The following is a 72,089-nucleotide window of genomic DNA, read 5'->3' on the forward strand; positions in this document are numbered from 1 at the left end:
ATCCCGAAATCGGTTTTTAACATTATATATCATTGGATTCGTCTTTTCAAGACGATTCTAAAGGTGTAATTTGGTAACCACTGTTTTCGGAGATATTTTGTACGGTTTTCTCAGTTTGCAACGTTTAAAATGTCGAACATGACCAACGTGAATGCACCTAAGATGATGAAGGTGGAGAACTATCTTACTTGGAAAAACAGCTTCACATCCTTCATTAAATCTCAGGATGCAAGGATGTGGACTTGTATGATAGATGGATATGTTGCTCCTACACGTCATGTTGAAGGAAGAGTGAAAGTGATCTCTTATGATAAGATGGATGAATCTGGGAAACTTTTGGTTAATGCTGAAAAGAGAGCTTTAGCTGCAATAAAGACGTCCTTACCTGATAGCATCAAACATACCTTTACAAAGTACACAAATTCAAAGGATATGTGGGATGCATTACAAAAGAGATATCAGGGAAATGAGAGTGTCACTCAGGCATTCATGGCAGAGATAGTGCCAGTTGATTAAGCTGAAACTAGTGTGAGTGATGCTGAATCTCAAGTGGAGAATGCTGAAGCAAAAGTGGATGCTGAAGTAGAGAAAGAGAGTGAAGCTGAACAGGTTGTTGCTGATCAAACCACAGAAGTTCATGAGAAAGAGGTACAATCTAATTCTGTGTGTTTGAGGTGTTGTGAACTACATGGTGAGGTTGACAGATTGTCAGCTCAAAATCAAAGTCTGGTGAGCGAGATGTCTAGCATAAAAGAGTCAAACTTTTTTGCTAAAAGAAATGAATCTCTATACTTGAAAAAGATAAAAGGTTATGAAAGTGAAATCGAAGCTTTAACATGCAAGTTAAACGAAAAGCTTCAAGTAATAGACTTAGCTCACGAAATGATGGCTGAGAAAACAAAAGAGATTTCTGAAAAATGCAAAGAGTTGTCAGATGCACAACTCAAAATTATTGAACTTGAACAGAAATTAAGTCAATTCAGAGATTCGTCTTTTGTTATGAAACACATGATGGGTGGGTTAAAGAAGAGTAATGACAAGACTAGTGTGGGATATAATGAAGTCCCACCTCCTCTTAGTCATGACTATTCTTTCCTCCCTGATGAAGATGAGCTAGCAGCCTGTATGTCAACTGCACCAAGTAGTTTCGGATCTACATCAAGTCAAGGTGAGGGGTCTGAGAATGGTGATGCTAGGAAGAACAATAACAGGGAATCTTTGAAAAAGAAAAATTCACCTCCAAAGAGCAAAAATCAAACTTTTGTTAAAAAGATTAATTTTGTTCAAGGTAGTGATATGAAAAATGAAACCGCTGTTATTGAAAAAGAATCAAATGTAGAGTTTGCTAAGAATAAAAACAAAGAAAAATCTGAACTTAAACAAACTGAACAAAATTCTTCCAAGGCATCATCACCATCAGATAAGGGATCTACCTCAGAGACTCCTGCTAAGAAGTCTTTGAAAAGGAGATCGTGCTTCAGGTGTCACATAAAGGGACATGTAGCTAGCTGCTGTCCTAACAAAAGGAATGAAGCACAAGTGGATGACAGGAAGAGAGAGAAATCACCAGAGAAGGAAGGTGATAGTGAGGAGACAGGATCGAATTCTCCAAAGAAATCTGCTCCTAAGCAACCACAAAATGTTGCTGTTGGTGTAGATAAGGCTGGAACAGGAACTCAACAAGTTCCACGTTTTCAAAGAAATCAACCAAGATTTCAGCCTAGATCTCCACCAGGCAGATATCAGAGACCTAGAAGCAGTTTACCTAGAATGAACAATTATAATTCAAATAATTTCAGAAGTCAATGTCAATATCAAAATCGATACCAAAATAATGGTGGTCGAACTTTTTATAACAATGGCTTTAGAAATTATAACAATCAAGCTTTTTGGAATCAAAATTTAAGGTTTCAAAATCAAAATTTCCAAAGGTCAAATTGTCCAAATGTACATAGGAACCCTCAGGACCAAAGACCTAGTGGAAATCAAAATCAAATTCCATCAACAGGTCTGAGATCCAAGACTCCAGTTAGGAGTAATTGATATTGGATGGATGTTCCAGTAGTTGGTGAATTTGTACGACCCAAGACCATTAAGGCTTGGGTACCCCAATCTTACTAATTTCTAAGTTAGTGTGTGCAGGAGCTGCTAAGGAGGATTATCAACTTATGTTGATAGTGGCTGCTTCAGGCACATGAAGTGGGGTGTGAGATTGATGATTGATATATATTAAATGATTTAATTTGTAGTTCAAAGTGCTGAGTCGACACAGAGGATAACCTGGCAGATCTTTATACTAAAGCATTTGACAGGGCTCGCTTTGAACACTTAGTCGAACTCAACGGGATGAGGAATCCTGAATAACTGGTTTTTCATAAGAATTTTTTGTAAATAGTTTACTGTTTTCTTAAAAATCGAAAACACAAAAAAATTGAAAAATCAAAAACATAAAAGAATAGAAAATAAAAAATGAGATTTCACTGTGTGAAAAAGAAGAAATGATAGTACATCAGCAAGCTAGACTGTCACACTGAAACTGAATCATAAATTGCTTAAGTGTGATAGCAGCTTCATCATATGATGTACCAGTAGGCAAAAGCATGAAATAATCAACTTACCAATGTGATATAAACTTAAATGAACTGAATATGAGTGGGGAACATATCAGTGATGTATGGTTTAATGACCTTAATTCTTGCGTTGATAGATTGCCAAAATCTGAAGTTTTGGGTCTTTATACTGTTGTTTCAACTAGGGATATCTTGGCTGTCTGTCTGTTAGAACTAAAATTGTACATGACCCCAGGAAAGATAGTCACTTGGAATTAGCTCATTTCTATTTGAATGTCTGTATATTTCCCGATACACACAATTTTGATCTGATTCTGAAATCTTCTCTGAAAAAAGTCGTGTACCTCCTCTGCTGCATCCAGATATATGCTGACCTGGAGGTGCTAGGCAACGGCAGCTTCTGCTGCATCCAGATACATGCTGACCTAGCTGTACGTTGTCGCGCTATAGATCTAATACACCCGAAAGAGGCCCTCTAGTGCCCAAAAGAAACCCAAGAAACCTATATCAAACTGAGAAAATCTCATTTGATCTGTATATTATACCATCTCTACTAAAGATCTATTCTGTTCTCTTCTCAACCTATTCCCAGTTAAGATTTCAGAAATCTGGATTGGACTTGTGAAAATATGTGGTAGGGAAGATACTTGCATGATAGAGTGTGTTGTTTATATTTCCAGGATTTGATTTGTATTTATTTGGGTGTTCATCGTTAAGCAATAAAACATGATAAAACAGATTATATGCAGAACTAGACACAGTCAGGATATCTTAAAGAATGACATCAGTATACTCATCTACTACGATGAATCTTTGTGCATACCTTGATCGCGGGGGTATATCCTGAAGTGGGACACGCTCGTATTTCAGAAAATAAAATTAACTTAACGTATCATATGGTAATGGTACTTGAAATGTTCATGCATTTTGTTTAAGTGGACAAACATACTGGTAATCGTCTTGGACTGCTTTTCATGAAAAATTAAATAAAGAATTATCTAATTGTGTGAAACAGTTTGATTGTGCTGATATGATCTTCTTACCAGTGATTCTCACAAAAATTGAGTGTTTATTGTTTTTGTTATTTACTTGCTTTCAGAAAAATAAAAAAATAAAAAAATAGTGTCTTTTTATGTTAAAAATTCTTAACGTACGGAAAACTGTTATTCTTGGAGGAATTGTTACTGATAGGGGGAGACGGTGTTAGAAAGTGAGTTCAAAATTTTAAAATCAGGCAGGTTCTTCAGTGTTGGACAAAACGTTTAACTAATCTCTTGAAAAATAATAATTTATTTAACTTGTGTTGAAAAATTCTTATGGTTTCTCGAGATGTTTGTTTTATAGTATACAGATTGAAGCGGTTTGTTGCTGAGATGTTGCTGTGAAGTGTGAAGATGAGAGTTTGATTGGATGCATGGTAGAACCTCCTTTCTATATTGCAGACAAGATTGAAGAGTGTGTAGATTGTTGTGCAAATGCTAAACTGGAGTTTACTCAAGTGCTAACGTGTTGAAGATTTGGTGATTGGATGCATCAGCTTAGGGGGAGTCTGTTGCTGACAGAAGCTGTTGAAGCTGAAGCTATCCAAAGACCAAAGACAGTGCAAGGTTTCTTGAAGGTTGCAAGAAGACCGAAGACAAAGTTTTTACTCAAGACAAAGTTTTTATGAAGCTATTGTCAAGGGGGAGTTTGTTGGTGCATGTTTGTGACAACAGCTTAGATTTGGTCTTTGGATATCTTGTAATTAGTTTAACGATAAACGGTTAGTGGGTTTAGCTTTGTAATAGTGAGATTATAGAGTTTGGGCTAAACTAAACCCATTTGGGTCAAGGGGAAACGAATTGGGCTTTGCCCATGTAGGAAACCCTAGCCCAAATAGTAAACCTTGTGTTATACAAACAAGGTTAGGCTTTAGGGTTTAGGTTGATCAGTTAATCAGTAAATCAGCCAAAACAGAGTTTGTGAGAATTTCGTGAGAGCATTACTAGCTTGGACGAAATTAGGGTTAGGGATCTTGATTGATTGTAATTCTTGTTTAATAGATAATCAATAAAGATCCGGTTTGAAAGTGAATTGCTGTTTCAGTTTCTACACGTTTTCTGCTAATTCTGATCAAGAGGATTCCGCACTCTTGATTGGAAAGACGATTCTGTGAAGATCCATACACATCAAGGGGACCTACAATTGGTATCAGAGCATTAGGCTCTTGAAGGCTCGGTTCAGAATTTGTTGCTGCAGAAAAGGGTTGATTTTCGGGTTGTTTTGGGAACTTTCGAAAATTTTAAGTTTTTGAGACCTAGGGTTTCGAAATTTTAGAGTCTGATTTTCAAAAATTTTGGTGTGTTTGATTTGTTTGAGTATTTAATTTTGCTGTGTTAGTGTTTTTGGTTGCAGGTTTGGTTGATTCTTGAAGAATTTTGGCTGAAAAACTTGAAGATTCGAAGATTTGTTCTTCGTGTTCTTCGTGTTCTTCGTGTTCTTCATACAGTTCTTCGTTATTTCTTGAAAATTACTAATAGTTTGCTATTTTGATTTTGCAGGAAATTGTTAAAAGAATCTAGAAAATCTTTGGAAATTTCAAACATATTGAGTTTCCAAAATTTTCTAGCAAATTTAATAATTCCTCTGACAAATCAGAGAAATTAGCTGATCCAGCAAATTTAACCTCGGTGACCGGTGAAATTAAATTTCCCAATTATCTGATCCAGCAAATTTAACTTCGGTGACCGGCAAAATTAAATCCAAAGGCGACTTTGGTGACCGTAAAATTGTCCTCAGCGAAATTATTACGGTGATCGGCGAAATTATCCGCCGTGCCAGCGAAATTGACTTGCTAGCGAAGTTATCTAGAGAAATTAACCAGCAAAATTAATTTGATCAGCTAGCATATTTATTCCAGTGAATTTAAAAATCTAGCATATTTATAATTCCTCTACCAGCGAAATTAACTTGGTTTGCCAGCAAAATTAGCGTGACACGGTGAAATTAACTTGGTTTGCCAGCAAAATCAGCGTGACACGGTGAAATTAACTTGGTTTGCCAGCAAAATTAGCGTGACACGGTGAAATTAACTTGGTTTGCCAGCATAATTAGCGAGACACGGTGAAATTAAGTTGGTTTGCCAGCAAAATTAAAAGGTGGAGTGGAGGAACTAGATACGCATAGAGGAATTAACGTTTTCGTGAATAGAAAGTGATCCATAGCTCGTTTGACGAAACCGTCTACACCGTTGGACTCGGTTGATTTTTAGGACCAAAAAAAAAAGAGAAAAAAAACTCTGGAAAATCCCGAAATCGGTTTTTAACATTATATATCATTGGATTCGTCTTTTCGAGACGATTCTAAAGGTGTAATTTGGTAACCACTGTTTTCGGAGATATTTTGTACGGTTTTCTCAGTTTGCAACGTTTAAAATGTCGAACATGACCAACGTGAATGCACCTTAGATGATGAAGGTGGAGAACTATCTTACTTGGAAAAACAGCTTCACATCCTTCATTAAATCTCAGGATGCAAGGATGTGGACTTGTATGATAGATGGATATGTTGCTCCTACACGTCATGTTGAAGGAAGAGTGAAAGTGATCTCTTATGATAAGATGGATGAATCTGAGAAACTTTTGGTTAATGCTGAAAAGAGAGCTTTAGCTGCAATAAAGACGTCCTTACCTGATAGCATCAAACATACCTTTACAAAGTACACAAATTCAAAGGATATGTGGGATGCATTACAAAAGAGATATCAGGGAAATGAGAGTGTCACTCAGGCATTCATGGCAGAGATAGTGCCAGTTGATTAAGCTGAAACTAGTGTGAGTGATGCTGAATCTCAAGTGGAGAATGCTGAAGCAAAAGTGGATGCTGAAGTAGAGAAAGAGAGTGAAGCTGAACAGGTTGTTGCTGATCAAACCACAGAAGTTCATGAGAAAGAGGTACAATCTAGTTCTGTGTGTTTGAGGTGTTGTGAACTACACGGTGAGGTTGACAGATTGTCAGCTCAAAATCAAAGTCTGGTGAGCGAGATGTCTAGCATAAAAGAGTCAAACTTTTTTGCTAAAAGAAATGAATCTCTATACTTGAAAAAGATAAAAGGTTATGAAAGTGAAATCGAAGCTTTAACATGCAAGTTAAACGAAAAGCTTCAAGTAATAGACTTAGCTCACGAAATGATGGCTGAGAAAACAAAAGAGATTTCTGAAAAATGCAAAGAGTTGTCAGATGCACAACTCAAAATTATTGAACTTGAACAGAAATTAAGTCAATTCAGAGATTCGTCTTTTGTTATGAAACACATGATGGGTGGGTTAAAGAAGAGTAATGACAAGACTAGTGTGGGATATAATGAAGTCCCACCTCCTCTTAGTCATGACTATTCTTTCCTCCCTGATGAAGATGAGCTAGCAGCCTGTATGTCAACTGCACCAAGTAGTTTCGGATCTACATCAAGTCAAGGTGAGGGGTCTGAGAATGGTGATGCTAGGAAGAACAATAACAGGGAATCTTTGAAAAAGAAAAATTCACCTCCAAAGAGCAAAAATAAAACTCTTGTTAAAAAGATTAATTTTGTTCAAGGTAGTGATATGAAAAATGAAACCACTGTTATTGAAAAAGAATCAAATGTAGAGTTTGCTAAGAATAAAAACAAAGAAAAATCTGAACATAAACAAACTGAACAAAATTCTTCCAAGGCATCATCACCATCAGATAAGGGATCTACCTCAGAGACTCCTGCTAAGAAGTCTTTGAAAAGGAGATCGTGCTTCAGGTGTCACATAAAGGGACATGTAGCTAGCTGCTGTCATAACAAAAGGAATGAAGCACAAGTGGATGACAGGAAGAGAGAGAAATCACCAGAGAAGGAAGGTGATAGTGAGGAGACAGGATCGAATTCTCCAAAGAAATCTGCTCCTAAGCAACCACAAAATGTTGCTGTTGGTGTAGATAAGGCTGGAACAGGAACTCAACAAGTTCCACGTTTTCAAAGAAATCAACCAAGATTTCAGCCTAGATCTCCACCAGGCAGATATCAGAGACCTAGAAGCAGTTCACCTAGAATGAACAATTATAATTCAAATAATTTCAGAAGTCAATGTCAATATCAAAATCGATACCAAAATAATGGTGGTCGAACTTTTTATAACAATGGCTTTAGAAATTATAACAATCAAGCTTCTTGGAATCAAAATTTAAGGTTTCAAAATCAAAATTTCCAAAGGTCAAATTGTCCAAATGTACATAGGAACCCTCAGGACCAAAGACCTAGTGGAAATCAAAATCAAATTCCATCAACAGGTCTGAGATCCAAGACTCCAGTTAGGAGTAATGGATATTGGATGGATGTTCCAGTAGTTGGTGAATTTGGACGACCCAAGACCATTAAGGCTTGGGTACCCCAATCTTACTAATTTCTAAGTTAGTGTGTGCAGGAGCTGCTAAGGAGGATTATCAACTTATGTTGACAGTGGCTGCTTCAGGCACATGAAGGGGGGTGTGAGATTGATGATTGATATATATTAAATGATTTAATTTGTAGTTCAAAGTGCTGAGTCGGCACAGAGGATAACCTGGCAGATCTTTATACTAAAGCATTTGACAGGGCTCGCTTTGAACACTTAGTAGAACTCAACGGGATGAGGAATCCTGAATAACTGGTTTTTCATAAGAATTTTTTGTAAATAGTTTACTGTTTTCTTAAAAATCGAAAACACAAAAAAATTGAAAAATCAAAAACATAAAAAAAATAGAAAATCAAAAATGAGATTTCACTGTGTGAAAAAGAAGAAATGATAGTACATCAGCAAGCTAGACTGTCACACTGAAACTGAATCATAAATTGCTTAAGTGTGATAGCAGCTTCATCATATGATGTACCAGTAGGCAAAAGCATGAAATAATCAACTTACCAATGTGATATAAACTTAAATGAACTGAATATGAGTGGGGAACATATCAGTGATGTATGGTTTAATGACCTTAATTCTTGCGTTGATAGATTGCCAAAATCTGAAGTTTTGGGTCTTTATACTGTTGTTTCAACTAGGGATATCTTGGCTGTCTGTCTGTTAGAACTAAAATTGTACATGACCCCAGGAAAGATAGTCACTTGGAATTAGCTCATTTCTATTTGAATGTCTGTATATTTCCCGATACACACAATTTTGATCTGATTCTGAAATCTTCTCTGAAAAAAGTCGTGTACCTCCTCTGCTGCATCCAGATATATGCTGACCTGGAGGTGCTAGGCAACGACAGCTTCTGCTGCATCCAGATACATGCTGACCTAGTTGTACGTTGTCGCGCTATAGATCTAATACACCCGAAAGAGGCCCTCTAGTGCCCAAAAGAAACCCAAGAAACCTATATCAAACTGAGAAAATCTCATTTGATCTGTATATTATACCATCTCTACTAAAGATCTATTCTGTTCTCTTCTCAACCTATTCCCAGTTAAGATTTCAGAAATCTGGATTGGACTTGTGAAAATATGTGGTAGGGAAGATACTTGCATGATAGAGTGTGTTGTTTATATTTCCAGGATTTGATTTGTATTTATTTGGGTGTTCATCGTTAAGCAATAAAACATGATAAAACAGATTATATGCAGAACTAGACACAGTCAGGATATCTTAAAGAATGACATCAGTATACTCACCTACTACGATGAATCTTTGTGCATACCTTGATCGCGGGGGTATATCCTGAAGTGGGACACGCTCGTATTTCAGAAAATAAAATTAACTTAACGTATCATATGGTAATGGTACTTGAAATGTTCATGCATTTTGTTTAAGTGGACAAACATACTGGTAATCGTCTTGGACTGCTTTTCATGAAAAATTAAATAAAGAATTATCTAATTGTGTGAAACAGTTTGATTGTGCTGATATGATCTTCTTACCAGTGATTCTCACAAAAATAGAGTGTTTATTGTTTTTGTTATTTACTTGCTTTCAGAAAAATATAAAAATAAAAAAATAGTGTCTTTTTATGTTAAAAATTCTTAACGTACGGAAAACTGTTATTCTTGGAGGAATTGTTACTGATAGGGGGAGACGGTGTTAGAAAGTGAGTTCAAAATTTTAAAATCAGGCAGGTTCTTCAGTGTTGGACAAAACGTTTAACTAATCTCTTGAAAAATAATAATTTATTTAACTTATGTTGAAAAATTCTTATGGTTTCTCGAGATGTTTGTTTTATAGTATACAGATTGAAGCGGTTTGTTGCTGAGAAGTTGCTGAGATGTTGCTGTGAAGTGTGAAGATGAGAGTTTGATTGGATGCATGGTAGAACCTCCTTTCTATATTGCAGACAAGATTGAAGAGTGTGAAGATTGTTGTGCAAATGCTGAACTGGAGTTTACTTAAGTGCTAACGTGTTGAAGATTTGGTGATTGGATGCATCAGCTTAGGGGGAGTCTGTTGCTGACAGAAGCTGTTGAAGCTGAAGCTATCCAAAGACCAAAGACAGTGCAAGGTTTCTTGAAGGTTGCAAGAAGACCGAAGACAAAGTTTTTACTCAAGACAAAGTTTTTATGAAGCTATTGTCAAGGGGGAGTTTGTTGGTGCATGTTTGTGACAACAGCTTAGATTTGGTCTTTGGATATCTTGTAATTAGTTTAACGATAAACGGTTAGTGGGTTTAGCTTTGTAATAGTGAGATTATAGAGTTTGGGCTAAACTAAACCCATTTGGGTCAAGGGGAAACGAATTGGGCTTTGCCCATGTAGGAAACCCTAGCCCAAATAGTAAACCTTGTGTTATACAAACAAGGTTAGGCTTTAGGGTTTAGGTTGATCAGTTAATCAGTAAATCAGCCAAAACAGAGTTTGTGAGAATTTCGTGAGAGCATTACTAGCTTGGACGAAATTAGGGTTAGGGATCTTGATTGATTGTAATTCTTGTTTGATAGATAATCAATAAAGATCCGGTTTGAAAGTGAATTGCTGTTTCAGTTTCTACACGTTTTCTGCTAATTCTGATCAAGAGGATTCCGCACTCTTGATTGGAAAGACGATTCTGTGAAGATCCATACACATCAAGGGGACCTACAATTGGTATCAGAGCATTAGGCTCTTGAAGGCTCGGTTCAGAATTTGTTGCTGCAGAAAAGGGTTGATTTTCGGGTTGTTTTGGGAATTTTCGAAAATTTTAAGTTTTTGAGACCTAGGGTTTCGGAATTTTAGAGTCTGATTTTCGAAAATTTTGGTGTGTTTGATTTTTTTGAGTATTTAATTTTGCTGTGTTAGTGTTTTTGGTTGCAGGTTTGGTTGATTCTTGAAGAATTTTGGCTGAAAAACTTGAAGATTCGAAGATTTGTTCTTCGTGTTCTTCGTGTTCTTCGTGTTCTTCATACAGTTCTTCGTTATTTCTTGAAAATTACTAATAGTTTGCTATTTTGATTTTACAGGAAATTGTTAAAAGAATCTGGAAAATCTTCGGAAATTTCAAACATATTGAGTTTCCAAAATTTTCTAGCAAATTTAATAATTCCTCTGACAAATCAGAGAAATTAGCTGATCCAGCAAATTTAACCTCGGTGACCGGTGAAATTAAATTTCCCAATTATCTGATCCAGCAAATTTAACTTCGGTGACCGGCGAAATTAAATCCAAAGGCGACTTTGGTAACCGTAAAATTGTCCTCAGCGAAATTATTACGGTGATCGGCGAAATTATCCGTCGTGCCAGCGAAATTGACTTGCTAGCGAAGTTATCTAGAGAAATTAACCAGCAAAATTAATTTGATTAGCTAGCATATTTATTCCAGCGAATTTAAAAATCTAGCATATTTATAATTCCTCTACCAGCGAAATTAACTTGGTTTGCCAGCAAAGTTAGCGTGACACGGTGAAATTAACTTGGTTTGCCAGCAAAATTAGCGTGACACGGTGAAATTAACTTGGTTTGCCAGCAAAATTAGCGTGACACGGTGAAATTAACTTGGTTTGCCAGCATAATTAGCGAGACACGGTGAAATTAAGTTGATTTGCCAGCAAAATTAAAAGGTGGAGTGGAGGAACTAGATACGCATAGAGGAATTAACGTTTTCGTGAATAGAAAGTGATCCATAGCTCGTTTGACGAAACCGTCTACACCGTTGGACTCGGTTGATTTTTAGGACCAAAAAGAAAAAAGAAAAAAAAACTCTGGAAAATCCCGAAATCGGTTTTTAACATTATATATCATTGGATTCGTCTTTTCGAGACGATTCTAAAGGTGTAATTTGGTAACCACTGTTTTCGGAGATATTTTGTACGGTTTTCTCAGTTTGCAACGTTTAAAATGTCGAACATGACCAACGTGAATGCACCTAAGATGATGAAGGTGGAGAACTATCTTACTTGGAAAAACAGCTTCACATCCTTCATTAAATCTCAGGATGCAAGGATGTGGACTTGTATGATAGATGGATATGTTGCTCCTACACGTCATGTTGAAGGAAGAGTGAAAGTGATCTCTTATGATAAGATGGATGAATCTGAGAAACTTTTGGTTAATGCTGAAAAGAGAGCTTTAGCTGCAATAAAGACGTCCTTACCTGATAGCATCAAACATACCTTTACAAAGTACACAAATTCAAAGGATATGTGGGATGCATTACAAAAGAGATATCAGGGAAATGAGAGTGTCACTCAGGCATTCATGGCAGAGATAGTGCCAGTTGATTAAGCTGAAACTAGTGTGAGTGATGCTGAATCTCAAGTGGAGAATGCTGAAGCAAAAGTGGATGCTGAAGTAGAGAAAGAGAGTGAAGCTGAACAGGTTGTTGCTGATCAAACCACAGAAGTTCATGAGAAAGAGGTACAATCTAGTTCTGTGTGTTTGAGGTGTTGTGAACTACACGGTGAGGTTGACAGATTGTCAGCTCAAAATCAAAGTCTGGTGAGCGAGATGTCTAGCATAAAAGAGTCAAACTTTTTTGCTAAAAGAAATGAATCTCTATACTTGAAAAAGATAAAAGGTTATGAAAGTGAAATCGAAGCTTTAACATGCAAATTAAACGAAAAGCTTCAAGTAATAGACTTAGCTCACGAAATGATGGCTGAGAAAACAAAAGAGATTTCTGAAAAATGCAAAGAGTTGTCAGATGCATAACTCAAAATTATTGAACTTGAACAGAAATTAAGTCAATTCAGAGATTCGTCTTTTGTTATGAAACACATGATGGGTGGGTTAAAGAAGAGTAATGACAAGACTAGTGTGGGATATAATGAAGTCCCACCTCCTCTTAGTCATGACTATTCTTTCCTCCCTGATGAAGATGAGCTAGCAGCCTGTATGTCAACTGCACCAAGTAGTTTCGGATCTACATCAAGTCAAGGTGAGGGGTCTGAGAATGGTGATGCTAGGAAGAACAATAACAGGGAATCTTTGAAAAAGAAAAATTCACCTCCAAAGAGCAAAAATAAAACTTTTGTTAAAAAGATTAATTTTGTTCAAGGTAGTGATATGAAAAATGAAACCGCTGTTATTGAAAAAGAATCAAATGTAGAGTTTGCTAAGAATAAAAACAAAGAAAAATCTGAACATAAACAAACTGAACAAAATTCTTCCAAGGCATCATCACCATCAGATAAGGGATCTACCTCAGAGACTCCTGCTAAGAAGTCTTTGAAAAGGAGATCGTGCTTCAGGTGTCACATAAAGGGACATGTAGCTAGCTGCTGTCCTGACAAAAGGAATGAAGCACAAGTGGATGACAGGAAGAGAGAGAAATCACCAGAGAAGGAAGGTGATAGTGAGGAGACAGGATCGAATTCTCCAAAGAAATCTGCTCCTAAGCAACCACAAAATGTTGTTGTTGGTGTAGATAAGGCTGGAACAGGAACTCAACAAGTTCCACGTTTTCAAAGAAATCAACCAAGATTTCAGCCTAGATCTCCACCAGGCAGATATCAGAGACCTAGAAGCAGTTCACCTAGAATGAACAATTATAATTCAAATAATTTCAGAAGTCAATGTCAATATCAAAATCGATACCAAAATAATGGTGGTCGAACTTTTTATAACAATGGCTTTAGAAATTATAACAATCAAGCTTCTTGGAATCAAAATTTAAGGTTTCAAAATCAAAATTTCCAAAGGTCAAATTGTCCAAATGTACATAGGAACCCTCAGGACCAAAGACCTAGTGGAAATCAAAATCAAATTCCATCAACAGGTCTGAGATCCAAGACTCCAGTTAGGAGTAATGGATATTGGATGGATGTTCCAGTAGTTAGTGAATTTGGACGACCCAAGACCATTAAGGCTTGGGTACCCCAATCTTACTAATTTCTAAGTTAGTGTGTGCAGGAGCTGCTAAGGAGGATTATCAACTTATGTTGATAGTGGCTGCTTCAGGCACATGAAGGGGGGTGTGAGATTGATGATTGATATATATTAAATGATTTAATTTGTAGTTCAAAGTGCTGAGTCGACACAGAGGATAACCTGGCAGATCTTTATACTAAAGCATTTGACAGGGCTCGCTTTGAACACTTAGTCGAACTCAACGGGATGAGGAATCTTGAATAACTGGTTTTTCATAAGAATTTTTTGTAAATAGTTTACTGTTTTCTTAAAAATCGAAAACACAAAAAAATTGAAAAATCAAAAACATAAAAAAAATAGAAAATCAAAAATGAGATTTCACTGTGTGAAAAAGAAGAAATGATAGTACATCAGCAAGCTAGACTGTCACACTGAAACTGAATCATAAATTGCTTAAGTGTGATAGCAGCTTCATCATATGATGTACCAGTAGGCAAAAGCATGAAATAATCAACTTACCAATGTGATATAAACTTAAATGAACTGAATATGAGTGGGGAACATATCAGTGATGTATGGTTTAATGACCTTAATTCTTGCGTTGATAGATTGCCAAAATCTGAAGTTTTGGGTCTTTATACTGTTGTTTCAACTAGGGATATCTTGGCTGTCTGTCTGTTAGAACTAAAATTGTACATGACCCCAGGAAAGATAGTCACTTGGAATTAGCTCATTTCTATTTGAATGTCTGTATATTTCCCGATACACACAATTTTGATCTGATTCTGAAATCTTCTCTGAAAAAAGTCGTGTACCTCCTCTGCTGCATCCAGATATATGCTGACCTGGAGGTGCTAGGCAACGACAGCTTCTGCTGCATCCAGATACATGCTGACCTAGCTGTACGTAGTCGCGCTATAGATCTAATACACCCGAAAGAGGCCCTCTAGTGCCCAAAAGAAACCCAAGAAACCTATATCAAACTGAGAAAATCTCATTTGATCTGTATATTATACCATCTCTACTAAAGATCTATTCTGTTCTCTTCTCAACCTATTCCCAGTTAAGATTTCAGAAATCTGGATTGGACTTGTGAAAATATGTGGTAGGGAAGATACTTGCATGATAGAGTGTGTTGTTTATATTTCCAGGATTTGATTTGTATTTATTTGGGTGTTCATCGTTAAGCAATAAAACATGATAAAACAGATTATATGCAGAACTAGACACAGTCAGGATATCTTAAAGAATGACATCAGTATACTCACCTACTACGATGAATCTTTGTGCATACCTTGATCGCGGGGGTATATCCTGAAGTGGGACACGCTCGTATTTCAGAAAATAAAATTAACTTAACGTATCATATGGTAATGGTACTTGAAATGTTCATGCATTTTGTTTAAGTGGACAAACATACTGGTAATCGTCTTGGACTGCTTTTCATGAAAAATTAAATAAAGAATTATCTAATTGTGTGAAACAGTTTGATTGTGCTGATATGATCTTCTTACCAGTGATTCTCACAAAAATAGAGTGTTTATTGTTTTTGTTATTTACTTGCTTTCAGAAAAATATAAAAATAAAAAAATAGTGTCTTTTTATGTTAAAAATTCTTAACGTACGGAAAACTGTTATTCTTGGAGGAATTGTTACTGATAGGGGGAGACGGTGTTAGAAAGTGAGTTCAAAATTTTAAAATCAGGCAGGTTCTTCAGTGTTGGACAAAACGTTTAACTAATCTCTTGAAAAATAATAATTTATTTAACTTATGTTGAAAAATTCTTATGGTTTCTCGAGATGTTTGTTTTATAGTATACAGATTGAAGCGGTTTGTTGCTGAGAAGTTGCTGAGATGTTGCTGTGAAGTGTGAAGATGAGAGTTTGATTGGATGCATGGTAGAACCTCCTTTCTATATTGCAGACAAGATTGAAGAGTGTGAAGATTGTTGTGCAAATGCTAAACTGGAGTTTACTCAAGTGCTAACGTGTTGAAGATTTGGTGATTGGATGCATCAGCTTAGGGGGAGTCTGTTGCTGACAGAAGCTGTTGAAGCTGAAGCTATCCAAAGACCAAAGACAGTGCAAGGTTTCTTGAAGGTTGCAAGAAGACCGAAGACAAAGTTTTTACTCAAGACAAAGTTTTTATGAAGCTATTGTCAAGGGGGAGTTTGTTGGTGCATGTTTGTGACAACAGCTTAGATTTGGTCTTTGGATATCTTGTAATTAGTTTAACGATAAACGGTTAGTGGGTTTAGCTTTGTAATAGTGAGATTATAGAGTTTGGGCTAAACTAAACCCATTTGGGTCAAGGGGAAACGAATTGGGCTTTGCCCATGTAGGAAACCCTAGCCCAAATAGTAAACCTTGTGTTATACAAACAAGGTTAGGCTTTAGGGTTTAGGTTGATCAGTTAATCAGTAAATCAGCCAAAACAGAGTTTGTGAGAATTTTGTGAGAGCATTACTAGGTTAGGCTTTAGGGTTTAGGTTGATCAGTTAATCAGTAAATCAGCCAAAACAGAGTTTGTGAGAATTTCGTGAGAGCATTACTAGCTTGGACGAAATTAGGGTTAGGGATCTTGATTGATTGTAATTCTTGTTTGATAGATAATCAATAAAGATCCGGTTTGAAAGTGAATTGCTGTTTCAGTTTCTACACGTTTTCTGCTAATTCTGATCAAGAGGATTCCGCACTCTTGATTGGAAAGACGATTCTGTGAAGATCCATACACATCAAGGGGACCTACATCGACAAGTCAAAAAGCCCCGAAGGAAGTATGTACCTGTAGTAAAGGTTAAATGGGAAGCTCGTAGAGGTCCTGAGTATACGTGGGAAGTTGAGTCCACTATGAGACAGAAGTACCCTCACTTATTCCAGTAAATCTCGGGGTCGAGATTTCTTTTAAGGGGGTGAGGATGTGACACCACGTAAAAACGTGTCCAAGTTATATATAGACACGTGTCATGAATCTTAAAATTTTGCGGAGATCTTAAAATGTCAACATGCAAGTCTTGAGGCTCTGATTGACACTACCTGGATGATGTATTCATAGTTAAGGGATTTGACAAATATGATGAATCGTATGAATGTAATCTAAGGATTTTAAGCTTCGGGAATTAAAACGTGTCAACATGTTATTTCGACCTCTGAGTGACCGTTTAATGCTCACAAGGCTTTGTAAGATTATAAATACATTCTCATACAAATCTGATATGAATATATAATCATCCTGTTGAAATTATGTTGATGTAACCAACAATTCAAATACGAAGCTCGTGTGCAATAACGTCAACTTCTTCATATGTCGACAACTTTTGATAAACTCCAAGGGGACACATTGCATGGCTTGGTTATTAGTGTATTCAGAACTGATAAGTTGGACTATTACACTGATTCATGGGTCAAGATTCGGACATTGAAATGCATGGTGAAGTGTATAAAAGTTATAAAATTTTTGTCCTCTGGTCATCGGTTACGGACCGTATAGCCCTAGGCTTACGGTCCGTAAAGAGGTAACTGGGCGATAAGAATCAGGTTCGGTTACGGACCGCATGAATTGTGACTTACGGACCGTAAGATCCGGATACGGTCCGTAAGAATGTTAGCTTACGGTCCGTAAGCTCGTCGCTGGGCAGAAATTATGGACAGATGTATGTTAAGTTGTTAAACCGACTCAAACTCATAAATTTTGAAACCTTGGACTCTTGGACGGTTTTTATAAACCACTAGGAAACCTGTGGTGATCCTAGGGCCTCCAACAACAGCTGCAATGATCTTGGAGCTTGGCAATTTACTATATAAGTGAACCTAGTCTTATGTTCTTGAACATCATTCGCAACACTTCAATTGTGAGACTTGCTCTGGAGCTCTCATCAGTATCAAGAGGATTACAAGTGTAGAAAAGATTGCTAGGACCATTAGTAAGCTTCTAATTACTTATTTAGTTGTATAATTTAGCCTAATTACTTAAAAGTCAAACTTAGTGTATAATCAGTTTGACTTTCGTTTTAATTACATGTGGCTTAACCACTGATCAAATTGAAAGTGGTTATGAAACCACATTAGTATAGGTGATTAACCCTTGAAAGGGTGTCTCCTAATTATCTCGTTTGACTGATTAAATGTCGGGTCAAAGTAGTTTGACAAAAAGTCAAACTGGACAGAAATGACAAAAATGATTTTAATTAATAAAATAGAGGTTCTAAATTACATTTTAACATTCTAATGACTTGGTAATGACTATCTAAACATGTTTTATCAGTCCTAATCCGACAATTAATAGTCAAAGGGCAGATTATAACCGAAAGTCGCAAAAGCTTGACTTTTGTTTGACTTTCAGTTCTGACCCGTTCAAGCTTAATTCTTCTATGTTTTAAGCTTCCATTAGGACCATATTACATTGTAGTATAACCCTCTGAAGTTATATTGCATGGTGCCTAATCGTTTGTAATATATGCTCTTGATCGTAATTATGTTCATTAATGCCTAAAACGCCCTTTTTACATAAAACCGAGATTTTTAGCAATATGAATGAACTAAAACCCTTGCTACTGATATTTAGACATGTCCTAAAAATTTGACATTAGTTTGAAGTCTAGAATGGGAGTTATGCTCGATAGCGTAATTAAGGAACTTTTAGTAATTAAAAGGCGTAATTAGCATGAATCCTATCTAAACTCGATTTTTGACACCAAACATTCTACCTACTGATGTTAAATAATATTTTGGGATTTTTGAAGATTTTTAATTATTTTTAGGCTGAGCATAACATAGGATTGTAGCCTAATTTCGGTAATTACCGGTTTTACCCTTTTCATCCATAAAATGAGTTTTACATAACATATTAGTGCCAAACTTTTTGCTACTGATTCCATATGATAAATATAATATTTTGAACTTTATAAACTGACCAAAATCTCAGATTTCCTATTATTACCATAATAGCCCTTTAAATCGCATTTTTAGCGTTTCTAGCACCTAGTATGAATCAAAACTATATTTATCACATAAAACTCATAACCTACTGATGTTTTAAGCTAATTTACATAATATTACAGTAAACCAAAGTTTAAAACTTAGAAGTCTATTTTAACCCTTTTAAGCCTATGTAAAATTACCAAAATGCCCCTATGGTGCATAGTTAGTAATAAAGGGTATAATTTTCATATGTTAAGTATCCGACTGATATAACTCATTAAAATACATGTTTTTATTAATCAAATCAGACCTAGAACTCATTTTTATAAATAAACTCTTTTATGAGTATTAAAATTGCCAAAATACCCTTATGGGACTTATTTTGGTTTAAATTACTTTTTGGGCATAAATGTTGATATACTACTAATATATTAACATATTTTGAGCATAATAATGATTAAGACATGTACTTAATTTATTTGGTTACCTGTTACGCATTTACGCGTTCGGATCGGTTTACGTGACTAGTTTACGTAAAATAGCCGAAACGGGCTTAACCTTGTCATTAAATCCTCATTTTTCCAGAATGTGTTTAGTTTACCCATATTATACAAGTATCCAAGCTTGTTGGGTCTAAATCACATTCTATCCCGGTCTCCGCTTAATTTACCGTTTAGGTCCGTAAGGTTTCCTTCTAGCTAGCCGGTCTAAGTCCTTGACTTAAATAACGACCCGTTAGCATCCTAATAGATAAATTAAACCTTCCATACAGATTAATAGCTTCCAGTAAAAAGTGCCTTTCAATAACCTTAGGAATTTACTACTACAACCAGGTAAATACTTTTAACTTATTTTCCCTATACGGGCTTGGGATACGGTATAGTAATACCGCTTGGTCGGGTATGGGATTATTTTGTCGGATTGTGATTTAATAAATCTGCATAACCCGTTTTAATCTGTATTATTTGATAATATAAACAATTGGGGGTTAACGACCGTGTCCTGGATATCCTTGGCTCATTTAAATTATTAATGGCCACGACCTATGCACGGGGTGCAGGCATGCACCTGACAGATGCAAATGCTAAATATTAAATTACCCACAAGTTGGGGATAACTCCTTTGTGGGTTCTATAAGTGGTGAGTCAGTTAATCATGTCCGGCTTCCAAACCGGCCCCACTTGTATGACAAATATGTAAAGTTGCATACAAGATCTTAATAAAGATTGTCCCAAGTTATAAAGGATTTGTGCCATGTGCATCTGAATCAATTTTCTTAAATGTTTTCAAAACGAGTCAGTTAAATTGTATTTACCAGTGTATACTGACGTATTTTCCTAAAGATTGAATTGACAGGTACTTATCGAAATAGGCTGGAGCTATAGGGTGTTGTAGAGGATCTTGCAAATCCCATAGATACCCGGAGTCTGTAGTTTATGTTTCTTTGTACTTTATGATCCGCCTGTGGATCTTATTACATTCCAGTCTGTATTATTCATGTACTCGAACATCGACAGACAGTATGGTTTGTAATAGTTTATTTACCAGCCTTCCGTTGTGCTATATTATTGTGTGTGTTGGCAATGATGATATCAACTACGTCACGATACTCCCCGCCGGGCCCACCGGTAACACGTGGAATATTGGGGTGTGACAATATACCAAACAACATTATACTAGAATTATTTCATCATGTTTCATCTTTATGTAAAGCTTTAGGTTCATGATTTATGTTTGTGTTCTTTTAGTGTTCATATGATTTCACCATAATATAACTTTTAACCACTAAAAACATGAAGTATCAAGAGTGTTCAAGAAGCTTACAACTAGCTTGAAGCTAGGGAAGATCAAGATGAAGATTGAGTGGTTAATAGCAAACGAGTGAGGTCCTTGATAATCCGCAAGCTTCATACTTCGTTAGACACCTTCTTACACCTCAAAATGAACTTGGAATGGTTGGTTGATGGATGAAAAATGGTGGTGGTGGTGAGCTTGTTTGGGTCGTAAGCTTTATAGAGAGGAAGAGGGAGTGTGGTGGTGATGAAGTGTTGAAGATGAATGGTGGATAGTTACTTATAATCTCATTCTTCTAATGTCCAAAGGGTAATGTGTTACACAAAGTACAAACATAATCTTCTCATAATCTTATCAAAATCAAAATGGGATTTAGGAAGATTGGATGATCTTTGAGTAGGGCCCCTACATGGGGACGGTCACAAGGGGGGGGGGGTAAGTTGTAATTGTTGGTGGTAAATGATTTGATTAGTGAAGGTTAAATGTTAAGTCTAGAGTTTTAATGTGTTACATGTATTATGTAGTGAGTTATAGTGCTCGGGGACCAAGACTAGCTCAGAAAAAGAAAAACAATGTTTTTAACAATATTTAAGTGTTCCGGGTAATGTCCGGTTGTCCGGTTAGATACCGTTCCGTTAAAGTGCTAAGTTATACCTTATAGTGTCTTTTATGTAACTTTTTGTAACACGTTTAATTCCCAACACTTAGGAAAGCATACATGACTATTTAGTCAATTTTCTTCACAAGACTAGTATGTTAACAAGCACATGTAAGTATGACGCAGTAATCAGAAAGCAGTTAAGTAATTCAGCACAGACATCAAGCACTTTAGTTAACATTAATGAATTGTACGGATACATGTAATTTTGAGGATTGTCACAGTTTCGAGGCTCGTTACGGACCTACGCGCGATACGGACGTTTCGACTAAAAAATAAAAAAAACTATATATTTACGACGTCTTAGGTTTCGACGCTCGAAATGGACCTAATCGCGTTACGGACGACCCGAACGGTATATTATAATTATTATCTCTCTACGACGTATTAGGTTTCGGCGCTCGTTACGGACCTACGCGCGAGACGGATGTTTCGACTTCAAAATAAAAAAAAAACTATATATTTACGACGTCTTAGGTTTCGACGCTCGAAATGGACCTAATCGCGTTACGGACGACCCGAACGGTATATTATAATTATTATCTATCTACGACGTATTAGGTTTCGGCGCTCGTTACGGACCTACGCGTGATACGGACGTTTCGACTAAAAATTAAAAAAGAAACTATATATTTACGACGTCTTAGGTTTCGACGCTCGAGGTGGACCTAATCGCGTTACGGACGACCCGAACGGTATATTATAATTATTATCTATCTACGACGTATTAGGTTTCGGCGCTCGTTTCGGACCTACACGCGATACGGACGTTACGACTAAAAAGTTAAAAAACTATATATTTAGGACGTCTTAGTTTTCGACGCTTGAAATGGACCTAATCGCGTTACGGACGACCCGAACGGTATATTATAATTATTATCTATCTACGACGTATTAGGTTTCGGCGCTCGTTACGGACCTACGCGTGATACGGACGTTTCGACTAAAAAATAAAAAAAAACTATATATTTACGACGTCTTAGGTTTCGACGCTCGAAATGGACCTAATCGCGTTACGGATGACCCAAACGGTATATTATAACTATTATCTATCTACGACGTCTTAGGTTTCGACGCGCGCTACGGACAGTTCAAATGTTCTTGAAAAAAACACTGAAATTATGAAGCTATACGATGCGTATAGGCTGATATGTATCGTATCAGTTCAAATGTTTTTGAAAAAAAAAACTGAAATTATGAACCTATACGCATCGTATAGGCCGATACGCATCGTATCGACCCATGTGTTCTTGAAAAAAATTTGAATTTTTGAAACGATACGATACGTGTAGGCCGATACGCGTCGTATCTATTCAAAAGTTCTTGAAAAACCCCCAAAAAACCCCAGTTTTCAACCCAAAAATCACACTAAACCTACGGCTAAAATGCAAAATTTAAAACGTTAAAATGATGAGGGTGTGGAGATGAATACCGTACTAGTCTTCGATCTTGAAATCTCGAGCGTATGTCGACCGTATGTATACCATCGTATGTGTGTGTATTTGGGTGTATTTTGAGTTTTGTTTGTTTTTGGATCGTATAAACCCCCTGTGTTTTAAGGGGTTATATCGTTTTCTCATCGTATAAGCCATAGTTTGAAATTTTGGTTTTTCGTGTTTTCCTCGCTTCGACGCGTATACGAGTCGTTTTTTGACGAAATTTCGCACATTTTGTCCTTTTATGACGTATGACTTCAACATACGTCGTTTTGGTGACGTTCGGTTGCGTGCGAATATCGTATTTCACGATTACGTACAGTTTTGTTTGAAGTCCACTTGTACTCCATAGTGCAGTGTTATATGTATACGCTGGTGGAAAATATCATTAGTCGCATATTTTTGCTTATTTTAGAGCATTATACCATATTTTAAGGTATTTTAACATATTTACATGTATCTTAGGCTATTTTAAGGTATTTTAGCGCATTTTAGCGTATTTCGGCGCATTTTGGCATATTTTACCGTATTTTCGAACATTTTAGCGTACTTTAGAGCATTATATCGTATTTTAAGGTATTTTAACATATTTTCATGTATCTTATGGTATTTTAAGGTATTTTAGCGTATTTCGGTGTATTTTAGCGTATTTAATTGTATTTTACCGTATTTTCGAGCATTTTAGCGTACTTTAGAGCATTATATCGTATTTTAAGGTATTTTAACATATTTTCATGTATCTTATGGTATTTTAAGGTATTTTAGCGTATTTTAGCGTATTTCGGCGTATTTTAGCGTATTTAATTGTATTTTGACGTATTTTACCGTATTTTCAAACTTTTTAGCATGCTTTAGAGCATTATATTGTATTTTAAGGTATTTTAACATATTTTCATGTATCTTGTGGTATTTTACGGTATTTTAGCGTATTTCGGTGTATTTTAGCGTATTTAATTGTATTTTGACGTATTTTACCGTATTTTCGAACATTTTAGCGTACTTTAGAGCATTATATCATATTTTAAGGTATTTTAACATATTTTCATGTATCTTATGGTATTTTAAGGTATTTTAGCGTATTTCGGCGTATTTTAGCGTATTTAATTGTATTTTACCGTATTTTCGAGCATTTTAGCATACTTTAGAGCATTATATCGTCTTTTAAGGTATTTTGACATATTTTCATGTATCTTATGGTATTTTAGCGTATTTCGGCGTATTTTGACAGAATTTACCGTATTTTCGAACATTTTAGCATATTTTAGCATATTTAATTGTACTTTAACGTATTTTGACGTTATTTAGCGCATTTTCGAATATTTTACCGTATTTTCGTATTACAAATTAATCAATATAATGCATTGATTTGGCAATAAACAAATGGAATACATTATACAAATAAATTATTCTTTAAAATTACAATTCAATCAATAATAAGCAATGTAGGGTCAATGTTAGGCTTCATTAGCATATCATACCACGCTATCCGTTCCATGTAGTTTTCCGTCCAACGTAAAGCTTTTTGGCGCGCGTCTACTCCATGTAAGGTTCGGTGGCGGCATTGGATAGTCCCCTACAAGTCTGACGTGGATGAAATGACTATGATTAACAAATAACAGTGAAACGAACTGATGGGGGTCACGTGCGTACTTCGGATTATATAAGGGAAATACAGTAGAACAACCTTGGATGTCTAATATGTAAAAAATCACACCAAACCTATTGGCAAGAAGGAGTGCTGCTTGAGGCAACTCCATCCAATGTTCCCTGGGTGCCATTCCAACCCCGGTAAAATCTATTCTCTGTACTTGTTCGTCGTAGTCCCCTGGTAATTCACTATCGAAGATGTACTTCCACATTTCTTTGTTCGGACCCGTCAGCTCTTCAACTAGTTGGTTTCGAATATACCCAAAGTAATCTTGTTCCAACCCTAAACCCACAGACGCCGCCCGAAACCCACAATGTCCATCCGGCCTGACATCTTTTATTCTTGAAATGTAGCGGTGTAATACTTTTGGAATTTGTTTTTTGTATCTGTGTGCATATTCAAGCAATCCCTCATCAGTGATTAACGGAAAGACATTGCCCTTGCCAGGCTCTTCTTCACGTGAAGATGTTGAACGGCCGCGTCCATTTAACGACCTTTGAGACTTTAGAGACATTGCAGACGTAGACGGTATTAGGGAATCTTACGATGGTACATAAGAGCTATGTCGAGGAAGGTCTGTTGCAACCCCCGATCCCTAATTCCCGGCAACGGGCGGCCGCGAGCCAGTTTCGGTGGTATCCTGTTATTGTCTAATTTGGCAGCGGAAATTACATCAGGACCGTAGTTAGGAAATATTTTATCAGAGTAAAATACCACATTTTCATAACATTTAAACATATGGGTAAAACCCAAGTTTTTAGTACACATATCTTTATAGGGATACACCCTATTTTATTTAATAAAAACATCTATTTTATTCTTAGGTAATTTTATTGCCACTTTTCCAAGCCTTCAGTGCTGTCCAGCTGGCTTCTATTTGGCTTTCACATTTTGTTACCTGAAACGTGTTTTAAAAACATTTGTCAGTGGGAAATACTGGTAAGTGAATCCCAGTTTAATCAAGTTTAATTAAAAACCATTGTACAGTATTGAGGGCGCATCCGCAATTACATTTGTTTCCAAGTTATATCAATTACCACCACACGGTACTATCGTTCCGACTTATGGTCATGTTACTCCTTTACCTGGTGATAACAAATTTTGTATACAAAACCCAAATTTACCGACTGTAATTGTATTCTTACAAATACTCAATAACTGCTATTCGCATGGAAAGATATTTAAGGTTTTGTAAAAACAGTTCACAAATAGGTCTACAAAAAGAGGATTACTCACATTGTTATCTTAGGGTTTTTCAGTAAGGATTTCCTGGGAAAAATCTATAAATTACACAAATGCACGTGTGTTAGTATAATAACCCATTTTAACATTAGTAATAGCCTCCCCGAGACGACATTCCAACGACTACGTCGGGCAGAAACACGACAGCCGTTACGGAACCCTAGATCAATCGGGCAGAGTATCTAATACGTCTCCAGGGGTTATAATACTTACATCGTTGCAGAACCTCGCTATTTAGGGGGTATAATACCCACGTATTATGCCTAATATCAGAATTTGAGATTGAGAAATGAATTTTGAACGATTTCTGGTTGAACCCGATGGCTCCTTTATATAGTTGCTGATCTTGACTCTCTCGCGGCCCGCGTAACACAAGCACAGGGCCTACGCGGCCCGCGTTGACCTCCGGTCAATGCGTAGCTTGTCCGGATCAGCTCGTAGGCTTGACACGATGATGACACGTGTCATCACCGGGCTGCGCCACCATTTCGATCTCTAGCGGCCCGCGTAAGACTCTTAAGAAGTCTACGCAGCCCGCGATAGACTTAAAAACTCAATTTTTAATTATTTTTAATACTATTTAGGGTATCCGGGCCCGTTTTCGTGTATGGGGTGTATTTTGGGACATATTGGGATATTTTAAATATTTTTAAGGTGTCGGAAAAATTATGAGGGTGTCGGTTTACGTTAGGGTTATTATATCCTCCCCACCTTGTTTTAGAGCTCGTCCTCGAGGTCTACTAGAATAGGTGTAGATATTTCCTTTGCATTTCTGATTCCAACTCCCATGTATATTCAGGTCCTCTTTTGGAGTCCCACTTTACTTTGACCAGAACTAATCTCTTATGCTTGAGATTTTTAATTTTTCTATCTTCAATCTGTAGAGGCCTTTCTACAAATTTGAGTTGTTCCTTTACCTCTATATCTTTAAGAGGCACTACAAGTGATTTATCAGCTAGGCATTTCTTGAGATTAGATATATGAAATACATCATGTATTCCTGCCATTTTCTCTGGCAGTTGTAGCTGATAGGCTACAGGTCCTATTCTTCTAATAATCTTAAAAGGTCCAACATACCTGGGACTTAACTTTCGTCGTTTGATGAATCTTACCACTCCTTTCCAAGGAGAGACTGTTAGTGCACTATATCTGTTGACTTCGTCTTGTATCATGTCATGTAATAGAATTGATAGATCAGGGCTCGTAGTTCGAGAAATAGGATCTTGAGGTAATTCCGCTCGAATGCTCTAATTCCGCTTGAAAGGTTCATCGTGTAATTCCGTGTAGAATTAAATTCCTCTTGGAATCTAATTTCGTTTGGACTTGTTTCACGCGGAATTAGTGTCCTATATAAACCCTTTATTCCGTTTCATTTGTAACGATTGTCTGATTTGGTACCGAAGTCCTGCCAAATTGTCTCGAGGTGCTGTAACACTATTATATCAATAATAGAGACATATTAAAGTGAATCAAGCTGTTTCCATGTCCGTTTCACTGATTCCGCCTTTGATTCGGATCTAAAACTCTTCTAAACGACTCATTCGGGTCATACAACGATCCTACAAGTGGTATCAGAGCACAGGAGGAGGAGTTCTATCAAATTCAGCTTGATTTCGGCAGACTTTCTTACTTCTACACCTTCTTTTCTAAATTGAACAATATTTAACGGTCAAAATGGATTGAATTTCACATATATCATGCGAAACAGTGTTTTAACTAATCCTTGAAAGAATTGGACTAAAATTCGATATAAAATTGACAAAATCAATAATTTCGTTTGAAAATCTGTTCAGACAAAATGACATCAGCATAATTCCGCACGGAATTAAGACTTAATTTCGCTTCAAAGACGAAATTTCGATTGAAAAGTTCAAACGAAATCAGTAATTTCGCTTCAAAGTTTATTTTCGTTTGGTATTTCCGCACGGAATTACAATTCCGTTTGAAAGGGTGTCATTTCAAACGAAATTAGGGTAATTTCGTTTCTAAGCTAATTTCGTTTGTAAGGGGATTCCGTTTGAAAGTAGTAATCTCGTTTGAAACTGTTATCTCGCATCAAAGTTAACTCCGCATCAAAAAGTGATTTCGTTTGAAAGTGGATATTTCGTACCAAGATCATTTCACGTCAACCGAGTGTCAGTTTATTTCAAGTTGGTTGATATTGATTAAACTGATTGTGTTTGTTTGATTGTGATTGTCTCCAGATTATTCAAAACATCACGGCTGAAGAGTTCTACAATACATTCTATAACGCGTTTACATCCGAGTCTTCCGAAATCTCAACTATCACACCAAAAACCATTACAAAAGCAATAAATGAGAACATTAAACATGATAACTTTTACGGAACACACTCAAAGCCAACAACTCTTGAAAGTATTGAAGATTATACATGGTGGAAAGAGCGTTTCATCAACTGGGCAAAAGCTTATGCACACGAGAGCTGGTTCTGTCTGGAGTTTGGATATGAAAGACCAAGAGATGATAAAGGGGAATATCTTCCACTCAAGAAATTTTCCAAAGAAGACAAATCTGAATTTGCAGCTAAACAAAGAATGATTGCCTTAATTCAATCATCCATCAGAAATGACATGTTTACTTTGTTACAACATGATGGATCTTCAAAATCTATTTGGGAAGCTTTACGGGTTAAGGCAGAGGGGGGTAAACAAATAAGGAAAAACAAAATTGCTTTATTAAAGAAAGAATTTGATTTGTTTGATAGTCTTAACAGCGAATCAGTTCGACAAATGATTGAATGTTTTTGTCATCTAAAAATCGAACTGGAAAGATTTAAGATTGAAAAAACAAGAGAAGAAATAATAGACAAAATCATAGAAGCGTTACCACGAGCTAATCAGTGGCAAACGTTTGTGTTCATTTTGAAAAATGATGTTTTGTATGAAACAATTTCTCTTGATGCGTTAATTGAAAAGATTGAAACTCATGAGCTTGAATTGCAGAAACAAAGCAAGATGAGCAATTCTTCACATCAACAGAATGTTGGTTTGTATTACAAAGGTAATTTACCTTCGGTGAAAGCTGGTGAATCACCAAAGACAGCATTCAGTAGTGAGAGGACAAAAGAACCATAGAAAAGTTCATCAAGTTACAATCCGGGTTATCATTCATCTGCTTCAAAAGCTAGTTCTGAAGAAACAGAGGAAATACTGTGCAACATTGCTCTTAAGTTGAAAAATTCTCCGGCTATGAGCATCAATGCAGCTAAACAGCAAATGAGCTTTCTTGCATCAGTTTTGGAACTGTATGAAGGTCTAGTTGCAGGCAAAATTGGAAATTCCGAATTGACCAAGGAAGACTACGACCAGATTGATCCGGAAGAAATGGAACTCATCGATATCCGCTGGTTTTTAGCAAGTTGCATTCGCAGAGCTAAGAGATACATGGAGATTACCGGGAAGCAATCATTAGGTGGTCTGTCAACAAAGCTTGGATTCGACAAATCCAAAGTGACTTGCTTCAGATGTAAACAAAAAGGTCATTTCAAAAGAGAATGTAGAAATTCTGAAGTTGCTGAAACGGAGAAACCTTTCAATGATGATTATTATCGAAAGGCGATTTACCACTGTAGCAGAGAAGAGCCGAAAATGATTAAAGATAAACCAAGAGAAAAATCAAGAGCACTTGCTGTATTCCATGATGATGAAGGATATGATTGGAGTCAGATTCTTCCAGAAGAAGATCGTTTGGAAAATATAGTTACAGCTCATGGAAGAAAAACATCAAAAAGTCAACATTATGTTTTTGTTGCTGAAATTCAAGAGGAAAACAAAGAAGAAAAAGGCACAATTGAAATCAAAGAGAAAACCAGAGAAGAAATTCTGAGCGAGAAAACATACCGAGAAAGAAACATTGTTTTGAACAGAATGGATGAAATGCAAGAAGAGTATGAGAGTGTTGTCAGCAATAAGAGATAGGATAAGAAGAGAGAGTGTTATTTCAACAGAGAAGGTGAACCTGTTGTTCCCAAGAAAGACATAATTTTTGAGGTGAATGAAGAGGTTGAGAAAGTTGTTACTGAAAAACAGCAGGTTGTAGACGATGAGAAGAAAATTGAAAGTTTGGCTGAAGTGAAGAATGAGATTTTGGAGATTGCTAGTGATGCTGGTGATGAGGTTGGTGTTGAAGGAAAGTAGAAAGATGCTGAGCAAACAGAAACTGCAGTAAACGCCAAGGTGCCAATCACGGAGGTAAATTCTGATTCTGAAATCTTAAAAACTATTGAACAGTGCAAGAAATACATGGAAACATGTAGTGCTTGTATTGAAAAAGATGAAAAGTTCAGAACAAGAGATCTTGAATTCACAAAAGTTGAAGAAGTTTTCAAAAATAAATGCAAAGAAATGTTAGAAAACGAAAAAGTTTTAAAAGAAAATAATGAAATACTTTCAGAAAAATACAAAAAATTAGAAAAAGAAAATGAGATTTTAAAAGAAAATGTTTTGAAAAAGACAGAAGAATGTGATAAAAAAGAAAATGTTTGTCAAGAAATGAAGAAAGAATATGATTCAATAAAATTGTCATATCATATTACAAAAGAGTCATATGAAAAGGTGAAGGGTGAAATGAAATTTGTTCAATCAAGATTGAATTACTGTTCTGAAACATCAAAGGAACTAAAACGAATGTATGAAATTAAACAAGATGTTGTAAATTCATATATTGAAGATGTTGCTAAGCTAAAACGTCAGATTGCTGATTTAGAACAGGATAACAGCAAATTAAAAAGTTACCATGCGTCGTCATATGTGCTTGAAAGAATTTTCAACATAAAACCGGATGGGAAAGATTCTGAGAAAAACAATAAAGGTATTGGCTTAGAGTTTCATCAAGTTCCACCACCGGAAAAGTTTGTATTTTATGATGATGAAAAGGTCGAAAAAGCTTTCAACATGGTAGATCAATTGCCAGACAACATTGACGTAACCTATTCCAAATCTGATGATTCTGATGATTCAGACGTGGTAGGTAAAGTTGTTGAAAGTGTGTTGAAAGAAGAGTCGGTTGAAAAAGGTAAATCTGAATCACAAGATGAAAATGAAGGTAATCTTCATGATGAATATTTGAAAAATTCAAAATCCAAGAAAAATTTGAATGGTGATTCAGAAGGATTGGTTTATACCTTGATTGGATTGGACAAATTATTCTTAGATGTTGTATTCCCGATTCAAAATGTGATTTTAGAAAAGATTGACAAAGTTTTCAAAATGGTTGAAATTAAAAAATCTGAAATTTCAAAGTTTGCTGGAAAAGGTCACAAAACTTTTTATAACAAACCTGGTTTCAAGAAGAAAAACATGAAGGCTGGGTTGGGTTATAAGAAGAAACAAAATGGAAAGAAAAATGAAATGCCAAATTATCAGGCAAAGATGAATTTTGTTCATGGAACAACTTCAGAAGAAGAGAAAGAACTAAAATTTAGATAACAGTCTAATGACGAGTTCTTAGCTCAAAAGAAAAAGCAACAACCACAGGTCAAAGATGTATCCAAAAGAACATGTTTCAAATGTGATCAAATTGGACATCTTGCACGCAAGTGTCCAAATCTGAAACCTGTTGATGTTGACCAAAAGAAGTCTGAAAATGTTAAGAAACAAAAATCTGAGGATGTGAAACAAAGGTCAACCAGATTTGATTCGAAACAAACTTGGAGGTACAATACAAACAAGTTTGCTTCAAATCAAAATTGGAAATCAAACCCGAACAGGTTCGATTCAAGACAAACCTGGAATTCTCACACACCCAGATTAAGAACAACACAAAGTTGGAGAACATCAGTTGATGCAACAAAACAACAACAGTTTTGGAAGTCAAATGTTATTCAAAAACAAAATGTTCAAAAAGAATCACATTTTTACAAAAGAGGGACTCCGAAAGATCAAAAATGGTCTGTTAAGAAACCAATGATTTCAAAAGTTAATGAAAAAGTTGAAGTGAAAATTGAAAAAGTCTTTGTTCAGAATGACAAAGATTTTCCAAAGTTGAATGAAGCATATTGTGTTAATATGCCTGAGGTCAAGAAGACCTGGGCTAAATTGTTCAAGTAATTGAATACGTGCAGGTGCTTAACAAAATCGAAGATTGTGAGAATGGAAGTTGGAGCAGCTTGGCACAACGAGGAGAGGAGGCTGCTGAACCCTGTGTTGGTTGAAACAGGGAGTTTGTTTGATTTCTGTACATAAATAAACAATATTTCAAAAACCCTAAAAATTGAAAAATTAAAAACCAAAAATATGTTTTCTTTTTGTCAAAAATTTGAAAAATCAAAAATATGTTTGTTTTTTAATTTTTGTCAAATATTCAAAAATACAAAAATATGTTACTTGAATATGCTGAAACCCTCACGGCGGACAAACATGATTAATTTCACAAGATTGAAAAACGGTTTTCAAACTGTAAAATATCAATGTGTTGTAAATCATGGGGGTATGTTATATTTTCTGCTTAATGTGCTCCGAAAAACAGAAAATGGATGGCGAGACAAAGCTATCAGCATCGGTTTGTCAAATTTTCTTTAAATGGTTTTGCATTTTAGGGGGGAGTAAGAATATTTCAGAAAATACAAAAACATTTGAAAATTTGAAAAAGCCAAAAACATGATAAAATTCGAAAAAAGAGTTTTTGTGTAAAAATAGGAAATGATAGTATATCAGTAGACAATCACAGTACGCTAAAGAAATGGACTGTTTTAATGTGATAAACGGTCTCACTGATGATGTGCCAGTAGATTTTTACACGCTTAGTAGATTGTGTTCGAGATATAAACCTAAAATCAAGATTTACTTATTTTGTGGGGAACATCTCTCGGATATATAGGTAACCCCTGAAATCTTGTTTGAAGGGCTTTCTATTTCTGACATACTAGGTCTTTGTGCGTGGTGATATCAGGGGTATAATACCTGGACTTCTGATTTTGCGGAAGCAATAGCCTAGTCCTCGTATAATACTTTGCAAAAGCTTTAATCTTTAAAGCCAGCCCTCTACTAAAAAATTGAGAAATATCGAAAGATATGTATCACTGGCAGTTGAAGAAAAGATCCCCAACCGGGACACACCTAAAGTCGAGCCGTCATCTCTTTGCTGAACGGAAGTTCTGACCAGAGGTCTCACGGTTTCGCATTTACCCAATTACAGATATCATTAGTGTACATTTTGTTGGTGCACTACATCTGTTGATTTCGTCTTGGATCGAGTCATACATTGCATTGTATAGATTAGGGCGAGTTTTACTAGAAAACTGAAGATTGTATGGGTTTAGCATGTAGGTTTCGCTTATATGGTCTAGAATAGAGGTTCCGCTTATATGACCATATGAGGTTTCGCTTATATGGACATGTCCATATAAGCGAAACCACAAGGTCTATATATAGCTGACCATTCAAGTGAAACATAGGGTTGATCTTGAATTCCACGCCGAAGTTCTACCGGTGTGACGTTTGAACTGTAAACAGTGTTGAATCAATAAAATCAGTAGTTAAGGAGAAGATTCAGCTGTTTCTATCTACATTTCTTGTTATTCCGCACCTGAAATGTAGAAGAACGCCTCTGAAAGACTCATTGGGGTCGATTCACGATCCTACAATTGGTATCAGAGCTTGGGATGAGGTTTTCTACAGAAATTAGCTGGATTTTGTCATTGCTTTCTACTTCTACATCTTCTTTTATCATTTCAGAAAGTTGTAACGGTCAGAATTGGTTCAAAATTTCTCAGATTGTGCGCAATAGATCAAAGACAAATCCTGGAAAGTTTCGGACCAAAATACAAACTAAAAATGGAACAAGTGATCCTCGGACTAGGTTTCGCTTCAAGGGACACTTAACTGTATCGCTTGAAAGGTTTCGCTTCAACTGACAATTTGGAGTTTCGCTTGAAAGGTTTCGCTTATTCGGTCAAATCATCAGAGGTTCCGCTTCAAATTACTTGGTAGTTCCGCTTGTGTGTCACCATAAGTGAGGTTTCGCTTTAAATTCATCAGGGTTTCGCTTGAAAGATTCCGCTTCAAGAGACAGATTGAAGTTTCTCTTATAGTTTTCGCTTCAGTGATTATCCAGGTTCCGCTTATCTGAACATCTAAGGTTCCGCTCCAAGTGGATAACAGGGTTTCGCTTATCCAGACAAACTCTAGTTTCGCTTCTGTGAACATCAGTAGTTTTGCTTATTCGCCACTGTTTTTGAAATACGTGCAAAGTCATCATGGATACCGAATTCTACAACGCATTTGCAACACCGTCTACTCCAGCTGCGATTGCTCAGGCTATGAACTTAGAGAACGGGACGGGAACCACCCAAAAGCCCCCGAAATTGATGAGTATCGAAGAATATTACGGGTGGAAAGATAGATTCGAGAACTGGGTTCAGGCGAATCATCTTAGATCATGGGAGTGTATATTGAAGAAGTATGTGTTGCCCCGAACAGAATTGCAGGTTATCAAACAGTTATCAGAATTCACGGATCAGGAACGAGTTATGTACAAAGCTGAGAAGATGATGATCAGTCTGCTGCAACAAGCAATCAAAGAGGATATATTTATTTTGCTACAGCACGACAAGACTGCAAAATCAATCTGGGATGCTTTGTGTGTTAAGTTTGAGGGTAGCGAGAACATGATAAAAAGCAAAAAGGCATTGCTAAAGAAAGAGTTTGATCTGTTCAGCAGCTTACCGGGAGAGGATACAAAGAAGCTGATTGAGAGATACTGTCACCTTGTTCGATCTATGTCTATGTTGAGCATTACAAAAGATCGTGAGGAGTGGGTGGACAAGTTAGCTGATGCACTACCACAGAAAGAGTGGGGAACATATCTGATGATTCTGAAGAACACTGGTGTTTATGATGGGTTAACGATTTCTCAGTTTATCGAAAAGATCGAGAGTCACGATTTGGAACAGCAAAAGATTGGTAGGATGAACAGTCCGAGTGGTCAACAGGACGTGAAAATGTATTACAAAGGTAGTATTGCGACTCCAGAATCTGAGAGAAGTCCGAAAATCCAAACTGCTTTCAGTGCTGGAGATTCAACAGAAAAAGCTGATCAGAGTTCAACCAAAAGCAGTAGCGGATTCTCATCATTTCCGAGTGTCAATCCTAAAGAGACAAATAAAAGCTTTCAGTCTCAAAGCACGAAAACTGGAAATGGCTACGTGATTCAGTGTAACATAGCTCTAAATCTCCCAGAAGGTCAAAACTTCTCAGAAGACACTGCTAAAGACCACATGGCTCTACTTGGTTCTGTGTTGTTATCTTATGAGGGTCTTGTTGCTGGTCGGATTGGGAATCCCATGCTCACCAAACAGGATTACGATCAGATAGACGCCGAAGAGATGGAATTAATGGATATCAAATGGTGTCTTGCAAGTGTTCTTCGACGTGCTGAAAAGTTCAAAACAATCACCAGGAGAAATGACTTTCTTGATGCTTATGTATCTACTTTAGGTTTTGATAAATCTAAAGTTACTTGTTTTCGATGCAGGGAGAAAGGCCATTTCAAACGGGAGTGCAAGGGTAGAGAAGCTAGCGGTGCTCAGAATCCGTTCGGAAAAAACGACTACTACCAGAAAGCCATTTATCAGCAGCAGGTTGGTCAATCTCAAGACTCACAGACGGCTCATGGTAGGAAGATTGAAGATTCTAAGAGAGCATATTTAGTGGACTTCAACTGGAGCAACTACATATCTCCTGATAGCAAAGCCTGTATAGTTGATCAAGATGATGAGAGACTACCTGAAGGCTTCAGCTGGGATATGTTTGTTGATGAGAAAGGAGAGTTCAAAGCCTTCATCGCAAAGATTGTCAGAGAGCCAGACATGTTTGCTACATGGATGAAGTCTATTGGAGTGAATGTAACGAGTGAGGATGAAAAGTCTGTTACGTCTGATGAAAATTCAGATAGGTTAATGAACTTTCAGAAAATGTTGAGGAAATTTCAGAGAGTTCAGATGAGAGTGTTCAAAATGTTGCTAGTTCTGAAAAAGAAGTTGTATTTGATCAAACACCATCTGATTCTGGTTCATCAGATGATGATTCTGAAAAATCTGTACAGTTTGATCAGTCACCAGTTGATAGTAGCAGTGATGATGAGGAAGAGAAACATATAAATGTTGCAAAATCTCATCTTTCTCCTGAAAGTTTTCATTTCTATTTTGGAGATCGCTTGGAGAAACTGAAGGAGAAAAGAGCTGCTAAAGAACAACAAAAGAAATCTGAAGACGATGTTCAGAATGTTGAAAGTGTTGCAGAGAAAATTGCTGAAGTTGAGAAAGTGATTGAAACTGAGAAGGTGAAAGAAGAAGAAAAGGTGATAGAAGTTGTGAAAACAATAGAGGTTGAGAAGATTGTTGAAGTTGTAAAGCCTTGCGAGAAGTGTTTGGAAGCTTGTAAGAAATGTGCAGCAAAGGATGATATAATTGCTGAGTATGAGAAGAAGAAGAATAAGAAGAAGGAGCAGTTATCGTTTAACCTCAACTATGTGAAAGAGTCTTACGATGTTTTGAATAAAACAGTAACTGGTCTCCAAAAGACAAACTCAGAAAGAGAACAAGCACTGACGATGATGAATGCAGTTATGATGTCAAAGCAAAAAGCCATAAATTTTTACATCGAAGAGAGTGCTAAGTGGAAGCAGGAGTTGGAGACAGAAAAAATCGAGAATGAGAGAATTAGACGTTTGTTACAAAGCTATTCTAGTTCTGATTATCTCATTGATCGTATTTACCCAACTGTTGCAGGAATGGAAGCTTTTCAAGACGAGAAGCAAAGAAGAAGAAAGATTGTGGTAAGAAACCGACTGTTAGCTATAACAAGTGTCCGCCTCCAATTTGGGAAGGATATTCTCCTAGAAAACCAAACGAGGAGCAACCTGAGAAAGCAGTCAATATAAAGCTAAAAACCGACACAACTGACGTTTTACCAGATAACATTGATGTCACGTTTACTCGTCCGATACTGATCATGAGTCTGAATTAGTCAAAAAGGTGGTGGATCAAGTGTTGGATACTGATGAGGATGAGTCAAAGTCAGAGTCTGGAGGGTTAAATTCGTCAGTCAACTGGGAAAATTCGTCGGTTAAACAGTCTTATAATAAAGAATTTTTGTTATCAAAAGCAAATTTGAATTATGAAACATTCGAAGTAGTTTATACTTTGAATGGTTCTGACAAATTATATTACAACAAAGAGTTCCCAATAATGAGTATTAAAACGGAATTGATTTACAAAACTTTCAAACTAATAGAGATTAATATTCCTGAATTGAAAGTTTTGAAAAATTTTGAAAAATCTAAAAAATACACTTCAAGAGTTCAACAACGATTAAACAAGAAAAAAGGTTACAATTCTGGTTCCGGTTTTCAAAAGAAACCTAACCAAAATGGTAGCTACAAAAAGAAAGGTTTAGGTTTTGTTCCACCAGATAATCATAAAAATGAGAAAAATACTAAAACAAAAACAGAATTTGTGTCAGGTGGAAGCTCAGATGAGGAACAGAAGAAACCATTTTGGAGACAGTCAAACCAAGAGTTTCTTGCTGAGAAGAGAAAGAACGGAACTGAAGTGTTTTATCAAATAGAGACTAGAACCTGTTACAAGTGCAATGAAGCTGGTCACATTGCATGGAATTGTTTAAAGAATGCAAAAACAAAACAGGGAGTTTCTCATAAATTAAAAGAAAAATTTGTTGATATTGAACCACCAACTGAAAAACTTAAAGTTTTTGAAAATTCAACTTATGAGGTTGGTGAGTGTTCAAAGAAGAATATGTATGAAAAGAAAGGAAAAGACAACCAAGTGTGGGTTGTTAAGAAAGTTGATGTGAATGTCGGTGATGAATCTGGTTCCACAAAGCCAGAAGAGCCACAGGTTGAGGAGAAAATTTCGGTGAATGATGATGATTTTCCATCACTGAAATTTGAGGAAATTAAAAAGAAAGTTGGTAAAACAGAGATTTCAAATCAGTTTTACAATGAGAAAAAAGATTTTGATGTCGAGAAAACATTCAACGGGAATGTTAAAAAGATTTTTGGGAAAATGTTGAGTGGAAAAGCAAAGGGGGTTAAAGATTTTTATGCGACTAAAAAGGCAACATACAACCCCACTGCGCAAGAATTGAAAGCCATCAAGTCTGAAAAGACTTGGATGGAAGTTTGCTTTCCATGATAGTCGAAGGACTACGCCGGAGATCCCAAGTTTATATCGTGGATCATGAATAGGCATCATTCATGTTCTTGATGGTTTTTGTATGAAAGTTTTTTTATGTTTGAATGTTTACAGGTGAAAGGACTACGCCGGAGCTTCCAGGTGAGTAAGTGCGAAGCAGGAATCGGCATCTTGATTGAAAATGTAGATGTAATATTCCTACAATTGGTATTGGTTTGCTATACATACAAGTGGTATTGGTTGTGAACTGTGAAAGGTAAATCAGGGACATTAAGTTGTACTTGATTTACTAAATATGGTTAAAATAGACAAGATGATGAACCACATCCCCGAATTTGATGCTAACTTACGAGAAACAAACTCATTTTCCGGAAAAATCATTTCGATTAAAACAAACTTAAGTGTTTTGAAATCTAAATGAGAAAATGGTTTGTTGATAGGGGGAGTTCAGATTGTTTATGCCGAGTGAATGGCGATTTGATGAGATTCGATGTCGGTTGTCAAGTTCCTGTACAGTTTGTTTTACTTTTTACTTTTCAAGTGGGTCAAGAGTTTAGTAGTTTTCAAATTTCCTTTGAAATGTGTTTGCATTTTAGGGGGAGTATGGAAATTTCAGAAAATCCAAAAACATTTGATAATTTGAAAATCCAAAAACATGATAAAATTCAAAAATGAGTTTTGTTGTGAAAAGAGGAAATGATAGTACATCAGTAGGCTGTCACAACATGCTAAAGAAATGTAAAGATAAAATGTGATAAACAATCTCACTGAGGATGTGCCAGTAGGTTTTCGCACATTTAGTAGATTGTGACGAGATATAAACCTAAATTTCAAACTTGCTTGTTCTGTGGGTTAACACAAACTTGGATATATAGGTAACCCCTGAAATCTTGTTTGAAAGGTCCCTTATTCTGAGATACTAGGTCTTTATGCTCAGTGATATCTGGGGTATTATCCCGGGACTTCTGCTGTATGGAAGTACTGACCTAGTCCCGGGATAATTCTTTCCACAAAAAGCTTGAAACATAGCTTCGCCCTCAGCATGCTGATGAAACAATAAAATTGATAGTCGCTGCTGTTGAAATAAAAAGATCTTCTAAAGGGGACACACCACAAGTCGAAGCCGTCATCTCTCTGCGTATACGGAAGTATCGACCTGAGCTCTCACGGCCCTCGCATCTAACCCCTATACAGATATCAGCTATGGTATACTCACCTGTAAGACTGAATATTGGGATCTGGATACGGGAGTATATTCAAGTAGTGAGACACACGAATAAGTCAGTGTCTTAAACATTAACATCGTATCTCGGATCAATTGAACTTTGTGTGAAAATTTAAATGGACAAATATACTGACAATCTAGGTGAATTGTTTAGAACTGAAAATGAAATCAAGCTTAACGGTGTTAGTGACATGTCTTAAAACTGATATGATCCTCTTACACGAACTCACAAAAATATGATTGTAAATATTTCATTTCTACATTCTCGTGTTTTTACAAATGGTGTCAGTTACTTTCCTTTAGAAAAATCCAAAAAAAAAAAAATTTGTGTGTGTTTTAGCATAAAGTTTCAGAAAATTCAAAAAGATTTTCGACAACTGATGTTGGAAAGCTGATTTTCAAAGTTCCAAGTGCAAAACATGATGACATTGTTGTGAGGGGGAGAGTGTCTGTTTGTCAAAATATGTTTTTCAAATCATCAAGTGGTTCATCATAAGTGAATGATCTGAGAGAGAGTGATTGTTGATGCATATGAGAGGGAGTTAGTGTTGGTGCACTCAAGTTGTTAAATTTCAAAATCTTATTGTTGGGTTAAGAATGTACAGGTATAGTCAGGTTTTGATCTTGGATTTAAAAATAGGGTGCCAGGTTTCGATTCCTGAAGACCTCTGTTTGAGCCAGGCTGATCGATCCTGAGAATCTGTGAAGGCCAGACAACGATCCTGAAGATGTTGCTGAAGAACAAAGGAATGCCAGCAAATCGAGAAGGGGGGTCTAAAGATTTTCAAGCAGATATACTGAAAGAAGAGTCTGTTGGTGAAAAGAGAAAAGCCCAGTGACTGATCAAGACTAAAGATGTGAAGACACAGCATGGTCGTGAATCAATGAACGACTCCATCAACATCTGAGGGGGAGTCTGTTGGTGCACTACATCTGTTGATTTCGTCTTGGATCGAGTCATACATTGCATTGTATAGATTAGGGCGAGTTTTACTAGAAAACTGAAGATTGTATGTGTTTAGCATGTAGGTTTTGCTTATATGGTCTAGAATAGAGGTTCCGCTTATATGACTATATGAGGTTTCTCTTATATGGACATCTCCATATAAGCGAAACCACAAGGTCTATATATAGCTGACCATTCAAGCGAAACATAGGGAGTGATTTTGAATTCCACGCCGAAGTTCTGCCGGTGTGACGTTTGAACTGTAAACAGTGTCGAATCAATAAAATCAGTAGTTAAGGAGAAGATTCAGCTGTTTCTATCTACATTTCTTGTTATTCCGCACCTGAAACGTACAAGAACGCCTCTGAAAGACTCATTCGGGTCGATTCACGATCCTACACGTTCACCTGTAAGACTGAATATAGAAGTCTAGATACGGGAGTATATTTTGAGGTGGGACACGCGAATAAGTTTAAGTCTTATAAAACTCTAATCTCATATCTCGAAACAGTTGAATTTTGTGTGAAAATTTAAGTGGACAAGTATACTGACAATCTAAGTGAATCGTTTAGAACTTAAAGTGTTTAAAGCTCAACGATGCTAGTGATTAGTCATAAACTGATATGATCCTCTAACACGAACTCAAACAAAAATATTTTCTGTAAATATGTTTGTAAATATTTTTTACTCTTTTATATTTTCAGAAAAATACAAAAAGATTTTGATTTCACTTTAGTTTCGACAACTGATGTCTGAGTGCTAAATTTCAAAATCTTAATATGCTAATTGTGTTTCTAAAAATAAAACAAGTTCATTAATTTGAAACTTGAAATTTTTAACAAAAATCAAAAACACTTTGTGATATCTCCAAGGTCGTTAGTTTGGACTTGGATGATTAACTATGAGGGATTTGGATGCTTATATTGTTAAAGAGCCAGTTTTCGATCCTGTTCGATGAAACTGCAAAATCCTGAAATTTGTTATAAAGTGTTAGTTTAGAAAGTTTGAAAAAGCCAGGTCACAATTCCAGGATAGTTGAATGTTTGAAATGTTTGTACTTATAAATGTATGAGTATTGCATATAGTGTACCAGACTACGATCCCGACAGCAGATTCTAAGGGGGAGTCTGAAGACGAGCTCAAAGCAAGGGGGAGCTTGTAACTGGAAAGTAAGGTGTCGATCCCTAAAGCACAAAAGCTTGACGAAAGGGGGAGCCTGAAGAAGCTGTTAATGTAAGAGCCAGAGTAAGATCTTGGCATAACATTCAAGATGAAATCTGATGAAAGAAGATAAAGATTTATGGATGCTTACAGTGTTAGACAATTTGGACAGAGCAAAAAGACTGATCAAGACTGAAGATGTGTCATGTTAAAGATTAGACGCTGAAGACTTCGTCAACATCCAAGGGGGAGTCTGTCAGTGCACTATGTCTGTTGACTTCATCTTGTATCATGTCATGTAATAGAATTGATAGATCAGGGCTCGTACTTCGAGAAATAGGATTTTGAGGTAATTCCGCTCGAATGGTCTAATTCCGCTCGAATGGTCTAATTCCGCTTGAAAGGTTCATCGTGTAATTCCGTGCGGAATTAGATTCCGCTTGGAATCTAATTTCGTTTGGACTTGTTTCACGCGGAATTAGTGTCCTATATAAACCCTTGATTCCGTTTCATTTGTAACGATTGTCTGATTTGGTACTGAAGTGCTGCCAAATTGTCTCAAGGTGCTGTAACACTATTATATCAATAATAGAGACATATTAAAGTGAATCAAGCTGTTTCCACGTCCGTTTCACTGATTCCGCCTTTGATTCGGATCTAAAACTCTTCTAAATGACTCATTCGGGTCATACAACGATCCTACAGAGACTTTTAATAACACTTTGTCACCTACCTGAAATTCTAACGGCTTACGTCTGTTATCAGCGTAGCTCTTTTGTCGATCACGTGTTGCTTTCAGTCGTTCCTTGACTTTGAATGATCTTATCGGTTGTTTCCTGCACTATCTCCGGTCCAGATAGTTGCTTTTCCCCAATCTCTGCCCAACAGACTGGGGTTCTGCACTTTCATCCATAAAGTGCTTCGAATGGTGCAGCATTGATACTTGTGTGATAACTATTATTATAAGAAAACTCTATTAAAGGTAAGTGATCGTCCCAATTACCTCCGAAATCAATTATTCTAGCTCTAAGCATGTCCTCCATCGTCTGAATTGTCCTTTCGCTTTGTCCGTCAGTTTGAGGATGGTAAGCTGTGCTTAGATTCAGCTTGGTTCCCATTGCTTTTTGGAAACTTGCCCAAAAATGAGAGGTAAACGACTATCCCTATCAGAAACAATTGATAAAGGTATTCCATGTAATGAAACAATTTCATTTACAAACAATGTGGCTAATTGTTCCATGCTAAAAGTTTCCTTCATTGGTAGGAAATGAGCTGACTTGGTTAGTCTATCTACAGTCACCCATATTGTATCATTACCTTTTCTTGTTTTGGGTAACTTGGTAACAAAATCCATTGTTATCAATTCCCATTTCCACACTGGCATTTCTAACTGTTGCAGCGATCCTGGGGGTTTCTGATGTTCAGCTTTAACTTGTGAACAGGTTAAACATTTAGAAACGTAGGCTGCTATATCCTTTTTCATTCCTATCCACCAGAAATTTTTCCTTACATCCTGATACATCTTATCACTTCCTGGATGCATCGTATACTTAGATTTATGGGCTTTTTCTAATATGCGATGGCGTAGGTTTCCTAATTTAGGTATCCATATTCTCTCTTTATGGAATCTCCAAATTCCATCTGTTCCTTGTTCTAATTCTTTAATCATTCCTTATAATTTTTCAGTATCATCCTTGATTACCAATTCTTGTGCTTTTCTAATCTGATCGTTTAAATCTACTTGTAGATTTAGTTTAAGAGAACGTACCCTTTTTGGCTTTTCATGATACTTTCGACTTAAAGCATCGACCACTACATTGGCTTTCCCTGCATGATATTGGATATCACAATCGTAATCACTAAGAATCTCCATCCAGCGTCTTTGTCTCATATTCAACTCTTTTTGCCCAAAAACAAACCTTAAACTCTTATGATCTGTGAATATGGTAAACTTACTACCATAAAGGTAATGTCTCCAAATCTTAAGGGCAAAAATTATGGCTCCTAATTCTAGATCATGGATTGAATAATTCTCTTCATGATTCTTAAGTTGTCTAGAGGCGTAAGCTATAACCTTTTGACGTTGCATCAATACACATCCATAACCTAACTTAGAAGCATCACAATAGACTACAAAGTCTTCAGTTCCTTCTAGTAACGCTAATATGGGTGCATGGGTTAATCTTTGCTTAAGGATTATAAAGGCTTCTTCTTGTTTTGGTCCCCATTCAAACTTAATGGATTTACAGGTTAACTTAGTCAAAGGAATGGCTATTCTAGAGAAATCTCGAATAAATCTTCTATAATAACCGGCCAATCCTAAGAAACTTCTAACCTCGGTTGGTGATTCAGGGACTTTCCATTTGGTAATTGTTTCGATCTTTGTTGGATCCACATGAATTCCTTCATGATCGACTAAATGTCCAAGAAATTGCACCTAATCTAACCAAAACTCGCACTTTGAAAACTTAGCATAAAGCTTTTCCTTTCTAATTGTAATATTATATATTTTATTATTATTTGATAAAAATTTACATCGAGATAGTTGGTAAACTTAAAAGTAAGTGTAAATGCTTTGCATGGTCCTCTTTACTTTTAGAGTAAATGAGAATATCATCAATAAAAACAATTATGAATTTATCCAAATATGGCTTACATATTCGGTTCATCATGTCCATAAATGCGGCTGGGGCATTGGTTAAACCAAATGGCATGACAGTAAATTCATAATGGCCATACCTTGTTCTGAATGTGGTCTTAGGAATGTCCTCTTCTGGTACTTTTAATTGATGATATCCTGATCTTAAATCGATTTTAGAGAAAAATCGAGCTCCTTGCAGTTGATCGAACAGATCATCGATCCTCGGTAATGGGTACCGATTTTTAATTGTGACATTGTTCAATTCACGGTAGTCAATGCACATACGCATTGATCCGTCCTTCTTTTTAACAAACAAAATCGGCGCTTCCCATGGTGATGAGCTTGGCTGAATGAATCCTTTCTCCAACAATTCGTCTAACTGTTTCTTCAACTCCTGCATTTTGGCAGGTGCCAAACGGTAAGGTGCTTTGGCAATCGGTGCCGTTCCTGATAGCAGATGGATTCAAAATTCAACTTCTTTGTTTGGCGGTAGTCCTGGCAATTCTTCTGGAAATACATCTGTAAACTGGGAAACTACTGGAATGTCTTTTAATTCTTTTTCTTTAGTGTTAGTGATTATAGAAATCAAATACACTACAGATCCTTTTCTTATATAACTTGCAGTTTTCATCACAGAGATGAATTTAGTGGATCTTGATAGTTTATCTCCTCTAATTGTGATCTTTTCACCTTTTGGTGAATTTACTTGAATTGACTTTTGATCACATAAAATACTGGCTTTATTGGCTATTAACCAATCCATTCCTAACACAACATCAAATCCTGCCAGATTCATTGGGTAGAGGTTTGCAATAAACTTTTGATTAAAAATTCCTATTCTTGCTCCCTGCAAGATTTCAGAAATCCTAACGGTTTCTCCATTTGCGGTCTCTACTAGACATTCTTGTGGTAGTTTAGTTAACGATTGATTTAGAAGTTTGCAAAACGAAGTTTTGATATAACTTTGGTTTGCACCAGAGTCAAATAATACTTTAGCAAAAATATCATTAACTAAAAACGTACCAGCTATAACGTCCGGAATCATCTTGGCTTCATCTGCAGTTAGAACAAATGCTCTAGCATTTTTAGTGTTCTTATTGTTTTCAGCTGGAGCCAATTTCGGACAATTTGGCTTGATGTGACCTTTTTCTCCACAGTTGAAGCATAATCCATAGTTGGTTTCCTTCTGCAGGTTTCTTCCTTGTGTCCTGGTACTTTGCAGAAATTGCAGTAAGTGGAGCATCTTCCTAAATGCTTCTTTCTGCAGGCTTTACAGTATGGTGAAGAGGTAGAACCTACATTCCCACGGTTGGAATTCCCAAAACGGAATTCTTGGGTAAGCCTTTGGGTTAGGTTTCTTCTCTGGTCTTCTTCTCTAGTACGGATTAACTCATCTGTCAAGGTATTGGCTAGTTCTACAGCTTCTTCTATAGTTTGAGGTCTAGCTGCCTTGACTACATGTCTAATCTCTCCAATTAATCCCCAGATGTAACGGGAGATTAATACCGGTTCAGGTGATGCAAGGGTTGGTACTATTCTAGCATATTCAAAGAATGTGGTAGTGTACCCCTTACTATCTACCCCAGTCATTCTAAGGTTCAGAAACTTGTTTGCTAACTGCTCCTTTTCATTGGGAGGGCAGAAGTTCCTTTTTACCATATTTTTAAATTCCTCCCATTCCATGTTGTATACCCTATCACTTCCTCTTGACTGGAGGATAGTATTCCACCATTCTAGGGCTGAGTTTTTAAATAGATTAGAGGCAAACATTATCTTATCTTCTTCAGCACATTTGCATATTTTTAAAACAGCCTCGGTCTTTTCTATCCAGCGTAGAGCTGCAATGGGTCCTTCATTGCCCGAGAATTCTATTGGTTTGCAGGACCAGAATTCATTGTAAGAACAACCATATGGCATGGTTCTTCTTCTTTTGGGAATGGGCACCTGAAGTAAGGGTCCATTGTTCACGCTGTGTTCCGGTTCAATTGGTCGCTTACTACTATGCTTACTTTTATTATCTGCTTCCTTAACAGTTTGGATAATAAATGGCATCGCATCTATAATTCCTTGTGCCACTATGTGTTGGATGGCACTATTATCCACTTGATTTCCATTGTTATTGTTGTTCGGATTCTCGTTATTCAGATTATCATTATTCGAGTGGTTATCATTCTGGTTTTCTTCGAGCATTGCGACTTTACTCTATTCATATATTATGTGTCTATTACACACTAGTACTGAAATAAAAATTACAATACCGACTGAAATTTAAAACTACACTACTAGTAATAGGCATCCGTAGTTTTTTTTCAAACACACATACCCATATATATTATATTATATTATTATTATTATTATTTCTACCATCTCCACCATCGATTCAAGGATATGGATTCATCCAAAAATCCATATTGCGTTCATCGTATTTCCATACGAGATGCTCTCCCACCTGTCTCATTCGTTCACTGCTTTCTAAAATTTCCTCACCAAAAGTCCTAAGTTCTTGTACGTTTTCTGCACTCATTGAGGGTTCAGGTTCTAGGACTAGGTTCGGAATCTGGGGTGCGGGTTCCAGGTACGGGGCCTGGTATGGGTAAGGATTCTCTAAGATCTCCCTAATGTATGCATCATTATTGAAATAGGGATTTCGAGGATCTAACCCTGGGTAGGCTCCTAGATTGGGCATTGGCAAATCTTCATGTATCGGGTAGCGTTGCACATAGTCCCTAACGTCATCCCACCAGGGGTCGTAATTTGGGTCTACGGGATTTGGTGCAGGTACCCTAGGTATTTCTTCCGGATTGAAATCATGCATTTCTACTTGGTTTTCAGGGTTTTCTATCTCCATTGGTTGGTGTAACATCCCTAAATAGTAATGATAATTGTTGTGGAAACGTCTGGACAATCTGTTTCGCTCAGTGCCATGCCCCGATGATTCCGCCATCGGTTGGGGTGTGACAGATTGGTATCAGAGCTATAACTATAGGGAATTAGGCTAGACACGACCTATTCCGGGTCGCTGACTTAGAGACCTAGACTATAGTTAGGAACCAACAGACCAAGCTTATGTGCTATATCCTGCATCTCTTCGCTATCACTGCACTCAAATTTTCAAATAGAATCAAGCGATTTAGTCAGGATAGGTGTGAAAACCGCAAACTCACGACTAAATTGCTTGGTCAATGCTGATTTTACAATTCATCAATGATTTCTCCATTAATTTTTCAAAACCAACGAGGAGAATTATACCAAATCAGGAGTGAAATCCATATTTTAATGAATAATCTCCTCAATTTTTACTAAAACAAGGAAGAAGTTGCTAAGCTAGGGGTGGAACCCTAACCTTGACAACTTATGCCGGATTTTATTTTTCTCACCAAAGCCTCGACGGACTCCAACGACCTGAACTCACAAGTATGACCTAGGGAATACGTGTTGAATGCCCAGGAGTCGAGGCAGCAACGCGAACCCGAAAGTCGGAAGGTGACGACAAGTCCACTGCGAATAGTCGAATCGCTTTAGGTAGTCGATGTCTAGTAGCCGCAGACAGTCTATTCCTCGATTTTATGTGTTTCGATTATGAGCTCGCAACTGCCACTCTGATAACTCGTTGATTTTATGTGATTTAAGTGTACTTGTCTATTTACGTGTTTTGATTTTTAAAATAATTCGATTTTCGCTATCACTTCGATCGACACACACGACTCGTATTGCTATTCTATCTCAAGACGTTAACAAGTCACTGCAATTTTAGACAATATTATGCTATGATTATGCTATACTACTCGACACGCTATACGACTATACTATACTACTCGATATGCTATTCGCGATCACTATAATCGAACGACACTCGAACTTGGAAGGATAGGTTTCTGTATTCTGACCGCATCTGTGATTAAATGCGTAGGTGTTTATGTGTTTATGTGCTACTATGCTTTTGTGCTCTATGTGTTTCTATGCTTCTGTGATTACGTGAATCTGTGACCATGTGCTATGAGTATTTCTATGATACGTGATTCGACGTGTTCCTAAGCCTTAGTAGGAAGTAAGACGTGTGAGGTGAGATTCGATTTGTTGTGTCTGAGACCTACGACAATGTCCATTGCAGACCATGTCGTCATCTGGACACCGAACCCCTCTTACCCGCCAAGAAAAGAGAGACAAGCGTCTTGCTGCTATCATCGCCAAGCAAGTGGAAAAGGCTGTAAGCGAGGTGTACGAAAACGTCAGCAAATCGTCTGAGGAGTCGCGAACCGATGTTCCTAAAGATGCTAACAAGGCCGTTTTCAGCTTCAAACAGTTTAAGGCATGCAGACCAAAAGAGTTTACCGGAGAAGATGGCCCTACCGCCATGTTTCAATGGTTTGATTCGGTTGAAGTCACTCTGCGCCAAAGCGGCTGTCCTGAAAATCTCCGTACCCTAAATGCAACCGGCGTCTTCCAGTCCCGAGCTCTAGATTAGTGGACGGCTGAACGAAACAAACGCGGGAACGATGCAGCTTATGAGCTGAGTTGGGAAGAGCTGAAGGCCATTATGATGGACGAATTCTGCCCTCCCCATGAACGCCAAAAGCTGGAGGACGAGTTTTGGAACGTCAAGCAGAAGGATGGAGACAATGCTGCTCTAACTGCTCGCTTCAAGCAGCTTAGCATTATCTGTCCCGATCAAGTCAAGACGCCAGACATGGCCATCAAGAAGTATATTCGAGCTCTACCTGATTGTGTTGCCGACTTTGTAGACGCCAAGATGTCATCAATTGAGGAGACATACCTGCTTGCCGCCGAGATCAATGACAAGCGGGTAAAGTCTGGTTTCTGGGATAAGCCATCCAAATCTTTGCATCAAGCTACTACTGCAGCAACCGCCGACTCCACTGCTCAACCCTCCAAGTTATCACGCCGAAAGAAGAAGCACAACAACAGCAGCTCCAGCAACAAGAAATGTGCTGTCACAACAACTGCTGCCCCTCTGCAAGCCGTACTGGCTCAGCAGCAGTCTCATCACCGACCAGCTCCAGTGATCAATGCACCGCTAGCAAAGCGTGCTTACACAGGTCCCCACCTGCTTTGCCCCACATGCTCATATCATCATCCGGTAGGAATCGCCTGTCGCTTCTGCGCTCACTGCAACCTTTACGGTCATTTCACTGCGAACTGTTGCTATGGTCCTCGTCAAGCCCCAGTTCAAGCCGCCGCTCATCAAGCTCTACTCCCAGCCCCTCAAGGCCAACCCGCAGCTCAAGCACCCACGGTCAATGCTCGAGTCTGCTTTGCATGTGGTGACCCTAACCACTTTGCAAACATGTGCCCAAATAGGGTGGTGAAACAAGAACCCCAACAGCCTTAGCAGCAGCAGCAAGCAGCCCGTGCCAGAACTTTCAATATCAATGCTCGTCAAGCCCAGGCTGACAACAACGTGGTTAATGGTACATTCCTTGTGAATGGTATTTATGCATCATGTTTGTTTGATACTGGAGCCGATAACTGCTTTGTGTCGATTGAATTTGAGGAGCTCCTTAGTCGTAAGCGCTCTTATCTCCCCTCGTCATTCGAAGTCGAAGTCGCTACTAGAAGAACTGTCGTCGTTAATTCTGTTCTCTGTGGTTGTACCCTCGAGCTCAACAATCATATCTTCCCTATCGACCTTATTCCCATGCAACTCGGAAGCTTCGATGTCATAGTAGGCATGGATTTTCTTCGCGAAAACCATGCTGAAGTTGTGTGCTTTGATAAAATGATTCGATTCTCGCTCGCGAATGGTGATCTATTATGTGTGTACGGTGAAACAACTTCGAAAGGTCTCAAACTCATGTCATGCATCCAAGCTAGCAAGTATCTCCGCAAGGAATACAGAGCTTTCTTGGCCAACATTGTAGTAGCGGAGAAGGAAAAGAAAAGGAAGGTCGAAGTCAAGGACGTTCCAGTGGTCCGAGAATTTCCTCAGGTATTCCCTGATGATCTTCCTGGACTACCGCCAAGTCGTGATATCGACTTTGGTATTGACCTTATTCCTGGAGCTAACCTGTAGCCAAAGCCCCTTATCGACTCGCACCATCCGAAATGAGGGAACTTTCGAACCAACTCCAGGAGTTACTCGAAAAAGGCTTTATTCGCTCGAGCATCTCTCCTTGGGGCGCACTAGTCCTTTTCGTTAAAAAGAAGGATGGGTCGTTCAGGATGTGCATAGATTATCGGGAGTTGAATAAGTTAACCATCAAGAACCGTTACCCTTTGCCTCAAATCGATGACTTATTTGAATCAACTGCAAGGTGCCAAGTGTTTCTCGAAGATCGATCTACGTTCAGGCTATCATCAATTGCGTATTCAAGAGGAAGACATCCCTAAAACCGCTTTTCGAACTCGATGCAACCATTATGAATTCACTGTTATGCCTTTTGGTTTAACCAACGCACCCGCGGTTTTCATGGATCTGATGAATCGCATGTGTAAGCCATTTCTAGACCGTTTCATCATCGTGTTCATCGACGATGTTTTGATCTATTCCAAGTCGAAAGCCGAACACGCGCAACAACTACGTTTGGTTCTCGAACTACTCCAGGGGAACCAACTCTATGCCAAGTTCTCCAAGTGCGAGTTCTGGCTAAAGGAGGTTCAATTTCTGGGTCACATCGTTAATAGTCAAGGTATTCACGTCGATCCCGCGAAGATTGAAGCAGTTAAGAGCTGGATTACGCCTAAGAACCCGTCCGAAGTTCGTTCTTTTCTCGGGCTAGCGGGCTATTATCGATAATTTATCGAAGGATTCTCTAAGATCGCTGTGCCGCTTACTGCCCTTACTCATAAAGACAAGCCTTTTGTTTGGGGAACTGAACAAGAGTCTGCTTTTCAAGCCCTCAAGCATATGCTTTGCAATGCTCCTGTTCTCACATTGCCTGACGGAAACATCGATTTCGTTGTCTATTGTGATGCTTCCAACCTTGGTGTTGGCTGTGTTCTCATGCAATGGGACAAGGTTATAGCTTACGCATCTCGTCAGCTCAAAATCCACGAGAAGAACTATACAACTCATGATCTCGAGCTACGCGCAGTTGTTTTTGCATTGAAGATTTGGCGAAACTACCTGTATGGTACCAAGTGTACGATCTTCACTGATAACAGGAGTTTACAACACATCTTCAACCAGAAAGAACTTAACATGCATCAACGCCGATGGGTAGAACTTCTTAACGATTACGACTGTGAGATTCGTTACCACCCAGGCAAAGCAAATGTTGTTGCCGACGCGCTCAGCAGACGGAGTTATTTGCTCAGTATTCGCAATACCCAAGCCCAGCATGATCTCGAAACCCTCATCCGCGAGACCCAGCATGCTTGTTTTAATGAACGCACTTTGAAGAAAGAGAGGATCTATCACGATGGAGCTTAGCTTATAAGCAAAGAAAATGGGATTTTCTATTATCTGGACCGAATTTGGATCCCCAAGCGGACCGATTTACGAAAGATTATAATGGACGAAGCCACAAATCCCGGTATTCTATTCATCTCGGTGCCGATAAAATGTACCAGGATCTTCGCTACAAGTACTGGTGGCCGGGCATGAAACGGGATATTGCTCTTTATGTTGAAAGTTGCCTGACTTATGCTAGAGTTAAGGCTGAACATCAACGACCTTCTGGCTTACCCGAACAACTTCCAATCCCCATATGGAAGTGGGAGAGTATAGCTATGGATTTCATAACCAAACTTCCGCCCACGCCATCAGGTCACGACAGCATTTGGGTGATAGTTGATCGTCTGACCAAATCCGCCCACTTTTTGCCAATACGGGAAGACTACAAGGTAGAACGACTAGCCCGAATCTACACCGACGAGATCATTTGTAATCATGGTACGCCTCGTGACATCATTTCTGATCGTGATGCTCGGTTTACTTCACGATTGTGGGAAACGTTTCAAGCAGCTCTTGGTACGATGCTTAACTTGAGTACCGCATTCCATCCTCAAACCCACGGACAGACCGAAAGAACGATCTGTACTCTTGAAGACATGCTCCGTGCGTGTGTCATAGACTTCGGTGGTAGTTGGAACAAATACCTACCGTTAGTCGAATTCTCGTACAACAACAGCTATCATGCCAGCATACAAATGGCACCATTCGAGGCCTTATATGGAAGAAGATGTCGTTCGCCTATCGTGTGGCACGAGATCGGTCATTCGCAACTAACCGGTCCCGAGTTACTACAAGAGACGACTGACAAAATCCTCCAGATTCGAGACAACTTGTCGAAGGCCAGGGATAGATAGAAAAGTTACGCTGATAGAAGACGCAAGCCCCTTGAATTTGATGTTGGTGACTACATACTCCTAAAGGTATCACCTTGGAAGGGTGTGGTCAGATTCGGCAAGAAAGGGAAACTAGCGCCTCGATATGTTGGACCTTTTAAGATTCTGGAAAGGATCGGAAAAGTCGCCTACAGACTCGAACTACCAGAGGAACTTAGTAACGTCCACCCGACTTTTCATGTGTCAAACCTCCAAAAATGTCAAGCTGATCATGATTTGATTGTACCTCTCGACGACCTTCAAGTCAACAAAACGCTGTATTTCATGGAAAAGCCTGTCGAAATCATGGATCACCAAACCAAGCAACTCAGGCGCTCACGCATCCCTATCGTGAAAGTCCGATGGGAAGGCAAACGAGGCACGGAGTTTACTTGGGAACTCGAAAGCGACATGAAGGCTAAGTACCCGCAGTTGTTTAAATGAAGATCTGAAGCGAGAAATTGGTAAAATCATTCACGGTGCGGTGCAGCTTTCAGCCTAATTTCGGGACGAAATTCCCTAAACAAGGGGAGGCTGTAACACCCCGTGTTACCGAATGTCAAAGTCAAAGTCAAATCCAAGTCAAGTTTGACTTCTTTGACTGTAAATAGTCGATTCTATGTTTTATGTTTTGTATTATGTGGAGTAAGTGTTATTAATCAAAGTAATCGAACGAATCGAATGTTTAATCGACGCGAAACGCTTTACGACTGTGAATAGTAGGAAGTAACAATGCGATAAAGTCAATCAATCAATAATCAAGCTAATCGAATCGTCAATCGAACTCGAAACTCGAACCATGCGAATTTGGTGTTATATTACGTGTATATGTGCCTTACGTGTTACCTGTGCGTGTTTACTTTATGTTATGTGTGGTGACCAATCGAATCGAAACTCAAAACTCAATCGAACTCAATCGAAATAGAATTATGATGAATGGTAGCGAGATGATAGTGTGAAATATAGATGCTTATATGTAGATATAGTGGTTGGGATTAAAAGTAATTTGAATAGGAAACTCTATCGTATTCGTATCATCTCAATCGAAATCGAAATATCAGAAATCGTCGCAGCAAACGCTCAAAGCAGGCTGTGGATCGATCAGGCTCCTAGCCGATCGAACAGCCCAGCCGATCGGACGGACTGTCCGATCGAGCAGGCTGTCCGATCGGGATGCCTGGCCGATCGGCCAGCTCTTTCCTCTTTGGGAAGCCTATAAATAGGCCTGTCATTGTCATTCTTTCCACTTTTGGAAACCTCTGACCGACCACCTCGTGTTCTTCACTATTTCTCAGATTTCTCTCAATCCCGGTAAGATTTCATCCTAAATCGTGTATGTTTTTGATCTATGCACACTCCTACACCTTTCTATCTTTCAAGACTTGACTTCTAACCGTGAAATCATCAAGATTTAAGTGTTCTAGGACGATGTCATCATGGTGTTCTTCAAGAACTTCATGTTTTGGCCTCATCTACCAAGAATCACTTGGATCTATCCGATTTCCACATAAACAAACTAAGATCTATCACAGATCTGAACATTTACATGGTGTGAAGGATTGAAAGAAGGATTTCCAACTTTCTTTCAACTTTTTTACACTCAATGCCTTCAAACCGGTAGAAACAGAGCTTGAACCAACTCACTAAACATTCTAATGGTTGGGTGGTTCAAGATTCGGATTCTATCTACGAGGTTCACCGACTTCGGGTTAAACGTTAAACTAGCGTCCCAAAACGTTCACCAGCCGAACTTGGGTGATTCCTGTCCGAACAGGGGAAACAAATAAGAACGAAGGTGCCATGGTTCAGCTCGTTGTCAAAATACCTCGATATAACATCAAACAATCAGAACAACCAAGTGTTAGACGAACAGGCCGACCAGGTCAGGAAGCTGACCGATCGAACAGGATGTTCGAACGAACAGCCCAACTGATCGGACATGTCAGCCGATCGACCAGGCCAGCCGATCAGCTAGCACATGGCCCCACACTTTAACAATTTCATGAAGTCTAGTATTGAACGAAGTGCTGTTCGATCGAACTACAATTTGGGTTGAATTACTCTTCGGATCATGAGATACTGTGCTTCAACACTTAATCGATTTTCCAACTCGTTCGACGTATTGGAGTGCCACCCGATCGAACATGCTATCCGATCAGGTGACATCCTGCTGAGGACTCACTAATGAAGTGTCTAACCGATCGGTTAGGCCGGCCGATCGAACAGACCGTTCGATCAATCGACCTGAAAGGTAAGAACACTTCAATGTTCTCGAATACTACAACGAAAACTTCAAAAGGACAAGCCATCATACACAAACACATCCTACTCAAAGGAAGAAACAATCCAATCGAACAGTCCAACCGATCGAGCCTACCGGCTGATCGAACAGGCTGCCCGAACGGACTGCCGATCGAGCCTACCGGCCGATCGAACAGGCTGTCCGAACGTATTGTGCAACCGAACGAACAACCCGTTCGATCGAACCTACAGTTCGATCGACCAGGCTGTTCGACCCATCATCACTTGTTTCCATTTAGCGTGTTACTCATCGTTATGCTATCGAACTATTCAAGCTAACCCTACTCTCAAGCGCTCCCTTCAATCCATTAATCAATCGCTGTGAGTATACTCGAACCCTTTTTGGCTTTAGCACTTTTGGGTGTTACATACCTTACTTATCTAAATCACAATTGAACACGCTACTCAATTATTTAAACGCTAACTGTTCTGCATGTATTACATGACTAAATGAATGCTTGTTATTATGTTTACACGTGGAATGTTGTCTACCTGCCTTAACGACGTAGTACTATAGTTTGGACTCAGCACCCGTTCACACGGGGGTTGTTAAGGAAAATTACTTGCATGGATTACGGTGGTAATCATGTATTGCGAACTGTCTCGGACAGTCAACCCGCAGTCATTGGTATCGATAGATCCATGTCGATAATTAACATGCTTCGTTTTCCTCTGTGTACGTGCTGGTTATGCGTAAACTATTTCGAACTGTAGGATCGTTTGCTGACTCGAACGAGTCGTTCAGAGGTTTTCTCTTGCAATTCAGATGCAGGATAATAAGAAAAACAAGTAGATATAGCTTGTTCTTCCTCCTAACTTCTTGTTTTACTGATTTGAAATGATTCACAACTCGATCTTCACACCGGCAGAGCTTCGGCGTGGAATACAATGAATCGTTACTCAGGATCGCTCATGAACATCTATATATAGAGATTTGGAACCGCTCATATGGACATGTACATATGAGCGATCCAGACTTGACCAGATAAGCGACCCACATATGACACATAAGCGATCCAGGCATCTCAAGACCCTATGAGCGACCCTAGCTCCTAAAACCTATACAGACTCCTGTTTTCTCGTAAAACGTGCCCTGTGTTATACAATACAATGCAAGACCTGATCCTAGACACCTAGACGGAATCAACAGATGTAGTGCACCAACAGACTCCCCCTCAGATGTTGATGGAGTCCCCAACACACCTTGACTTCAAAGCTGTGTCTTCACATCTTCAGTCTTGATCAGTCTCTGGGCTTTCTTTTTTTTCAATCTTCAGACTCCCCCTCTCGACTTACTGGCATTCATTTGTTCTTCAGTAACATCTTCAGGATCTTTGTCTGATCTTCACAGGCTTTCAGAATCGAATAACCTGGCTCTAAAAACACTCTAATTCTCTTGATCAGATCTCTTGATTCCTTAAGTTCATCAGCATCAACAGTTGACATAATCTTCAGAAACAGAATCTGACTCTACTCATTTTTCAGAATTGATTTCTAGGATCGAAACTTGGCTACCTGCACAATCTCAACCCAGAAATATATTTCTTTCACTCACATTTCAAATCACTAAATACTAACACATAACTCTCCTCAAAACAATTTATGATGAACCACTTGAAGAAGATTAGAATTAATGAAAACAGTTAGATTTACACAAACACTCCCCCTCAAATTCTGCTCATCATGTTTAGCATTTGGAATTTTGAAAATCAGTTTTCCAACATCAGTTGTCGAAAATCTTTTTGAATTTTTCAAAACTTTATGCTAAAACACACACAAAATCTTTTTGGATTTTCTGAGAGATATTACCTGACACCACTTGAAAACAAAATTATAGAAATGTAATATTTACAATCACTATTTTTGTGAGTTCGTGCAAGAGGATCATATCAGTTTATGAGACACATCACCAACACCGTTAAGCTTGATTTCATTTTAAGCTTTAAACAATTTACCTAGATTGTCAGTATGTTTGTCCTCTTAAATTCTCAACACAAATTTCAATCGATTCGAGATACGATATTAATATTTTAGAGACTTAAACTTAATTGTGTATCACTCCACTTGAATATACTCCTATATCCAGATCCCAAATATTCAGTCTTACAGGTGAGTATACCACAGCTGATATTTGTAAAGGGGTTAAATGCGAAACCGTGAGAGCTCAGGTCAGAACTTCCGTTCAGCAGAGAGATGACGGCTCGACTTTTGGTGGGTCCCCTTTAGAGGATCTTTTTGCATTTCAACAGCAGCGACTATCAATTTTATTGTTTCATCAGCATGCTGAGGGCGAAGCTTATGTTTCAAAGCTTTAGCAGAAAGTATTATCCGGAGACTAGGTCGGTACTTCCATACAGTAGAAGTCCCGGGATAATACCCCAGATATCACTGAGTATAAAGACATAGTATCTCAGAATATGGGACCTTTCAAACAAGATTTCGGGGGTTACCCATATATTCAAGAATATTTACCCACGAATTGTGACAACCCTCACTAAACCAGGTAACCGTACGATTTAATTAATAAGTAATTGCTGCTTAATTACTGTGCTTAATTGAAATTGCTGACAAACTGCTACTTGATTTCTAGTACTTGTATATTCCTGCATCATACTTTGATTTCCGTCACTACATTATTTACAAGTTGAACCTTAGTGACAAACATGATGCACTAAAGCACAGTAGCATTAGAACGGATAACCTATTGAACATGCTGATAAAGCCAGCATCAGGCAGACACTGCCTCTAGGGGCCTGTATGAGCCAGAAATATTTTACTACACCCATAGTGAGTGTAGGGATACAAGGGTTGTAGAATTGCGTCTGTAGGAATAAGATATAATGACTGGATGTGCCTAAAACGTACTCTAAGCACAAAACACAGCACTTTTATTAACATACTAGCTTCTGGCTAACTAATAAAGTGCCAAAACATGAGGAAAATATTCCTGACACTTTGCAAAATGAGTGTGTCACTAAAAATATTATTTACGACACTTAAAAGCTTACTTAAGCACTTTAACGGATTTCTATCCAACCGAACAACCGGACTATACCCGGAACATAAAAATATTGACAATAATATTATTGGTCTTTTTCTGAGCCAGTTAGGGTCCCTGAATACCCTAACACCCGCGTTAAAGCACAACATGTGACTAACCGAGTTAACCCTAAATCTAAGTTGGTTTAAAGTAACTAAACACTAACTATTTACTTGAAATCAAACTAGTAACCCCCCCCCTTGGGCCGAATTTGGTCACTATGTGACCAAGGCTTGTACCCATTTCATTATTTTAATAGCCCTTGTCTAATATCAAGGGGACATGTAATCCATTGGTCGATGAACTTGAATTTTGTCTATAAAACCTTGCCTAAACACTAGAGATTATCACATCCAACATTTCACCAAAACTCTCTCTCCCTTGCTCTCTTTGGTTCTCGGCCGAACACCCCACCCCCTACACACCCATTTTCGAGTTTTGATCCATCCATTCCAAGCACATACAAGCCTTTCGGGTCACGCATTAGGAGTCTTGGAGCAAACGGAAGTGGAAGGACCTCGTTATCTTGCTTTTATCCACCACCTTTTCGCCTATAATCTTCCCTAGCCCCGAGCTAGAGGTATAACACTTAAAACTCATTTTCGAACTAATCTAAGGTGGTTAATAAGATTTGTAACGGTTAAAATGCGGAAACTTGCATTTTGAATCTTTAAAGTCTACTAAAACATGAATATTGTTGGATAAAAGCTTAATACTTGTGTAAAAGTTGTAGTACTTGAAAGATGTGATTATTTAGGCCTGATCTACGTTGTGGTAGCTCGGATCATCGTTTAACCCGACTTTGTTAAGATCATGGATCTTGACATAAGCTTGTCTTGAACGGTACGAGGGTTAAAAGGTGAAACTCTACCACACGAGAAACATGAACTTGTGTAAAAGTATTTTTACTTGTAAAATAGTATTTAAAACTAGCGGATCTACGTATATACAAGTGGTATTTTCGTAGAACCAAGTGTCGAGAAAATCATGTTTTATAAAAGTCGGATGACACACTAACAAATATGATTTTACAAACCACAAGTGTATAAACACTTGTGAAATGAAAAGTTTCGACAAAATAACAATCTTTGAGAAAGATGACGGGAAGTTGTAAAGGATGATTTATTCTAAAAATGAGGTTTTTACAAGATTAAGCTACTTTATATAAAGATCCACCAAATATAAGGGGATCTACATTATAGTTTTCAGAAAAACTACAAGTTCATGTGAACATGCGATTTACATACTTGTCGACTAGTTTGATGTGTCGGAAATTGATTGGTTGATTTAAAGAAGTGTTGAAATGATTTTGTAAAAGAAAATGATACGCTTGAAAGCGTGGCCACCTCCAGTTACAGGGGAAACTCTGGCAAAATTTTTCTAAAACCTAACACTTAGAATTATTTACAAGTGTTAGAATTATTTTCGATATGTTTTCAAAATATATTTCGCCACGACTTTATTTACAAATATTCGGAGGTGGGATTTTCACAAAACTAAACGTGACAAATATGTATTTGGTAAATATATTTTTCACAACACTGTTTATGATTATTTTGCGAAAATACACAAATATTATTTTTAGAGTAAAAATAATATTTGCAAACGTTGACAAATCCAAAATAATACAAACGCTTTCACGATAAACATATAAGTTACAACGGTAATTATTATTACCACACGATTACTAAAACGTAACTTACGCATTATACGGAAATGATTATGAACGTATATTTTATCAATGTATTATTTTTGGGGAAAAATTATGTGAAATGGAAATATAATATTTTTGAGAAAAATATTTATATTTGGAATGAGGATATATTAAGTGAGACTTAATATTATAAATTGAACGCACATGTATTAAATCCCCCATCCTTGGGAAGGAGATTAACTACCAAGTACATGCAAAATATAAACACGAAATAGTTGTCTAACTATTTCCCAAAAACCCAAACTATAAAGCTAAGGCACGGCCATCCGTCTAATAGAATTAGTACATGTAGGTCGTCGCACAGCTGACATTCGGAGTACTTGGTAGAGACGCACTGACTGTGAGTTCATGTCCCCCTTTTCTCTTAACTGTTTTCAGTTTTCTAAACTACGGGGGTGAAATACATGTTACTTGGATTATGAATACTTTATACATGGTATGGTTAGCGTAAGGAGGGTTACTATTTAGATCATGTGAATGGGTAGGCGGAAACTTGAGGTCATTAATCCTCAGGGTAGGACCGAGGGGCAGGAGCGATAGATCTATTTGGGTGTAGCGAGCCCAGTCCCAGGCCCAGCATAACGGACCTCGGGATGACTTTGTACCCGACGCATAAATCTGCTAGGTTTGAGCCTTCCTACTTGCATTTCACACATATCAATGGCCTTGCAAACCATTGGTGATCTCTTTTTCCTTATTTGCTACATACCAGGATTTTTGATAAATACAAAGGTTTACTTACTCACCTACACATGAACTCGCTCAACATTATTGTTGATTTTTTCAACTTACATGTATTTCAGGGAATTAAAGATCTGGCACGGTATGGCACGTTTTCCCGCTGCACTAGTTTCCAAGGTCATCCGGGGTTTAGGAAATGTGACTCTTTCCTGGACAAGTCACAGTCCTTAAACTGTGTCTATGTTATGTTTAAGCTTGTAATGTTTGTTGAACAAGATTATGGTTGTTAGGGTGTTTCCCGTTAAAACAATGTTATGGTATTTGGTTTTTAAAACTTAATGGATGATTCTTGCATATTTTTAAATTCATATAGCTTTGTTATGATTAAGCTATGGTATTAAGAAGTCACACCAAATTAACCACGCTTCCGCAAAGCCAGGGTGTGACAGCTTGGTATCAGAGCTCTGATCATAGCGAACTAGGATTCTTTCTCGAGTCTAGACTATGATCACTAGGGCTCTCACGAAAACATTTTTACTGCATACCACTTAAGTCCGGATCCAAAACGTTTTTACAAACAAATGTTGAGCACCTTTTATTTATTTATGATTAGGCTCAGTCTTGGAGGCTGAGGCTCGGTCTTAGAGGCCGAGGCTCGATCTTAGAGATCGAGGTAGATGTTTATTATTTATAGGCTCAGTCTTGGAGGCTGAGGCTCGGTCTTGGAGGCTGAGGCTCGATCTTAGAGATCGAGGTAGATGGCTAGCTAGGCTAGGAAGAATAGGCTCAGTCTTGGAGGCTGAGGCTCGGTCTTGGAGGCCGAGGCTCGATCTTAGAGATCGAGGTAGATGGCTAGTGAGACTACGAAGAGTAGGCTCAGTCTTGGAGGCTGAGGCTCGGTCATGGAGACCGAGGCTCGATCTAGGAGGTCGAGGTGGATGATAGAGCAGTCTTAGAGACTGGAAGGAATTTGGCTAGTGGGACTAGGAATGTCAGTCTTAGAGACTGGGAAGAATTTGGCTAGTGGGACTAGGAATGTCAGTCTAGGAGACTGGGAGGCTAGTGGGACTAGGAGAATTATTTGATTGTTTATTGTTGACTTACATATTTATATGAATATATGATTGATTATTATACGTATGTGTGTTTGTGTTACAAACGTCATGCCTTCATCATGTACTAGAAAGATGGACACTACGAATCCCATGGCCAGAGTATCAGACGACATAGTTTCATCGGAGCACGAGGAGTACATTTCCGATACTACCGGCACAGACAATGACGACTTTCAGCCCTTTTGCGCTGCCTGAAGTCGTAGCAGAGCCTACTGATGGCCATCTTGTTGGGAATTTGCCACTCGCGGTGATCCCTGCTCCTGTGCCCCTTGCCGCTTATCCTGTTGTTGATATGCCCCCCGACGTGGCCTTCGACGACGATAACGATCTACTAGAGGAGGACCCATTCGAGGGTGAGACCCTATTGCTGCTGGTATTAGCCTACTGCTTGCGGACGCTCCTGCGGGGGAAACTCATGCCCATTCCCCTGTCCCAGACTCATTTGAGTTGCTGACATCCGCATTTTCGCATATACAGGGAGTGCAGCACCATTCACACAACGCCGACCCTGATACGGCATCATCGGCTGCACCGGTTCCCGCACATAGCTTTGAGTTTGATCACAGTATTGAGGGTAATCCTGTTCTTCCATCTGGTTTTGATCCAGACCATGACCTTGAGTTCATACGCTTAGGCCAGCCCTTGGAGGATCCTGTAACCCCCTGTGATGGTTGATCCAGCTGATTTTGAGATGAAGTTTGTTGATCCGAAGCCCGCTGTGGCCCCTGAGCCAGGAGTTGCTCCCGACCCCGCATTGGAGCATGACCCTGTTCATGCCGATGCATCTGCTGTTGCTCCTTGATTGATCATCTGCTTGGACGAGAGAAAATTTGGGGTAATTGTGCAAGACAATTTATTATTATGGGGGCCCACGTAATAACGACTTGTAGTGCACAGAAATCCTGGTGGACTCTGCGGGTCAAGCTAATGAAAACCAATGTGGCAGGAAATAACTCGAACACAAATGACCAAGGCGATGAAGCCTCGAGTTTATTCTATTTCAAACAACAAGCCAGATTGGCAAGCCTATGTGGAGGCTCAGTAATTTATTTCCCCACCCATACATTGAGTATATTTGCGTGTAAAATTGGGTGAGTACATGATGGCTTATGGTGCTATGTATCTCATAGACAATTGGAAAGTTGTCTAACCCACTTCATGCCATTTCGGCAGAAGAGAATGCCACCCAGGCGTGACACAAACACCAGTATGTTGCCAAGGATAGAAGCCGAGCTGCAAGAACGCAACTCACAGGCAATTGCACGACATGAAGCTCTCCGCTTTTAGCACAGCAATGGCACTACTGGAAATAATCCCCAGCTGACCGCACCTATAAGCAGTTCCTGAACTGCAAGCCTTTGAACTTCGATGAAACAGAAAGCGCCATTGCATTTGTTCGTTGGTCCGAAAAGATTGACTCCATTCTAAGAAAGACTAACTGTTCGCCCCAACAGAGTGATACCTTTACCTCGGGGTCATTTCTAGACGGCACACTCTCATGGTGGGACCATCAGGTTCAGGCCCTTGACACAGATGCTGCTTATGCTCTGAGCTGGGATGAGCTCAAGGAAATGATTGAGGAGAAATGTGGTTCTAAGACTGGAATAACAGAAGCTTGAGATGGAGTCCTGGAATTTGAAAATGGACGAACCAGAGATTCCTGAACATGTCCAGCGATCGCATGACTTGCCTAGGGTCGTCCCCTACTAAGTCATTGATGTTGTATGATACAGTTGGGTACCTGTAAACCTTACATTCTGGTCTCGATTTGTGGCAATGCAATCACAAGTGATCTATTGTTTATGTTCTATGACATGGGATGTTAGGTGGCTGATTTATTTATAACATGAGATGTTATGTGTTGATATTGTTGAATACATACGTACGTTTCACCTGCTATGACCTAACCTACGTGAAACATCTTTTAGAAGATGCCACCAAGACGCGAAATGCACATGCCCACCTCAGAAGCGGAACTTCAGAAGATAATTGCTGCAGCTATAGCACAGCACGAGGCCCTACGCTCCAAACCTAGCAGAGGCACCTCAGAAAATAACGGTTGTTCCTACTGGCACTTCCTCAATTACAAGCCTCCAAAGTTCGACGGCACTGGAGGTGCCATAGCTTTTGTGAAATGGATTGAAAGTATGGATTTCATCTTTCGAATGAGTGGTTGTACGCCAGAACAACAAGTCCTATACGTTTCTGAGTTGTTTCAAGATGGAGCTCGACTATGGTGGAACCTTCAGGTTCAAATAAAGGGCGAAACCGCAGCATATGCATTATCATGGGATGAACTGAAGGGAATGATGCATAAGAAATATTGCTCCCAAGCGGAAACCCAGAAGTTGGAAGGGGAATTCCAGAGCCTGATGATGGAAGGTCCAAAAATGTTGGGATACATGCAAAGACTTCATGACTTGGCACGAGTTGTTCCACACTTAGCGGAGTTGAAGAAACTAGGACATTTCATTTGGGAATTGGCACCTCAAGTCCTGAGCTTAATGACAGCATCTACGCCACCAACAACTATAGCTGCAAGTAAGATGGGCTTGGCACTCGTTACGGAAGCCGTTAGACTAGAAAAACTTGCAAACCCTGATAGGGAGACTCAGGTAGAGTCGTCTGGAAAGAACAAAAGGAAGCTTACCGAAGATACTCGAACGAATAATGATGAACAAAGATCTATTCGAGGTTGTTTTGACTGCGGAGACAAAGGGCATTTCAAGAAAGATTGCCCTAACAACAGACAGGCCAATGATAAGATTTACTTAGAAACTAAATCAAGACGTGCTGGGTGCAAGTATCACCATGAATGTGGATGTCGAAAGCCTAGGTGCGGGAGAAAAGGGCACAACAAGGATGGTTGTGGGATGAAGAGTCCTAGACAAGGAGAAAACCGTAACAACACTCAAGGTGGAAGCAGGAAAGGAAAAGGCCGAGTGCTAGGATGCCTCCATTGTGGGGACATTGGACATCTTAAGAGAGAATGCCCGAAGTTGAAACAAGACCGTGAAAGAACACCCAGCATCGGAGTTTGTGAAGCATGCCAGGATCCAGGCGTGATTACTGGTACGTTCTTTAACAACCAAAACTTTTGCATCTATTTTGTTTGATACTGGCGCCGATTATAGCTTCGTGTCATTAGAATTTAAGAATATGCTTGGTTTAACCGCTAGTAAGTTAGATATTCCGTACTCGATCGAATTGGCAAATGGGAAGTTAGTAGAAGCTAATGAGGTGATTCGAGGCTGCGTAATCGAATTGGGAGAGCGTGAGTTCGCTCTAGATCTACTACCAGTCCAGTTGGGAAGCTTCGACGTGGTAGTAGGGATGGATTGGTTATCGAGTAACAAGGCTGAGATAGTTTGCCACGAGAAGGTCGTTCGTATCCCGACCGAAGTTGGTGAGACCATTGTTGTTCACGGAGAGAAGCGTGAGACGCCGTTGAGGATTATTAGCTGCCTGAAGGCAAGAAAGTGTTTGCAGAAGGGATGTGCTGCCTTTCTGGCACACATTGTAGATAAGAAGGCTGCTGAGCCAAAGATCGAAGACATCCCTGTCGTGAGGGAATACCCAGAAGTCTTCCCAGAAGATTTGCCTGGCTTGTCGCCTCAAAGGCAAGTGGAGTTTCGCATTGACTTAGTTCCAGGCGACGCGCCTGTGGCTAAGGCACCCTACAGACTTGCTCCGTCTGAGATGCAAGAACTGTCGACGCAACTTCAAGAGTTGTTAGACAAGGGATTTATCCGGCCGAGCTTCTCGCCTTGGGGAGCTCCAGTTTTGTTTGTCAAGAAGAAGGACGGTAGTTTCCGTATGTGTATTGACTACAGAGAGTTGAACAAGCTGACGATCAAGAATAGGTATCCCCTGCCAAGAATCGATGATCTGTTTGACCAACTACAAGGTTCAAGCTTTTATTCAAAGATCGATCTTCGATCTGGATACCATCAGTTACGGATACAGGAGGAGAGTATCCCAAAGACAGCATTCAGAACTCGATATGGACACTACGAGTTTCTCGTTATGCCATTTGGTTTGACAAACGCACCTGCAGTGTTCATGGATTTGATGAATCGAGTTTGTAAGCCGTACTTGGATAAGTTCGTGATTGTATTCATCGATGATATTTTGATTTATTCAAAGACTAAGGCTGAGCATGAACAGCATTTAAGAGCTATTCTGGAGCTACTAAAGAAGGAACAGTTGCATGCCAAATTCTCTAAGTGCGAGTTTTGGCTAAGAGAAGTGCAATTCCTTGGACACGTGGTAAATGGAGATGGAATCCACGTGGATCCAACCAAGATCGAGGCGATCAAAGATTGGGAAACGCCAAAAACGCCAATCGAGATTCGGCAGTTCTTGGGTTTGGCTGGCTATTACCGAAGATTCATCGAGAACTTTTCAAAGATCGCTCAACCATTGACGCTCCTCACGCAGAAGGACAAGAAGTTTGATTGGGGAATCAAACAGGAGGAAGCATTTCAGATATTGAAAGATAAGCTTTGCAACGCGCCAATCTTAGCCCTACCAGAGGGTACAGATGATTTTGTGGTATACTGCGACGCATCGCGTCAAGGATTGGGTTATGTGTTGATGCAACGCCAAAAGGTTATTGCCTACGCGTCACGCCAACTGAAGGTACACGAAAAGAACTATACCACACACGATTTGGAGCTAGGCGCAGTAGTTTTTGCTTTAAAGATCTGGAGACACTACCTTTATCGTACGAAGTGCACAATCTTCACAGATCACAAGAGCCTCCAACATATATTCGACCAGAAGGAGTTGAACATGAGGCAAAGACGATGGGTAGAACTGTTGAATGACTACGACTGCGAGATTAGGTATCATCCAGGGAAGGCGAATGTGGTCGCCGATGCCCTAAGTCGAAAGGAGAGAATCAAGCCCATAAGGGTTAGGGCTTTGGAGATGGTTATTCGAACCGACTTTCCTCTGCGCATTCGTGCCGCGCAGAAGGAAGCTCTCAAAGAAAGAAACCTTGAAGAAGAGTATCTCCGTGGGATGGAGAAGTTATTGATACCAAACAAGGAAGGAACGTTATGTTTTGAGAAAAGGATTTGGGTTCCTCTGTTTGGTGATCTAAGGAAAGTTATTTTTGATGAAGCTCACAAGTCGCGGTACTCTATCCACCCTGGAGCGGATAAGATGTACCAAGATCTTAAAGATTACTATTGGTGGCCTAGGATGAAAGGCGATGTTGCTATTTATGTGAGCCAATGTTTAACTTGCGCTAAGGTTAAAGCGGAATACCAGAAGCCTTCGGGACTTCTGCAGCAACCAGAGATTCCCAAGTGGAAATGGGAACAAATCTCTATGGATTTTATTACGAAGTTGCCAAGAACGCCAAGAGGCCATGACACTATTTGGGTAATAGTGGATCGCTTAACGAAGTCAGCACACTTCTTACCTATCCGAGAGAAGGATAATACGAGCAAACTGGCCGAAATTTACATGAGAGAGATTGTTACACGCCATGGAGTACCTCTCTCAATCATCTCCGATAGAGACGGAAGGTTCGTATCAAGGATATGGCAATCCTTCCAAGAAGCTTTTGGCTCGAAATTGAATATGAGCACCGCGTTTCACCCGCAGACCGACGGTCAAAGCGAGCGGACGATTCAGACATTGGAGGACATGCTGAGAGCATGTGTTATGGATTTGGGCGGTAGCTGGGATAAACATTTGCCTCTGGTGGAGTTTTCATACAACAACAGCTACCACACCAGAATTGGTGCCGCGCCATTCGAAGCTTTATATGGGCGCAAGTGCAGATCACCGCTCTGTTGGTCTGACGCAGGTGATAGACAGTTGGTTGGTCCTGACATGGTTTAGGAAACCACAGATAAGATCGCACAGATACGAGATCTCATCAGTGCGGCTCGTGACCGGCAGAAAGCCTACACGGATCGAAGCAGGAAACCCCTAGAGTTCAAGGTTGGTGATATGGTTTTGTTGAAGGTATCACCCTAGAAGGGTGTGGCACGCTTTGGGAAGCGTGGGAAGTTGAATCCAAGGTATATTGGACCGTTCAAGACCTTGGAAAGAATCGGGTTAGTAGCATACAAGTTGGACTTACCTGCTGAACTGAATGGTATTCACGATACATTTCATGTATCCAATCTGAAGAAAAGTCCAACACAAGTTACCGTTGCCATTCCCACCGACGAAATTCATGTTGACGACACGCTCCATTTCGTTGAAGAACCTGTTGAGGTCACGGATTGGAAAGTAAACAAGACCCGCCGGAGCAGTGTCAAGCTCGTCAAAGTTCGTTGGAATGCTAGACATGGTCCTGAATTCACCTGGGAGCGTGAGGACCGAATGAAAGAGAAATACCCCCATCTATTTCCTGAGAACCCTGCTTCTACAAGCAGAACTTAAAATTTCGGGACGAAATTTTTCTAACGGGGGGAGAATGTGACAACCCTCACTAAACCAGGTAACCGTACGATTTAATTAATAAGTAATTGCTGCTTAATTACTGTGCTTAATTGAAATTGCTGACAAACTGCTACTTGATTTCTAGTACTTGTATATTCCTGCATCATACTTTGATTTCCGTCACTACATTATTTACAAGTTGAACCTTAGTGACAAACATGATGCACTAAAGCACAGTAGCATTAGAAGGGATAACCTATTGAACATGCTAATAAAGCCAGCATCAGGCAGACACTGCCTCTAAGGGCCTGTATGAGCCAGAAATATTTTACTACACCCATAGTGAGTGTAGGGATACAAGGGTTGTAGAATTGCGTCTCTAGGAATAAGATATAATGACTGGATGTGCCTAAAACGTACTCTAAGCACAAAACACAGCACTTTTATTAACATACTAGCTTCTGGCTAACTAATAAAGTGCCAAAACATGAGGAAAATATTCCTGACACTTTGCAGAATGAGTGTGTCACTAAAAATATTATTTACGACACTTAAAAGCTTACTTAAGCACTTTAACGGATTTCAATCCAACCGAACAACCGGACTATACCCGGAACATAAAAATATTGACAATAATATTATTGGTCTTTTTCTGAGCCAGTTAGGGTCCCTGAATACCCTAACACCCGCGTTAAAGCACAACATGTGACTAACCGAGTTAACCCTAAATCTAACTTGGTTTAAAGTAACTAAACACTAACTATTTACTTGAAATCAAACTAGTAACCCCCCCCCCCTGGGCCGAATTCGGTCACTATGTGACCAAGGCTTGTACCCATTTCATTATTTTAATAGCCCTTGTCTAATATCAAGGGGACATGTAATCCATTGGTCGATGAACTTGAATTTTGTCTATAAAACCTTGCCTAAACACTAGAGATTATCACATCCAACATTTCACCAAAACTCTCTCTCCCTTGCTCTCTTTGGTTCTCGGCCGAACACCCCACCCCCTACACACCCATTTTCGAGTTTTGATCCATCCATTCCAAGCACATACAAGCCTTTCGGGTCACGCATTAGGAGTCTTGGAGCAAACGGAAGTGGAAGGACCTCGTTATCTTGCTTTTATCCACCACCTTTTCGCCTAGAATCTTCCCTAGCCCCGAGCTAGAGGTATAACACTTAAAACTCATTTTCGAACTAATCTAAGGTGGTTAATAAGATTTGTAACGGTTAAAATGCGGAAACTTGCATTTTGAATCTTTAAAGTCTACTAAAACATGAATATTGTTGGATAAAAGCTTAATACTTGTGTAAAAGTTGTAGTACTTGAAAGATGTGATTATTTAGGCCCGATCTACGTTGTCGTAGCTCGGATCATCGTTTAACCCGACTTTGTTAAGATCATGGATCTTGACATAAGCTTGTCTTGAACGGTACGAGGGTTAAAAGGTGAAACTCTACCACACGAGAAACATGAACTTGTGTAAAAGTATTTTTACTTGTAAAATAGTATTTAAAACTAGCGGATCTACGTATATACAAGTGGTATTTTCGTAGAACCAAGTGTCGAGAAAATCATGTTTTATAAAAGTCGGATGACACACTAACAAATATGATTTTACAAACCACAAGTGTATAAACACTTGTGAAATGAAAAGTTTCGACAAAATAACAATCTTTGAGAAAGATGACGGGAAGTTGTAAAGGATGATTTATTCTAAAAACGAGGTTTTTACAAGATTAAGCTACTTTATATAAAGATCCACCAAATATAAGGGGATCTACATTATAGTTTTCAGAAAAAACTACAAGTTCATGTGAACATGCGATTTACATACTTGTCGACTAGTTTGATGTGTCGGAAATTGATTGGTTGATTTAAAGAAGTGTTGAAATGATTTTGTAAAAGAAAATGATACGCTTGAAAGCGTGGCCACCTCCAGTTACAGGGGAAACTCTGGCAAAAATTTTCTAAAACCTAACACTTAGAATTATTTACAAGTGTTAGAATTATTTTCGATATGTTTTCAAAATATATTTCGCCACGACTTTATTTACAAATATTCGGAGGTGGGATTTTCACAAAACTAAACGTGACAAATATATATTTGGTAAATATATTTTTCACAACACTGTTTATGATTATTTTGCGAAAATACACAAATATTATTTTTAGAGTAAAAATAATATTTGCAAACGTTGACAAATCCAAAATAATACAAACGCTTTCACGATAAACATATAATTTACAACGGTAATTATTATTACCACACGATTACTAAAACGTAACTTACGCATTATACGGAAATGATTATGAACGTATATTTTATCAGTGTATTATTTTTGGGGAAAAATTATGTGAAATGGAAATATAATATTTTTGAGAAAAATATTTATATTTGGAATGAGGATATATTAAGTGAGACTTAATATTATAAATTGAACGCACATGTATTAAATCCCCCATCCTTGGGAAGGAGATTAACTACCAAGTACATGCAAAATATAAACACGAAATAGTTGTCTAACTATTTCCCAAAAACCCAAACTATAACGCTAAGGCACGGCCATCCGTCTAATAGAATTAGTACATGTAGGTCGTCGCACAGCTGACATTCGGAGTACTTGGTAGAGACGCACTGACTGTGAGTTCATGTCCCCCTTTTCTCTTAACTGTTTTCAGTTTTCTAAACTACGGGGGTGAAATACATGTTACTTGGATTATGAATACTTTATACATGGTATGGTTAGCGTAAGGAGGGTTACTATTTAGATCATGTGAATGGGTAGGCGGAAACTTGAGGTCATTAATCCTCAGGGTAGGACCGAGGGGCAGGAGCGATAGATCTATTTGGGTGTAGCGAGCCCAGTCCCAGGCCCAGCATAACGGACCTCGGGATGACTTTGCACCCGACGCATAAATCTGCTAGGTTTGAGCCTTCCTACTTGCATTTCACACATATCAATGGCCTTGCAAACCATTGGTGATCTCTTTTTCCTTATTTGCTACATACCAGGATTTTTGATAAATACAAAGGTTTACTTACTCACCTACACATGAACTCGCTCAACATTATTGTTGATTTTTTCAACTTACATGTATTTCAGGGAATTAAAGATCTGGCACGGTATGGCACGTTTTCCCGCTGCACTAGTTTCCAAGGTCATCCGGGGTTTAGGGAATGTGACTCTTTCCTGGACAAGTCACAGTCCTTAAACTGTGTCTATGTTATGTTTAAGCTTGTAATGTTTGTTGAACAAGATTATGGTTGTTAGGGTGTTTCCCGTTAAAACAATGTTATGGTATTTGGTTTTTAAAACTTAATGGATGATTCTTGCATATTTTTAAATTCATATAGCTTTGTTATGATTAAGCTATGGTATTAAGAAGTCACACCAAATTAACCACGCTTCCGCAAAGCCAGGGTGTGACACGAATTAAGCAAGTTTGAATTTAGGTTTATATCTCGTTTCAATTTACTAAATGTGCGAAAATCTACTGACACTTCCGCAGTAAGATTGTTTAACACTTTTTAGACTTTACATTTCTTTAGCGTGTCGTGATAGTCCACTGATGTACTATCATTTCCTCTTTTTCGCAACAAAACTCATTTTTTAATTTTATCATGTTTTTGGCTTTTTCAAATTTTCAAATGTTTTTGGATTTTCTGAAATTTCCCTACTCCCCCTAAAATGCAAACACATTTTAAAGAAAAATTTGAAAACTTCTAGACTCTTTACCCACTAGAAACATAAAAAAGAACTGTACAGAAACTTGACAACCGACATTGAATCACATCAAATCGCCATTCACTAGGCATAAACAATCTGAACTCCCCCTATCACAAACCATTTTCTCATTTAGATTTCAAAACACTTAAGTTTGTTTTAATCGAAATGACTTTTTCGGAAAATGAATTTGTGTTGATAACAATCACTTGTAGATTTATCAATTTTAAGAACGGGGATATGGTTCATCATCTTGTCTATCTTTTGCCATGAATAGTAAATCAAGTACAATTTAATGTCCCTGATTTACCATTTACATTTAATAACCTTCTGTACCTCTTGTAAATATAATTTCTTCAAAGTATCCAAACATCTCAAAATTTAACCACAAATACCACTTGTGGGATCAAGATTACCACTTGTAGATACCCAAAAACTACCAATTGTAGGAATATTACGTCTACATCACCATTTTACCAATCAAAATGCCGATTCCTGCTTCGCAAATACCCACCTGGAAGCTCCGGCGTAGTCCTTTTACCTGCAAAACATTCAAACATTAATCACAATCATTCAAACAAATACGTCAAAAACTAGAATGATGCCGATTCCTGATCCACGATATAAACTTGGGATCTCCGGCATAGTCCTTTGACTATTCTGGGAAACAAACTTCCCTCCAAGTCTTCTCAGACTTGAGGGCTTTCAGCTCTTCAGCCGTAGGGTTGTATGTCGCCTTTTTAGTTGTGTAAAAATCTTTTACCCCTTTAACTTTCCCACTCAACATTTTCCCAAATATTTTCTTAACATTTCCGTTGAATGTTTTCTCGACAACAAATTCTTTTTCATCATCATAAAATTGATTTGAAATTTCAATTTTATCAATTTTCTTTATAACTTCCTCAAACTTCAGTGATGGAAAAACATCATCATTCACTGAAATTTTCTTCACAACTTGTGGCTCTTCTGGCTTTGTGGAACCAGATTCATTGCCGACTTTTTCTTCTACCTTTTTTGCAACCCACACTTGGTTGTCTTTTCCCTTCCTTTGGTAAAAATGTTTCTTTGAACATTCCCCAACCTCATTTTTCGAATTTTCAAAAATTTTAGATTTTTCAACAACTTTTTCTTTCAACTTCTGAGAAACT

This window comes from Helianthus annuus, chromosome 2 (genome assembly GCF_002127325.2).
Source record: "Helianthus annuus cultivar XRQ/B chromosome 2, HanXRQr2.0-SUNRISE, whole genome shotgun sequence".
Taxonomy (NCBI): domain Eukaryota; kingdom Viridiplantae; phylum Streptophyta; class Magnoliopsida; order Asterales; family Asteraceae; genus Helianthus; species Helianthus annuus.